The sequence below is a fragment of the Triticum urartu genome, chromosome 4, assembly GCF_003073215.2.
Source record: "Triticum urartu cultivar G1812 chromosome 4, Tu2.1, whole genome shotgun sequence".
Classification (NCBI taxonomy): domain Eukaryota; kingdom Viridiplantae; phylum Streptophyta; class Magnoliopsida; order Poales; family Poaceae; genus Triticum; species Triticum urartu.
Genome location: NC_053025.1, coordinates 616233268 through 616305356, shown reverse-complemented (window position 1 = coordinate 616305356; position 72089 = coordinate 616233268). Strand labels below are relative to the sequence as shown.

General features: G+C 45.5%; 1 protein-coding gene and 2 pseudogenes across 1 annotated transcript; 1 reads left to right on the top strand and 2 right to left on the bottom strand.

The window, feature by feature from the left end:
* Positions 1-44781: 44781 nt before the first annotated feature.
* On the bottom strand, positions 44782-46787 carry LOC125555015 (annotated as a pseudogene).
* Positions 46788-47657: 870 nt separating this feature from the next.
* Positions 47658-52574, top strand: LOC125553256 (annotated as a pseudogene).
* Positions 52575-58832: 6258 nt separating this feature from the next.
* LOC125554447 (F-box protein PP2-B1-like) lies at positions 58833-60281 on the bottom strand. The gene is made up of 3 exons (XM_048718004.1): positions 59936-60281; positions 59733-59851; positions 58833-59498 (listed from the first exon to the last, which is right to left on the bottom strand). The coding sequence occupies exons 1-3, from the start codon at positions 60245-60247 to the stop codon at positions 58967-58969; spliced, it is 963 nt and encodes a 320-aa protein (XP_048573961.1). The 5' UTR covers positions 60248-60281; the 3' UTR covers positions 58833-58966.
* Positions 60282-72089: the final 11808 nt, after the last annotated feature.

The following is a 72089-nucleotide window of genomic DNA, read 5'->3' as shown; positions in this document are numbered from 1 at the left end:
TGCCATGCAACTTTCCACCATTCCGTTTGCTATGACACGCTTCGTCATTGTCATATTGCTTTGCATGATCATGTAGTTGACATCGTATTTGTGGCAAACCCACCGTTCATAATTCTTTCATACATGTCACTCTTAATTCATTTCACATCCCGGTATACTGTCGGAGGCATTCATATAGAGTCATAGTTTGTTCTAAGTATCAAGACGTAATACTTGATTCGTAAGTAAATAAAAGTGTGATGATCTTCATTATTAGAGCATTGTCCCATGTGAGGAAAGGATGATGAAGACTATGATTCCCCCACAAGTCGGGATGAGACTCCGGATGAAAAAAGAGGCCAAAAAATGAGAGAAGGCCCAGTAAAATAAATGAGAGAAAAGAGAGAAGGGGCAATGCTACTATCCTTTTACCACACTTGTGCTTCAAAGTAGCACCATGATCTTCATGATAGAGAGTCTCCTATGTTGTCACTTTCATAATATAGTGGGAATTTTTCATTATAGAACTTGGCTTGTATATTCCAATGATGGGCTTCCTCAAACTGTTCTAGGCCTTCGTGAGCAAGCAAGTTCGATGCACGCCCACTTAGTTCCTTTTTGAGCTTTAATAAACTTATAGCTCTAGTGCATCCGTTGCATGGCAATCCCTACTCACTCACATTGATATCTATTGATGAGCATCTCCATAGCTCGTTGATACGCCTAGTTGATGTGAGACTATCTCCTTCTTTTTGTCTTCTCCACAACCACCGTGTATTCCATCTATAGTGCTATGTCCATGGCTCACGCTCACACCGGTACTCATCGGTGCTATACAAACGGTTTTTAACCCCTTTCGGCGACGACATTTGGGACCATCGCCAAGTGAGTGTGTGTGATAGGGTGTCCTTCCCACACGACCCAGAAACCGTCGGGGATATGGAGCAGTGATCCAGAGGCCTTCCAAAATGTAATCGTGTGCGATGCAGCACACACTAAATTCTTCCGCATGTGTGCTATCGGTGATTAAGCGTTTCTAATGATGTAGTGAGACCATACAGTCTGTCGTAACGAACCATTTGGGAAACAGTATGTAAGGCACATGGGCCAACATATGAACTATGTGCGATTTCTGTCCCATCGCACACGAGTTTTCTGCGTAACCCCTCTACGATGCTAAACTCCATCGCACACATTTGCCAACAATTACCATCTGCGATAATGTTCTATCACAAACGGTTTAGGAGCCCCTTCGCACACGTACAAATGTTGCAGACCATTTGTGTATTGTTGGGTATCACCGACGGTTGCCGCAAGAGTGGCGTGTGCTTTTTGTTTGGGATCCCACACGTTTCCTGAAAAAATTACGACTGGGATTGTATTTTGTAGTGGGCACGGTTTACTCCCAGTTCTCGTGTGCGATAACGCGATAGCACAAACGGTTCTGGAGACCCTACGCACACCTAGTAGAACTGCAAATCGTTTGTGATCTGCTGTGTATCACCGATGGTTTTGCTACGACCGACGCATGCTTTCCGATGTGGATCGCACACACTCATTAGTTGAACCGTGTACGGAACAATTGCCAGGTTAAAACAAAAATAGCCCATTTTGAATCGGCACACAAAAAGCAAATTCGCCACAATATTCAATTAAACAAATAAACAAAAATATCCCATTTTGAATCGGCACGCAAAAAGCAAATTCGCCACAATATTCAATTGAACAAATAGTGTCCACACGAAGAACATTTATCAGATTTCGCAACAATTGCTATTGAACATATGGTAGCTAAATTCCAATGATTTTTCCGCACATATATGCATTACATAATTAATCATAGTGTACGAAATACGAAGACCTCATCAGATGGAAAACAATGGATCCATGTGTTATATGTTTAGCGGCTAACTCTTACTCAATGTTTCTGGAGAACGCATGCTGAAATCTTCATTATCACCAGTGGGATTGATGTAGTGATCCAGGAAGAAGTCGTTGATAAATCTCCGAACCATCAGCAATTCACCAGCCGAGAGCGGTTCAGGGGCCGGGTCCTCGGTTTTAAGATGAGCTGCAGTATTTTTAAGATCAGAATGTGCCATACCAGTGGAGTAGAAGATATTATTAAGATAGACTTACTAGTACTAATTCGCAAGGATCGTCACAACTATCAGCAGATTTGCACATGGAGATCATGTGTTAGATTTCAACATCATAGAATTCAATACCTATCCAAGAATTGCTGAACATGTGTTAGATCTTGAGCGTTTGTTGACTCTATGAGAGAATCTATGTAGTAAATTGTGTTCTTGTTTGGAACAATGAATACCAATATCCAGTGATTGCTACATATTGAGAAAGCCATGAACTTATGAATGATGTCGAAATCTGAAAGACAATCAGTGTATGCGTGGTTGTTTACTTGACTTACCGTTCATGATATGGCCAGAGAAATGATTCTGCATGGGACGTGTTTTCGAAGATATGGGCGACCTGTTAACGGCCCAGTCTCGTCGGTCCTTACCATCTAATGTTGTGCCATTTGCTAATGCAGGATCTATGAAATACAAACTCTCCCTTTTTCTTCTCTGCGCGTTCAATCCCCTAAGAGGAATAAAATGCAGTTAACTGTTTATCATTTACAACCTTGTATGGAGAAGTTGATTAGAGTTTGTTAAGTACTTACAAAATCAAGCATCTAACAAGAGTGGCATCCAGCACGTTGAAGTTGAAGAAGAGATGTAAGTCCTCGAAACTCACATTGATGGAACCAACATCGTGTCGGAAATGATCTCTGTTGTAGTGGACTAGCAAACCATGATGACCTTCTGACATTTGATCCATGCAATATTCATGTAACTCGCGGCAACTGGAGCTACATTTATCAAAGTATCACCAACAAGAAATGGCTGGCCATGGACGTCCTTGCATGCTTGAAGTATGTCTGCTTTAGTTTTAGCAAGCAACAATTCTACTTCTTCATCATCGATGGCGTTAGAAATAATATTCTCCCCGATTCGAACAAGCTACTGTTAATTTGGTTCTGGGCGATGAGTGCTTTAAGTAAGAGGCAATCTTTCTCTTTCCTCTTCACTCTCTCACTGCGCTTCCTCTCGTGGGTGTAGCCTTTTTGGCCACATCCTTCTTGGTACTTGAAGCATTTCTGGCAGAACGTCTGGTTGGCTGGAAGGTAGACTGCCGAGCAGACGGTGAAGCTTGGAGGGACTGCTTAGCAAACGGTTTATCTATGTCGGACCGCTGAGCTGGTGGTGCTGCTGTGATGGACTGCTGGGCTATAGGAGCAGAGGCATCATACTACTGACCATGCGTTGAAGCTATGTCGGGTTTGTGCGCAGGTGGTGCCAACTTGTCGGTGTGCTGAGGAGGCCGTGCCAACGCGTTGGTTTGCTGAGCAGGAAGTGCTGACGCATTGGTATGCTGAGCACGGGACTGCGGACCGACGGACTAATGAGCAGTCGGTTCTAGACCTACAGACTGCTTAGCAAGCGGTTCTGAAGCATTAGACTTCTTAGCAGTCTGTTCCACCCGGTTGATCTGCTGAGCATGTGCTTCAGTTGGGTCTCCCCCCGCTGCTTCAGCGGCCGGCATCTGAACCGGTGGTGCATCATCAATAGTTGTAGGCCTTGCCGCTGGCTGCTTTGGGGCAGAGGATGACATGGCCTGTACGCCACAAAGTCGGGTCGGCTGATCACAGGTTGATGCATTAGCCCGCGAGAGCTGTTGTGGCAAGGAGAGCGTCACCAGTTGAGGGCGACAGTGGTTGCTCTTGGCGGGGCTTCAGGAATCTCATCGATGAACTCTATTTCCTTTCGTGGCCACTTGATGTGATGTACCAGTGTTGCTCCCAACGTCCTTTGCTCATCGAAGTGCCCTAGGACATTCTTCAGGGCAAATTCATTGAATCCAGGCTTTACTTCAGTCACGTAGCACTTCACACAGCCCGGCTTCAATGGCACATTGTCCAAGAAGAGGCCATCTTCCAAGAAGGGTGGGAAAACACAGGCTGTTGCACATTTGAACGTACCTTCATAATGTGTAGGCACGCCCTTCAGTCTGTCTTTCATTCCAAATAGATCAGATATAGCATCATCACGAGCAGCTGCAGTCTCGGTGTCGCTGGGGTCAGCTGATGCATAGCTACTCTTGTGCAGTGTTGTGCGCAATAAGGAGCATCCTCCATGCCCGCCTCCCCTCCCATTGGCTGGCTATCTGTCAGTGTTAGAATCTTCTGCATCATCATTGACTCCTCAACATCCTTTCGAACAGCCGGATAAATCCCCTTCTTCAACCTTTCATACAATGCATTCTGCTTCATTTCACTCCTTGCTTTTTTCATGCTGAGCCTCTCTTCTTTGCTGAGTGTGAAAGCCCTCTTGTGCGGGACATTAACACACTACTAGGAAAACCTTATACACAGAAACTTAGCAGTAGCGCTTGTCAAAAATATGCACTATTGCTAAATAGAGTAGCGCTCGTGCGTAAACCATGCTACAGATAAAATAGTAGCAGTAGCGCGTGCACATGAAAAAGCTCTACCACTAATATTCCTATTGCTAAAACGATAGACTACGCATAGTAGTAGCGGTCTTGAAAGAAGCGCGCTACCGCTAGGACATAAGTAGCAGCGCGTTTCGCGCTACTGCTAATGGAAATAAAATAAAATGAAAAACAAATGAAAAAGTAAATGAAAAAGAAAGAAATAGAAAAAGGAGAAAGGAGAAAGGAGAAAAATAAAATGTAGAGCAAAGTAAATGAAAAAGCGAAAAACGAGAAAGGCGTAGCAGTAGCGTTTGTCCATAAGAGGCGCTATAGCTAACGTAGCTACAGCGCGTTTCCTAGACCCCTAATGTAGAAACAGAAAAGTAAATAAGAAATATGAAGGAAATTACATAGCTATAGCAGTAGCACGTTTTGTGAAAGTCGTTAAAGCTAACTTAGCTATAGCGCGTTTCGCAAAAAGCGCTACTGCTAAGTTTGACTTAACAAAAAAACCATTTCCCCTCGGCCACCGGTTCTCCCCCAAATCCCTTGACCCACCCCGCCGTCGCCCCACTTTGCCGCCGTCTCCTGCCGACGTCGACGCCCCCGGAGCAACTAGAGCCGCGCGCCGTCGACGCCACCGTAGCCGCCCCCAACGCCACCGGAGCCGCACGGCCTCATCAACCACACCGGAGCCGCAGTCGACGCCACCGGATCCTCCCTCGCCACAACCGCCTCCCTCGCCGTCACCAGAGACGCCCTTGCCTCCCGTGCCACCACCAGAGCCATCCTCTGTAAGCCCCCACCCCTCCTCTCTCTCTCTAAATTAGATAGGGCTTTGACAGAGACGCCCCTGCCTCCCTCGCCGTAGGAAAAAATTGTATATGCTTAACTAGGGCAGTAGGTTTAGGGTTGTAGTGTTTAATACAAATGTTAGGGAAAGTAAGGTTTAACTAGATGTTAACTAGGGTGGTAGGATTTAGTTTAGAGAAAAAAAATCAATATAAAAATATAAATTTCTATTAGTGTTGCAAGTCTAGTAGGTTCTTAATTTTTAGTGAATTTTTATTAGGACAAAAATTTAGGACATAATTTGAGTTATAGGGTTCATCCATCTATATTTGGTTTTGAATTGAGTTTCAGAGGGCATGAGATTTGTGTAGGTTTTCTTGAAGTGTCAAACACTAGGAGATGCAAATTTGAAGTGGTCATGATATATGAAAAATCCTCAATTGTGTTTGCTCATTGATCATAATCGACATTGAAGTGGTTCGATTGTGCCCAAGTGGCCTTTTGTTGTTTCCAGGGAATGAAGCCGAGTGGCCTATGTTCTGCCGGAATGTTGATACATTTCCGTTCCAGCAAAATTCAGGTTCTCGATTTGTCCACTTTTTAGCAAAGGTCATGCCGAAATTTTCCGTGAATTTCGGCATGACTTGTGCCACAAACTAGGACATATCGAGTGCGTGGGATTTGCCGTACCGGGAAGGAGTCAACGTTCCTGCAAAACAACAGACCTTTTTTATGTCATTATTCATTTTATTAGGTCTAGAATTAATTGACTAGATTTAATCGTAGAAAACATGCCTAGCAACAATGAAGGACAGGGTTCTGGTGATTGCGACGACGTCTACCGGGTGGCAGACGAATTTCTGAGCCTTGCCGACGAGACTGAGACCGGCTCTGAGACTGAGACCGGTGCTGAGACTGAGACCGGCATCGAGACCAGCACTCAGGCTAAGACCGGCGCCGAGACTAGCGGAGCCAGTGTAGAACCAAAAGCAAAGAGGCAACAGCTTCCTAACAAGCTCAGGACTACTAGACTAGTGGTCACAGAGGTGGACGACGACAATTTTGAGCCAAAAGCGCCCCAGGAAGCGCATGCGTGCTACGGCAATCAAATAGGCTGCATCATACGGACAACCGCCACCATCAACGATGAGAAACTACAGAAGATAGATAATATGAGGACCTCCCTCCTAAAGAAGTTTCACCAGATATTCTTGTTCCCGGGCCGGAATGAAAAGGATTATAAAGATCCAGATAAGGACCAAGCAATGAAGAAGATAAAGAAACACGCCATGACCAAGTTTAGCGACGCGTTGGCCGCCTGGAAAACAAGGGTGAAAGCAAGGATCATCGACAAGAAGGAAACCTACTCCGAGATTGTAAAGGATAATCCGACAATCACGGAAGAGCAGTTTCAAATATTCAAGGCGGCTTGCAAGGCCGAAGCTGCCAAAAAAAGTCTAAGTACATGAAGGGGCTTCAACAGAGGAACATTGCGAGCCACCACCTCGGAAGTCGTGGTTACGGCGGGAAGAGGTCTGCTACCTCTTGAGCACTGCGTTGGATTTCCTTGAAGAGGAAAGGGTGATGCAGCAGAGTAGAGTAAGTATTTCCCTCAGTTTTTGAGAACCAAGGTATCAATCCAGTAGGAGGCTATGCGCGAGTCCCTCGTACCTACACAAAACAAAGAGCTCAATGCAACCAACGCAATTAGGGGTTGTCAATCCCTTCACGGTCACTTACGAGATTGAGATCTAATAGATAATATATTTGGTATTTTTGATATAAAGATGCAAAGTAAAATAGAAGGTAAAGTAAAAAGGCAAAGGAATAATAAAGTAATGGAAGATTGATATGATGAGAATAGACCCGGGGGCCATAGATTTCACTAGTGGCTTCTCACAAGAGCATAAGTATTCCACGGTGGGTGAACAAATTACTGTTGAGCAATTGACAGAATTGAGCATAGTTATGAGAATATCTAGGTATGATCATGTATATAGGCATCACGTCCGAGACAAGTAGACCGACTCCTGCCTGCATCTACTACTATTACTCCACTCATCGACCGTTATCCAGCATGCATCGAGAGTATTAAGTTCAAGAAAACAGAGTAACGCCTTAAGCAAGATCACATGATTTAGAGGGATAAATTTATGCAAAATGATAAAAAAACCCATATTTTATCCTCGATGGCAACAATACAATACGTGCCTTGCAGCCCCTACTGTCATTGGGAAAGGACACCGCAAGATTAAACCCAAAGCTAAGCACTTCTCCCATTGCAACAAAAACCAATCTAGTAGGCCAAACCAAATTGATAATTCGAAGAGACTTGCAAAGATAACCAATCATACATAAAAGAATTCAGATAAGATTCAAATATTGTTCATAGATAAACTTGATCATAAACCCGCAATTCATCGGTCTCAACAAACACACCACAAAAAGAAGATTACATCGAATAGATCTCCACGAGAGAGGGGGAGACACTAGTAGAAAACGAAGCTTTAGCGCCGGTTCGTAAGGGCCTTTAGTGCCGGTTCCATAACCGGCACTAAAGGGTGGGCACTAAAGCCCCCCCCCCTTTAGTACCGGTTCGGCACGAACCGGCGCTAAAGTGCCACCACGTGGCGTGAGCTCGCGCCCTGGTATGGGGGACCTTTAGTACCAGTTGGTGTTACCAACCGGTACTAAAGATTTTTTTAATGAAAATTTTGGAAAAAAAATTTGATTTTTTTTCGATTTTTAATTTTTTTGAATTATTTGATGATTTAGTCTCTAATCACCTCTCTTAACTGCTCAAGTGTTGTCGGGTGGTAGGTGCGACATATGCCAACGGGTGGCTTATCATTGTGGGAGCCAGTAAGACATCGCCGGTGCCTGGAAACGAGATAAGGCGAAGACATGCACGCCGGCGGATCTTACCCAGCTTCGGGGCTCTCCTTGGAGATAACACCCCTACTGCTGCTCTGCGGGGTCTCCGCATGTTCACTAGTCGAACAAGTAGATACACAATGCTCCTCGAGCTGTTTGGTGGGAGGAGGAAGAAGGGCACGGCTAGCCTGCTTCTTCTCCTTGTGGGGTGTCTAGAACTAGCAGGGGGTCGAACCCTTTGCATGGGTGCCCCGGGGGGTTTATATAGGCCTACCCCCCGGGGGTACAATGGTAATCCAACTGGGCGCGGGGCCCAGCCATCTGTGACTGCACTCACCGGCTTCAGCGCCAGCTGCTGGGGCCCACCGACTGGTGGGTCCCACCGGCTGCCGGCCCCTTGGTCGATAGGCAGGCCCCACCGTCCAGGGCCTGGCCGGCGGCTGGTTACTGTGGCTCCATCTTGGTGACGTGCGCTTCGTCGTGGTAAGCGCGGCTACAGTGCCGCCGCCCGTCAGGCGATCGCTGTAGCCTCACCGCGTCTGGTCTCCTTAATGGGGCATATTCTTCGAGGGAGGCGGCAAGCCGGCTGCGGGGAGCCGGCTCTGTCTTGGGCCGACTAGTTGGAGGCGTGGCCGCCTTCGGGCGTCTCTCTGCCCGAAGGGGCCCACCATCTGTGGGCCACGCTGGTGACCCGTCGTGGGTGACACCAAGGTCAACATGGCAACAGTGCCGCGCCGGACGGGTCATGCCTACTCCGTACGGCGCACTGTGCCAGGCGTGCTCCGGGATTCGGGGGTGGCAGGCTTCACTGTAGCCACGCTCCGTCGCACCACCGTTAGGTGGGTGCAAACTTTGAGGGTACGGTCTCGACCGCTTTAGGGGAGCCGGCTTCTTGGAGTCGGCATCTTGGAGCCGGCTTCTTCGAGTCGGCCCCCCATGGTTTTCTTCATGAGGGGTAAAGTCGGGCCGCCTTCTTCGAGCTGGCCTGGGTGACAGCCAGCAAGGGGAAGGCAGCCCCATGTCTTGGATTCCTGAGAGCCGGACGGGCTCGTAATTTTTTCAGAAGGGCCAGGGGAAGCCGGCTAGGCTACCCATGGCTATTTACTCCGACAGTAGTCCCTGAAGCTGATCGAGCCTCGAGGCGGACAGAGGGACGAGAAGCTTGGTCAGCTTCCTATCCTGAAGAGCCGGCTTTGCTTGTGCACGCCGACTTCAGAGAGCTCCGGTTCTCGCAGGCGGGGACGCGGACCACGTGGCGAGGAAATCCTGCCAACGCACGCGCGCGACGGGACATTGCCGCAGGCCTGGGCCCGCCACTCGCAGGCCTCGGTCCGAGCGCGGATCTTCGGTGGCCCACATGGGCCGCTCGCCTTCCCGTGGCGGTTTTATTCCACCATCATGGCACAGTAATCGCGGGACGTGGGGGAGTGGGCACGATCGATCCCCACGCTTCCCCATGTCGCGCCTCCTCGGTCCCGCCACGCGAGCCTATAAGTAGGGGGAGGAGGGGGAGCGACAGAGGTTCGCACGCTCTCTCTCGCTCCGCCCCCTCTCGTCCTTGCTTCTTCCTCTCGTTGCCGCCGCAGCCTCCCGTCTCAGCGCCGCCGCGCCTCCACATCGCCTCACTCCCATGGCGCTGTCAAGCTCGTGGGACGGCTCCAACGTCCATGAGGATCACGTGGAGTTCCTCCGCCAGACTCGGCGCCTGCCCGACGCCAACCTCGTGCGGGTCCGTCTGGCGCCGAAGACGGAGATCTCGCCGGCGCCGGAGGAGGGTGAGCGGTTTGTCTTCCGCTCGCACTTCCTGCGTGGCTTCGGCCTTCCGGCGAGCGGATTTCTGCGCTCCTTCCTCGAGTTCTACAACCTCCAGCCGCATCACCTCACGCCCAATGCGGTGATGCTGCTGTCGGCCTTCGTCTCCCTCTGCGAAGGCTTCTTGGGGCTGCTCCCCATGTTGGAGCTCTGGGGAGAGTTCTTCCAGAGCAAACTCGGCACCGTCGTCGCGGGCGTGCCCGCCCCCTGCGGGGCCTTCATTGCCATGAGGAGGGCGAGCGAGAACAACCCGTTCCCGCCCATCCCCCTGATCCAATCGGTGAAGATCTGGCAGAAATCATATTTCTACATGAAGAACGTCGCCGAGCAAGGAGACCACGTCAACCTGCTGGCTTACGTAGCCGGCCCGCCGGCTGGGAGGCAGCCCTCGTGAAGTTTCCGGTCCCGGTCACTGTCTCAAGCCGGGAACGCCGCCGTCTCCCGCTTCGGGTGATGATCCAGTCGGAGGGCCTGAACGGGGCCGACTTGGTGGCCGCCTTCGTGGAGCGCCGGATATCTCCTCTCCAGAGCCGGCCCCACATGATGTGCCAGATGAGCGGCCGCTTCGACCCAAGCCGGCTGAGCACCAGGGAGATGCCTCATGCGGAGGTATCGTATATGGTAAACTACATCTCAAATTGCAAGCTCGCCGAAGACTGGCGATACGGCAAGGCGCCGTATTGTCACGCCAACCCTCCGCCCGTGGTAAGTTTTTCTTCTCTTTCTTCTTTTCATGGGTAGCCGGCTTTATGATGGCCGGCTTCTAATCAGTCGGTCCTTCTTAGCAGAACCCCCTTCTCCCGCCGACGACCGGGACAGCGGGGATAGAACGCCAGTATGCCCCCGACCGCACGGCGGACGATGTCGACGATCCGGACTTGGGGGCGGCCTCCATGGAAGACGCCGTCGTGGGGGACGACGCCAAGCCCGGGGGCACAAGGCTCACCGCCATCTTCGAGGACTGGCCGGATGATTTCGAAGCCGAAGTCGCCCCGCGTCGCCAGCCGGCGGCCGACCATCAGGGCGCGGGCTTGTCTATCGCGCCGGCTGCCGGCGGTGGAGCATAGAAGCGCCGGGCCGCTTCAGGCCTCTTTGGCAGTCGGCCGAAGAAGTCCAAAGCCTCCACCGCGGCGACCAAGCGAGATGAGGCGGTTGCGAAAGCGGCCCGCTTCCGCAAGGCGGTGAAGCAGCCTCAGGCAGTCTCAGCGTAAGTCTTCAATTGCCTTGCCGCATGCTCTTCATCATTCTCTTCTTGTTCGAGCATTCTTCTTAATTTCTTCCGCTTGCTGGACAGGGCGCCGCTTTCCCTTGAGCGTGGTCCGGGCGGCTCCATAGTTGGGCCGGCTGGAGGTTCTTCAAGCTCCCGCCGCGTGGACCCCCGCGCCGATCTCAGGGAGGCCACAGAGCGGAACGCCCATGAAGCGCGGGAGGAGCGCGAGGCGGTGGAGAAGGCGGCCGCCCAGGCGGCAAGGGAGCAGGCCGACGCGGCAGCCAAGGCCCAGACGGAGGCGGCGACCGCGGAGTCAGAGGCGGAAGGTTCGCGCAACCAGCCTCCGCTGCTCGCCATTCCCCTCTGAGCCGTGGCCCCAGACACCCCATTGCCCTTGGCGGAGGAGATCGTCCAAGACCCGCCGCTGATGGAGAGGGGGGAAGACCCCGTGGCCTTTGCGAGGAGAGCGCCGCCAGCAGCGCCAACCGGAGCTGGCCAAGGCGGCCAATCGTCAGCGGCGCCAGAAGGGCCGACCGGGGGTGAGCCGGAGAACAGAGCTGGCCTCGAGGTACAGCCGGTGACGGGCCGGCGCGCGGGGGAGGCGCAGCTCCGCCGGAGTTGCGCCGAGTCGCGGGCGTAGGCCAGTCGGCGGAAGATCTGGAGGCGGCCAGCACTGCCACGTCCGAGTGGACTCCCGGCGGAGGGACTGGCGAGCTAAACGTGGCGGCTCAAGGGGTCCGGAGCCGGCTGCAAGCTCAGGCCGCCCTGCTGCAACAGTTCACCCAGGAGTTCCTGTCGACGCGAGCCACCATCCGGGTGAGTCTTTCATTCTTGGCCGCTTTTGATTTCTTGATTTCTTCCGTGGGGGCGCGTCAGCACACCCACTGGGTGTAGTCCCCGAGATTCGGGCCGACTGCTGCGCAGTCGGGTCAGATCTTTCTCGACGGCTACCTTACTTTGCTTTTTGTCTGAACTTTCAGGAATATCACAACCTCCGTGCTGCCGCCTTCAACTCCCAAGCTCGGGAGTTGAGCCGGAGGACCGACGACCTGGCCGACAGCCGAAGTAAGTACTCGATCTTGTCTGTCTCCTGTGGGGGCGCGTCAGCGCACCCACTGGGTGTAGTCCCCGAGATTCGGGCCGACTGCTGAGGAGTCGGGTCGGATCTTTCTTGACGACTCTTTCCTTATTGGTTTTTCTTTTTCTTTGTCTTCAGGGGCCAACGCCGACTTGAGGAAGGAGCTCGGCGAAGCGAAGGCCGCCCTTCATACCAAGGAGGCCGAGTACGCCGCCTTGGTCCAGGAACGGGATCGCCTAGCCAAGAAGCTGGCCGACCAAGAGGAGAGCCACAAGGCGGCCCTGCAGGCGGCGCAGGATAGCGAAGCCGCCTTGAAGGCAGAGTATGAGACCGAGGCGGCGAGCTGGGCTGAGACCCGGCGAGCCCTGGATGAAGGCTTCGGCCAGATCGAGGATTTGATCGACGGTAAGCCGCCTTCCTCGCCCCTCCCCTGCCCCTTGCCGCCTGGGTTTTTGGCTTATCTTGAGCTGCTGCTTGTTTTTTGGGGCAGACTACTTCCCCGGCTACTCCGCCTTCGCCGCCCAAAGCATTGAGGCCCATCGCGACGCGCGTCGTCAGGCGGGGGCCAACATCGCGCCGGATGCGAACCGGACGCTTGAGGAGCAGCTCCTGGCTGTCCAGGCGCGGTTGCAGCCGGCTCATCGGATGCTTCGCCGGCTCCAACGTGCTGGGGCGCAAGTGTTGGCCGCCCTCTGGCCCGGCGAGACGATCCCCCGCACCCCAAGCCGAACTGCCGACTGGCTGGAGGTCGCAGTTGGTCGCTTTGAGGCTTGGAAGGCGTCGGCGGCCCGCCTCGGAGCCGGGCGGGCGTTGGAGTTCGTTTGGGCTTGGTACCCAGGGCTGAGCCTGGACCAGCTGCGCACTTGGCGGATGGAGGCCGACGCGGAGCTGGAGGAGGTGAGGCCAGCTATCGCCCAGCGAGCTTCGACGATCGCCGAGTGCACCGACATCAGCGTTTTCGCACCCGAAATCGATGATGACGGTGTTGCTCAGCCGGAGGAGTGGTTCGGGCTGAACCCGGCGGTGGGCGAGGACTCGACGGAGGAGATTGCCTCCAGCGACGAGGGCGAGGATAACGAAGAGGAGGACGGCGAAGACGTCGAGCTGGCTGGTGGAACAACCGGCCGTCCTCAGGCCGACCGTGCCTCCAGCAACGAGGCGCGTGGAAGCGCGCCCTCTGCGGGAGACGGTGACCAAGCCGAAGTTCGCCAGCCGGCCGCTCCTTCAGCCGGCACGACCGTCTCCGCCAACCAGTCCGGCTCGTCGGTCGCTCCGCCAGCTTGACCTGCCGTCTTTATCTTTCCTGCTTGTTGTCTTTTGAACAATCTTCATTAAGTTTTCGCAGTTCCACCCACTGGGGGTGTATCCAAACTATGTTGAATGCTGGCCTCTCGGAGGTCTTTTATGTAAATATTATTATGTGCATGTTTGGTTTTCATTCGCGTATGCTTTTTATCCTTAGGCTTTTCCTTTGCCGCCTTCCCTCTTTGGGGAGGCAAGTACTTGAGCTTTCTTGGATTGAAGTGAAGTGAATGGAAACCGGCCGGCCGGCTACTCTGGTAGCCATTCGGCGGTGGAAGAAAAACCGGCTTTTGTTATATTAGTCCGTTAGTCCCTAGCCGTTTTTTCGTGTGGGCGCCCGTTCCTGCCTTTAACTCTTGTCAGTCAGACAGCCGGTTCTTCGAACTACGACTTTTGGCAAGAAAAAGCTTGGGAGCCGGCACACTACTTATCTGACTGCGGGTAGGACTTCTAATATAACTCCAGTCGGCCAGTCCCCGGGCTGACTAGTCGAACCCGGTGCCGGATGGAATAAGTAAATGAAATAACAAGGTCATAAGCATGATACTTTTCATTCATAGATAAGAGATGGCAGTCCCCGAGCCCTCCTCGGGGGGCCTATTGTCTCGTACTTAATACAAAAGTTAACGTGATACATACTGCATTTCAACTGTAAAATCTTTGAAGGAGGTTGGCGTTCCATGGTCGTTCCGACTCCTTGCAGGAGTCGTCTCTCTTGCGTGCTTTCGGCTCCTGTGCATCGATCAGGTAGTAGGAGTCGTTGCCTAGAGCTCCGCTGATGACGAAGGGGCCTTCCCAAGGGGCTGAGAGCTTGTGCTGGCCGGCTGTTCGCTGGATCAGCCGGAGCACAAGATCGCCCTCTTGGAAAGATCTTGGCCTGACCTTCTGGCTGTGGTAGCGGCGCAAACCCTGCTGGTAGATGGCAGACCGGCTAAGGGCTAATAGCCGGCTTTCTTCCAGCAGGTCGACGCCGTCTTCTCGTGCTTCCTTGGCCTCCGCTTCCGTGTACATGGTTACTCGAGGCGAGTCGAACTCGATGTCAGTTGGGATGACCGCCTCGGCACCATATACAAGGAAGAAAGGGGTGAAGCCGGTTGACTTGTTTGGTGTAGTGCGCAGACTCCAGAGGACAGCCGGCAGCTCATCGAGCCAACAGCCGGCTGAGCGCTCCAGAGGTACGACCAGTCGAGGCTTGATGCCGGAGAGGATGAGGCCGTTGGCTCGCTCGACCTGGCCGCTTGACTGCGGGTGGGCGACGGATGCTAAGTCCAGTTGGATACCTTGGGCTGCGCAGAAACGTGCCAAGGCTCCTTTGGCAAAATTCGTGTCATTGTCGGTGGTGATGTTGTGTGGCACGCCGTACCGAGTTGTTATGTCTGCGATGAACGTCACAGCAGTCGGCCCATTCAGCTTCTTGATCGGCTTTGCCTCAATCCACTTGGTGAATTTGTCCACGGCGACGAGCAAATGCGTCATGCCGCCGCGCGCCGTCTTGAATGGGCCCACCATGTCCAGTCCCCAAATGGCGAAAGGCCAAGTGAGGGGAATGGTCTTGAGTGCCGAAGCCGGCACATGTTGCTTGGAGCTGAAGAGTTGGCATCCCTTGCAATGTTTGACTAATTCTTTGGCGTCGTCCAAAGCAGTCGGCCAGAAGAAACCATGGCGGAAGGCTTTGGCGACAAGTGATCTTGAGGCCGCATGGTGGCCGCATTCTCCTTGGTGAATGTCTCTAAGGATTGCAATGCCCTTCTCTTGCTCGACGCACCGTTGGAGGATTCCAGTGACACTGCGCTTGACTAGTTCTCTGTTGACGATTGTGTATGCTCCGGCTCGACGTTGGACTTGTCTTGCTTCTGTTTCGTCAGCCGGCAGGTCTTGGTTTACTAGGAAGTTGAGGATGGACTGAGCCCATGATGGAGCCGCGACTTCTTCTACTGCCAATGTGGCTACTGCCACCAGGGTGGGCGGGCTGGGTGGTGAGATGCTGGAGTCGGCCGCCGGCTGTTGTGCTGGTGCAGTCCCCAGGCCGGCTATCGCAGTCCCCGAGCCGGGTGTGGCAGTCCCCGAGCCGGTTGCCGAAGTCCCCGGGCCGGCTGCGGGAGTCTCGGGGTCGCCTGCTTGGTTCTTCGAGCCGGACCCGGCCGCATCGGGGTCAGGCGGCATGAAGATGGAGTCGGATTCTGGAGACGGATTGATAGATGGCTTGAGGAGGCGTTGTAGAGCGACGCCGGTTGGTATTGCTTGCCGAGTAGAGCCTATTCGAGCCAGGGCATCGGCTGGCTCGTTGTCGGCTCACGGTACGTGGAGGAACTCGCATCCTTCAAAGTATCCGCTGAGTTGTTGGACCAAGAAGCGGTAGCTCGCCATATTTGCGTCCTTGGCGTCCCAGTCGCCGGATGATTGCTGGACCACCAGGTCCGAGTCGCCATAACATAGGATCCGGCGAATGCCAAGTTCTTTGGCAAGCCGGAGCCCGTGTATGAGCGCCTCGTACTCGGCCACGTTGTTGGAGGCGGCAAAGTGGATCTGTAGCGTGTATCTGAGCTTGTCGCCTTTGGGAGAGGTAAGGACAACGCCGGCTCCCAAGCCGGTGCGCATCTTGGACCCGTCGAAGTGCATGCGCCAATGGGTGGAGTCGGGAGCCGGCGGCAGGTACTGGGTCTCGGCCCAGTCGACGAGGAAGTCGGCCAGTGCTTGGGACTTGATGGCGGTGCGGGGCTGGTAGAAGATCGTGTAAGGGGCCAGCTCGATGGCCCATTTCGCCACCCGGAGCATCTCACATGAAGGATCATGGTTTTCCAAAAGGAGACGTGTCAATTCAAACTCCTGTGGCCGGTGACTTCATCGTTTGGCCTCATAAAAATTTCCACGGTACGCAATCACCATTATACCACGGGTTTGATTTTCTGGCACATTTCAGGTATCATTAGCTATATTTAGGACATTTTTTCGATTAACGTGCATTTTGTGCATAAAAATAAAATTACAACCCAAACTACATGTGCTGTCGAAAGGGATGAGGATTGTCGTTCGATCTGGGAGCATCCAACGGTGCAGACGTACGATCCGTGGGGTTTCGGTTCTGGCCAATCAAAAAGCACGACTCAGATCGTGGGCGGGGTGACAGGGTTTGGTCGGCACACGGCTTTCATCAACGAACCGTGTGTGCTATTCGCAAACCAGATTGCATATTTTTGTTCACACATACTATAGTGAGATCAATTGAGTGTGCTACCTCTATGATATATCATTGCCTGAGCTGACAGCATATCAAGGTGAACATATTAACGGTTCTTACATCAACAGAAAACCGGGCATAACTCACAAATTCAGTACACGCGACAGTTCTTAATTGAACGAATTAAATGGCAGGGTAGGCATAAATACTAGTCTTACTGCTTAATTCCCATGTACATTGGAGAACTAGGATCATTAAGTTGACCCCGAATGAACTTGGGGTTTTTTGATGATTTTACGCTGCTCTGTTACACGGGTGCGTGATCCCTTGGCTGGCAACTCATCAAATTCATTGTACTCATCCTCATCGGCAACATCGTCGACACCCAGTACCCTTCTCTTCCCATGCATAGCTAAATGGCCGTTCTTATGCAAGAGGTCTTCCACAAAGAAAATCTAGGTAGCATCGTTGGCGAGAATGAATGGGTCCGTGTGATATGCCATCGTTGTCCTGTTAACACAGGTCTTCCTGTACTTATCAATCCGTACCTGACCAAGAGGGATCCAAGCGCACCTGAATAATGCAACCTTAACTTTCACATAGTCAAGCTCCCAAATATCTTTGATGGTTCCATAGTATACCCTTTTATCAGCTTCATTTATAGTCATGCATTCTATTCGAACAGAGCTGTTCTGATACGAGGTCTTCTGATCATGTTCCTCTGTGTATAACGTGTATCCATTTATGTCATATGCTTGGTACGTCAGCGCCGTAGGTGATGGCTTTTGTGCCAACCACGTAGCAATGTCATTGATGGATCCTTGTGCCAAACGATTCTTCAGCCATTCGGCGTAGTTCTTAGTGTGCTCCTTCATCTCCACATCTGGTGAAGGCACCATTGGTAAGAAGCTTTGGCATATCTCCGCCAAGTGTTCTTCGGCATAAGCGATGAGAACTGGGTTGTTAAGTAGTATCATCAAATGGGCTTTCTCTACCAATTCTCCGGGTGCAGCCATTTGCGTGCCAGCAAGGACCGGCTTATCTTTCAGCCTTACCTCGTGGCGAGAGAGGGGCAAACCTATAGGTCTTTGTTTCATGTATTCGGTTCAAAACTCAAACACCTCCTCCACGATATAACCTTGTAGGATGCTTTCCTCTGGATGGTTTCGGTTCCGACAAAAGTGCTTCAGTATTCCCATGAACCACTCGAAGGGATACATGTTGCGAAGAAACACAAGACCACAATACTTTATCTCGTCGACAAGGTGCACAGTGAGATGGACTATGACATCAAAGAATGACGGTGGGAAAAACATCTCTAGGTTGGACAATATTCTTGAAATATCATCTTGCATATGATCCAACTCTTCAGGATTTACAACTTTCTGCCATAGTTGGTTGAAGAAATCATAGAGGTCAATGAGTGTGCTTCTTATATCTTTGTCCATCAGATTCCTGATGGCCACCAGGAGGATTTGTGTCAACATTACGTGTCAATCATGTGACTTCATGTGTCCCAACTTCATTTTACCTGAGCTCACATCCATGAGACTTCTGATGTTTGCACAGTAGGAAGAGGGTGTCTTAACTAACAACAAATAGGTGAAGAACTGTGTTGCTTGTTTTGTACTGAAATTGTAACTCTGGCGAGCTTTGATGAATTTGTCATCATATTTTGCTTCACTCTTGCGTTTTGATTGATTAGCAAGCATATCGAGTCGTGAACCATCACCATCCTTTGTTTTACCTTTAACCTTGAGCAGAGTACCAAGGATGCTTTCACATACATTCTTCTCTATGTGCATGACATCGATGAAGTGACGTACACGTAGAATCTCCCAGTAAGGTAATTTCTAGAAGACCAATTTCTTCTTAAACAGTTGACTCTTGGGTGTTTGTTTCACCATCAAAGGGTGGTTCTTGCCAAGCACAACATTAATTTTTTTAGCCATGTTGTGGACCACCTCCCCGTCATAGGGTCTTGGGCCCGCACCTGCCTCTATGATACCATCAAATTCATCTTTCGTCTTTCGGTATGGGTAATTTTTTTGCAAGAACCTATGATGATGCAAATACACTATTTTCCACGAGTTGGGAAGTCTTCTACTAGCTGTCCTATCCAGGCATGTGACACACCCTACATCTCCCTTTGTTTTCTGCCCTGATCTGTTGCCTAATGTCGGCATATCTTTAATGGTGTGCACCAGCATCGCATGTAGATCGAAAATCTCCTTTGTGTAAGCATCATAACATTTAACAGCAGGCGCATCTATCCACACTGTTAGTAGTTCTTCTACCAATAGCTGAAAGTAAATGTCAATGTCATTTCCCAGTTGCTTTGGGCCTTGGATAATCATTGACATCATAATGTATTTTTTTTCTTCACACACAACCAAGGAGCTAGGTTATATATGCATAGAAGCACCGGCCATGTGCTGTGATTGGTGCTCATATCGCCAAAAGGATTCATCCCATCAGTACACTCCCCGAGCCTTATACTTCTAGGATCCTTGGCATATTTTTCAAAATTTTTGTGGATTAATTCCCACAGAGCCCCATCTTTACGGTGCCTCATAAAACTATCCACAATTCACTCATCATGATGCCACAACAACCTCTTTGCCTCTCCAGGGATTGCAAACAAACGCCTCAACCTTGGAATTAAAGGCAAGTACCAAACAAGCTTGAGCGGGATTCCTGTCTTGATCTCGTTGTCCAATTTGTACTTGTCCTTTGCTCTCCTGCTCTTGTATCGTGGATGCTTCTACCTCTTGAGCACTGCGTTGGTTTTCCCTTGAAGAGGAAAGGGTGATGCAGTAAATTAGCGTAAGTATTTCCCTCAGTTTTGAGAACCAAGGTATCAATCCAGTAGGAGACCACGCACGAGTCCCTCGCACCTACACAAACAAATAAGAACCTCACAACCAACGCAATAAAGGGGTTGTCAATCCCTCAATGGTCACTTACGAGAGTGAGATCTGATAGATATGATAAGATAATAGTTTTGGTATTTTTGTGATAAAGAGTAAATAAAGATGCAATGTATAATAAACAGCAATAGAAATAGCTAAGTGTTGGAAGATTAATATGATGGAAAATAGACCCGGGGGCCATAGGTTTCACTAGTGGCTTCTCTCGAGAGCATAAGTATTACGGTGGGTAAACAAATTACTGTTGAGCAAGTGATAGTATTGAGCATAGTTATGAGAATATCTAGGTATGATCATGTATATAGGCATCACGTCCGTGACAAGTAGACCGACTCCTACCTGCATCTACTACTACTACTCCACACATCGACCGCTATCCAGCATGCATCTAGAGTATTAAGTTCATAAGAATAGAGAAATTCTTTAAGTAATATGACATGATGTAGAGGGATAAACTCATGCAATATGATATAAACCCCATCTTGTTATCCTCGATGGCAACAATACAATACATGCCTTGCTGCACCTGCTATCAATGGGAAAGGACACCGCAAGATTGAACCCAAAGCTAAGCACTTCTCCCATTACAAGAAGGATCAATCTAGTAGGCCAAACCAAACTAATAATTCAAAGAGACTTGCAAAGATAACAAATCATACATAAAAGAATTCAGAGAAGATTCAAATATTGTTCATAGATAAACTTGATCATAAACCCACAATTCATCGGTCTCAACAAACACACCGCAAAAGAATATTACCTCAAATAGATCTCCACGAGAATAGTGGAGAACTTTGTATTGAGATACAAAGAGAGAGAAGAAGCCATCTAGCCAATAATTATGGACCCGAAGGTCTGAGGTAAAAGACTCACACATCATCGGAGAGGCTATGGTGTTGATGTAGAAGCCCTCCGTGATCAATGCCCCCTCCGGCAGAGCGTCGGCAAAGGCCCCAAGATGGGATCTCACGGGTACAGAAGGTTGCGGCGGTGGAATTAGGTTTTTGGATCAATATCTAGTAGTTTGGGTGTACGTAGGTATATATAGGAGGAAGAAGTATTCGGTGGAGCAACGTGGGACCCACAAGGGTGGAGGGCGCGCCCAGGGGGGTAGGCGTCCCCCTACCTCGTACCCCTCGTGGTTGCTTTCTTGACGTAGGGTCCAAGTCCTCTGGATCACGTTCGTTCCAAAAATCACGTTCCCGAAGGGTTTTATTCCGTTTGGACTCCGTTTGACATTCTTTTTCTTTGAAACTCTGAAATAGGCAAAAAAACAACAATTTTGGGCTGGGCCTCCGGGTTAATAGGTTAGTCCCAAAAGTTAATATAAAAGTGTATAACAAAGCCCATTAATCATCCAAAACAGAATATAATATAGCATGAAGCAATAAAAATTATTAGATACGTTGGAGACGTATCAAGCATCCCCAAGCTTAATTCCTGCTCGTCCTCGAGTAGGTAAATGATAAAAACAGAATTTTTGCGGAATGCTACTTAGCATAATTTTCAATGTAATTCTCTTAATTGTGGTATGAATATTTCAGATCCGAAAGATTCAAGACAAAAGTTTAATATTGACATAAAAATAATAATACTTCAAGCATACTAACTAAGCAATTATGTCTTCTCAAAATAACATGGCCAAAGAAAGTTATCCCTACAAAATCATATAGTCTGGCTATGCTCTATCTTCACCGCACAAAGTATTTAAATCATGCACAACCCCGATGACAAGCCAAGCAATTGTTTCATCCTTTTGGTGTTCTCAAAATTTTTCAATCTTCACGCAATACATGAGCGTGAGCCTAGGTGGAATAGAATGTTGGTTGTGGAGAAGACAAAAAGGAGAAGATAGTCTCACATCAACTAGGCGTATCAACGGGCTATGGAGATGCCCATCAATAGATATCAATGTGAGTGAGTAGGGATTGCCATGCAACGGATGCACTAGAGCTATAAGTGTATGAAAGCTCAACAAAAGAAACTAAGTGGGTGTGCATCCAACTTGCTTGCTCAAGAAGACCTAGGGAAATTTGAGGAAATCCATCATTGGAATATACAAGACAAGTTCAATAATGTAAAATGCCCACTAGTTTATGAAAGTGACAACATAGGAGACTCTCTATCATGAAGATCATGGTGCTACTTTGAAGCACAAGTGTGGAAAAAAGATAGTAACATTGTCTCTTCTCTCTTTTTCTCTCATTTTTTATTTGGGCCTTCCTTTTTTTGGCCCCTTTTCTCTTTTTTTGTCCGGAGTCTCATGCCGACTTGTGGGGGAATCATAGTCTCCATCATCCTTTCCTCACTGGGACAATGCTCTAATAATGATGATCATCACACTTCTTTTTACTTACAACTCAAGAATTACAACTCAATACTTAGAACAAAATATGACTCTATGTGAATGCCTCCGGCGGTGTACCAGGATATGCAATGAATCAAGAGTGACATGTATGAAAAAATTATGAATGGTGGCTTTGCCACAAATACGACGTCAACTACATGATCATGCATGGCAATATGACAAGGATGAAGCGTGTCATAACAAACGGAACGGTGGAAAGTGGCATGGCAATATATCTCGGAATGGCTATGGAAATGCCATAATAGGTAGGTATGGTGGCTGTTTTGAGGAAGGTATATGTTGGGTGTATGATACCGGCGAAAAGTGCGCGGTAATAGAGAGGCTAGCAAATGTGGAAGGGTGAGGGTGCGTATATTACATGGACTCAACATTAGTCATAATGAACTCACACACTTATTGCAAAAATGTATTAGTTATCGAAACAAAGTACTACGCGCATGCTCCTAGGGGGATAGATTGGTAGGAAAAGACCATCGCTCGTCTCCGGCCGCCACTCATAAGGAAGACAATCAATAAATAAATCATGCTCTGACTTCATTACATAACGGTTCACCATACATGCATGCTACGGGAATCACAAACTTCAACACAAGTATTTCTCAAATTCACAACTACTCAACAAGCATGACTCTAATATCACCATCTCCTTATCTCAAAACAATTATCAAGTATCAAACTTCTCATAGTATTCAATGCACTTATATGGAAGTTTTTATTATTCCTAAAAGAAAATTACCATGTTGTTCTAAAGGACTCTCAAAATAACATAACTGAAGCATGAGAGATCAATTATTTCTATACAATAAAACCACCACCGTTCTCTAAAAGATATAAGTGAAGCACTAGAGCAAAAAACTATATAGCTCAAAAGATATAAGTGAAGCACATAGAGTATTCTAATAAATTCTGATCATGTGTGTCTCTCTCAAAAGGTGTGCACAGCAAGGCTGATTGTGGTAAACTAAAAATAAATAACTCAAATCATACAATACGCTCCAAGCAAAACACATATCATGTGGTGACTAAAAATATAGCTCCAAGTAAAGTTACCGATGAACGAAGACAAAAGAGGGGATGCCTTCCGGGGCATCCCCAAGCTTAGGCTTTTTGGTGTCCTTGGATTTTACCTTGGGGTTCCTTGGGCATCCCCAAGCTTAGGCTCTTGCCACTCCTTGTTCCATAATCCATCAAATCTTTACCCAAAACTTTAAAACTTCACAACACAAAACTTAACAGAAAATCTCGTGAGCTCCGTTAGCGAAAGAAAACAAAACACCACTTCAAGGTACTGTAATGAACTCATTCTTTATTTATATTCGTGTTAAACCTACTGTATTCCAACTTTTATATGGTTTATAAACTCCATTACTAGCCATAGATTTGTCAAAATAGGCAAACAACACACGAAAAACAGAATCTGTCAAAAACAGAACAGTCTGTAGTAATGTGTAGGTTTCGACTACTTATGGAACCCCAAAAATTCTAAAATAAATTTCTGGACGTGAGTAATTTATCTATTAATCATATTCAAAACGAATTAACTAAATATCACTCTCCAATAAACAATGGCAGCAATTCTCGAGAGCGCTAAAGTTTCTATTTTTTACAGCAAGATCAAAAAGACTTTCCCCAAGTCTTCCCAACGGTTCTACTTGGCACAAACACTAATTAAACACAAAAAACACAAACAAAACAGAGGCTAGATAAATTTTTTATTGAATAACAGCAAGGAAAAATATTGGGTTGTCTCCCAACAAGCGTTTTTCTTTAAAGCCTTTTAGCTAGGCATTGATAATTTTAATGATGCTCACATGAAAGACAAGAATTGAAGCACAAAGAGAGCATCATAAAACATGTGACAAACACACTTAAGTCTAACATACTTCCTATGCATAGGTATTTTATAAGCAAACAAAATATCAAGGCGAACAAAAACAAGCATATGCAAGGGAGAAGAAAGAAACAATAGCAATCTTAACATAACGAGAGGTAATTTAGTAACATGAAAATTTCTACAATCATATTTTCCTCTCTCATAATAATTACACTTGGGATCATAGGAAAATTAAACAAAATAGCTATCACATAAAATATTTTGAACACGATCCACATGCATGCAAAGTTGACACTCTTCCAAAACAGTGGGATTAACATTAACTAAAGTCATGACCTGTCCAAACCCACTTTTATCAAAAATTTCATAAGATTGAACATTCTCCAAATATGTGGGATCTAAAGTTGACACTCTTCCAAACCCACTTTCAATAATATTGCAAACACTATTATCAATCTCATATTCATCATGGGGCTTAAATAAATTTACAAGATCAAAAGAAGAATCACCCCAATCACGATCATTGCAACAAGTAGTAGACATAGCAAAACTAGCATCCCCAAACTTAGAGTTTTGCATATTATAAGCATAGTTTATATTAATAGAATTTATACTATCATCATTTCAATCATGCTTTTTATTAAAAGATTCATCATGAATCACTCCATAAAGTACTTCATCACAATTTTCAGATTCATGAATTTCAAGCAAAACTTCATAAAGATAATCTAGTGCACAAAACTCACTAGCAATTGGTTCATCATAATTGGATCTCTTAAAAATATTAGCAAGCGGATGAGGTCCATAGATCTTAGGTTCTTTGTTTAGCAATAAATAAACAACTATTCCAACCAAATGAGCAAACGAGCCAAGTAAGACATCAAAGCAAACGAAAAGACGAACAAAAGAAGGGTGAATAAAACGGCAAGGGTGAAGTGGGGGAGAAGGAAAACGAGAGGCAAATGGCAAATAATGTAATGCGAGGGATAAGAGTTTGTGATGGGTACTTGGTATGTCTTGTTTTGTGCGTTGATCTCCCCGGTAACGGCGCCAGAAATCCTTCTTGCTACCTCTTGAGCATGCGTTGGTTTTCCCTTGAAGAGGAAAGGGTGATGCAGCAAAGTAGCATAAGTATTTCCCTCAGTTTTTGAGAACCAAGGTATCAATCCAGTAGGAGACCACGCGCGAGTCACCTTGTACCTACACAAACAAATAAGAACCTCGCAACCAACGCGATAAAGTGGTTGTCAATCCCTCAACGGTCACTTACGAGAGTGATATCTGATAGATATGATAAGATAATATTTTTGGTATTTTTACGATAAAGAGTGAATAAAGATGCAAAGTAAAATAAATGGCAATAGAAATAGCTAAGTGTTGGAAGATTAATATGATGGAAAATAGACCCAGGCGCCATAGGTTTCACTAGTGACTTCTCTCAAGAGCATAAGTATTGCGATGGATAAACAAATTACTGTATAGCAATTGATAGAATTGAGCATAGTTATGAGAATATCTAGGTATGATCATGTATATAGGCATCACGTCCATGACAAGTAGACCGACTCCTGCCTGCATCTACTACTATTACTCCACACATTGACCGCTATCCAGCATGCATCTAGAGTATTAAGTTCATAAGAACAGAGTAATTCTTTAAGTAAGATGACACGATGTAGAGGGATAAACTCATGCAATATGATATAAACCCCGTCTTGTTATCCTCAATGGCAACAATACAATACGTGCCTTGCTGCCCCTGCTGTCACTAGGAAAGGACACCACAAGATTGAACCCAGAGCTAAGCACTTCTCCCATTGCAAGAACGATCAATCTAGTAGGCCAAACAAAACTGATAATTCAAAGAGACTTGCAAAGATAACCAATCACACATAAAAGAATTTAGAGAAGATTCAAATATTGTTCATAGATAAACTTGATCATAAACCCACAATTCATCGGTCTCAACAAACACGCCGCAAAAGAAGATTACATCGAATAGATCTCCACGAGAATCGTGGAGAACTTTGTATTGAGATCCAAAGAGAAAGAAGAAGCCATCTAGCTAATAACTATGGACCCGAAGGTCTGAGGTAAACTACTCACACATCATCGGAGAGGCTATGGTGTTGATGTAGAAGCCCTCCGTGATCAATGCCCCCTCCGGCGGAGCGCCGGAAAAGGCCCCAAGATGGGATCTCACGGGTACAGAAGGTTGCGGCGGTGGAATTAGGTTTTTGGCTCCATATCTGGTAGTTTGGGGGTATGTAGGTATATATAGGAGGAAGAAGTACGTCGGTGGAGCAACATGGGCCCCATGAGGGTGGAGGGCGCGCCCAGGGTGGTAGGCGCGCCCCCCTACCTTGTGCCCTCCTGGTTGCTTTCTTGACGTAGGGTCCAAGTCCTCTGGATCACGTTCGTTCCGAAAATCACGTTCCCGAAGGTTTTATTCTGTTTGGACTCCGTTTGATATTTTTTTTCCTACGAAACTCTGAAATAGGCAAAAAAACAACAATTTTGGGCTGGGCCTCCGATTAATAGGTTAGTCACAAAAATAATATAAAAGTGTATAACAAAGCCCATTAATCATCCAAAACAGAATATAATATAGCATGAAGCAATCAAAAATTATAGATACGTTGGAGTCGTATCAGCTTGCATGTGGGACATGCACGCGGATCTTTGTACTCACCATGGTACAATATACAATCATTCACACAAGTGTGTATCTTATGTACTTTAAGTTCCAATGGGCAAACAATTTTCTTTACTTCATTCGTGCTTCTGCGCAGCACATTATCTTCTGGAAGAATTTCTTTGAAAAGACCTAACATCTGTGTAAGCCCTTGTTTGATAGACCGTTTGCTGCTTTAAATCTGAGAAGCGCCAGGGTGGAACTCAACCTGGAATATTTCTTTTTGCAACCTGGATATAATTCTTTCTTGGAGTCCGCATCAATGGTTGGCAGATCCTTGTACCCAATCATATCCTTTTTGGGCCCTCGAAATCTGCAATCATAGAAGCAAAATCTGGCATATCAAGATCGTTGTCATCTGCGTCATCGTCTTGGTTATCCAGTGGGCGTTTCGGCTTTCCAATGTTCCATTGGTAGGTTGACGCCTCTGCCCCGATGTTAGATTCAACATCCATGTGACACTGATCGGGGTTTGGCATCTCGCTGCCCTGGGTATCTTCATCCATGACCTCCTCTTCACCGTGTCTAGTCCAACGTGTATATCCATCCATGAATCCCCTAGAGACTAGGTGCATCTGGACATCTGCAACTTCATGTGACTATGTATTGGCACAATCAATGCATGGACACAAGATGTAATCCGCATCACCAATTCTCCTCTTTGTACTTTCAGCCAAATTCATGAACTTTGTCACGCCACTGATAAAATCTGTGGTTTTCCGATTCTTCATCCATCGAGATCGTCCCATCTTCAGCACATGAATGGTAATTAAAAACAAAACAACAACATTAATACATGGATTAACTGCTGCCCAAAGATGTGTGCATAAATTACAAGGTTTTATTTTAATAATTACTAAGGGCGCTCCATGTTGTTATGCAGACGTGCAATGACAAAAATTAATGGCCAGTTAATTTACACACAGAGTACTAGTACAACACTACCCTTAGGAATTGAATACCTTAATTAAGCCACTCACGAAAAGAATACCTTAATTAATTAGCCGCTCGGCGACCTCCACCCAGCAGACAGACAAGCGCGATGTGGCAGCACGCCGAGACAGCAGGGTCGAGGAGCAAAGCTTAGTGCAGCTGCCGCCTGAAGTTCGACCTCTAGTATCCCGCCATCGACCATGATGGATGTGATCGGGTCACGCCGCTGCCAACCTCGAAGGTTGAGCTCCTCCTATCTCCTGTAGCAGACTGAGGATTGACCTCCTATGACACCACCATCGCCCACCGACCGAGGATTGACCTCTTCTCCGGTAGCTGGTGCCTAGGCCACCACCGCCATCTCTATATGCAGAGCGGCTGTTTTTTTTACGGATATCAGCAGAGCGGCTGTTTACATGGTATCTCACCATAACTCAATTATATGGACAGGGTAGTACATCACATACGGATATGTAACGGCAACCGTGTCTAACCTACATTGTCTTCTCACATGGTTTGGTGCGGAAATCGTGTGTGACGTTGTAATACCTAACACACAAAAGACATGTATAAACAGTGTGCCGTATAGAACATATAGTGCCATAAGTAGTTCCCGACCATTATCTTATCTCCACAGTTTCCCCATTTCCCCCAAATCCCTACGTACCCTCCAAATTACCTCGTGTGGCGCTGACATTGGGGGAATGCGGACGAGTGGTGCTGATGATTTCGGTGCAGCTGCTCCTGCTTGTATCGCCGCCACGACGGCGGTCGCTGCCGAGCACTTGCCTAAGGTCATCAGAAGGCAGGTGTACTACGGATCCGAATCGTCCTGCCAGGTTCCAATCTATCCCGATCTATTTTAGCATGTCCAAAGTATAGCTCCTTGCTGAATCTGTCCTGAATGACCCCTCCCCCCAGGAAAGCGTTCTGCCGCCGGATCCATAGCATGACTCTAGACTCCCGCAACACGAGTTCGACTCCGCGTTTTGCGCCACCGAGAAGTACCAACAGTTGAGTTGTGTGCACGGCCACATCATAACCCATAAGTATAGGGGATCGCAACAGTTTTCGAGGGTAGAGTATTCAACCCAAATTTATTGATTCGACACAAGGGGAGCCAAAGAATATTCTCAAGTATTAGCAGTTGAGTTGTCAATTCAGCCACACCTGGATAACTTAGTATCTGCAGCAAAGTATTTAGTAGCAAAGTAATATGGAAGTAACGATAACGGAAGCAAAAGTAATATTTTTGGGTCTTGTAGTGATTTTGACAGTAGCAATGGTAAAGTAAATAAGCGAGGAATAATATGTGAAAAGCTCGTAGGCATTGGATCGGTGATGGAGAATTATGTCGGATGCGGTTCAGCATGTAACATTCATAACATAGGGTGACACAGAACTAGCTCCAATTCATCAATGTAATGTAGGCATGTATTCCGAATATAGTCATATGTGCTTATGGAAAAGAACTTGCATGACATCTTTTGTCCTACCCTCCCGTGGCAGCGGGGTCCTAATGGAAACTAAGGGACATTAAGGCCTCCTTTCAATAGAGTACCGGACCAGAGCATTAACACATAGTGAATACATGAACTCCTCAAACTACGGTCATCACCGGGAGTGGTCCCGATTATTGTCACTTCGGGGTTGCCGGATCATAACACATAGTAGGTGACTATAGACTTGCAAGATAGGATCAACAACTCACATATATTCATGAAAACATAATAGGTTCAGATCTGAAATCATGGCACTCGGGCCCTAGTGACAAGCATTAAGCATAGCAAAGTTATAGCAACATCAATCTCAGAACATAGTGGATACTAGGGATCAAACCCTAACAAAACTAACTCGATTACATAATAGATCTCATCCAACCCATCACCGTCCAGCAAGCCTACGATGGAATTACTCACGCACGGCGGTGAGCATCATGAAATTTGTGATGGATGATGGTTGATGATGACGATGGCGACGGATTCCCCTCTCCGGAGCCCCGAACGGACTCCAGATCAGCCCTCCCGAGAGGTTTTAGGGCTTGGCGGCGGCTCCGTATCGTAAAACATGGTGAATCCTTCTCTCAGATTTTTTTCTCCCCGAACACGAATATATGGAGTTGGAGTTGAGGTCGGTGGAGCGTCAGGGGGCCCATGGGGTAGGGGGCGCGCCCTCCACCCTCGTGGACAGGTGGTGGCCCCCCTGACGTGGATTCTTCTTCTAGTATTTTTTATATTTTCCAAAAATAAGTTCCGTGGAGTTTCAGGTCATTCCGAAAACGTTTGTTTCTGCACATAAATAACACCATGGAAAGTCTGCTGAAAATAGCGTCAGTCCGGATTAGTTCCATTCAAATTATGCAAGTTAGAGTCCAAAACAAGGGAAAAAGTGTTCGGAAAATTAGATACGACGGAGACGTATCAACTCCCCCAAGCTTAAACCTTTGCTTGTCCTCAAGCAATTCAGTTGATAAGCTAAAAGTGATAAAGAAAAATTTTTACAAACTCTGTTTGCTCTTGTTGTTGTAAATAGGTGACCGGGATTGCCCTTCCCGCCACGGGCCGTCCGAGCGGCAGACAAAGGAGGAGGCGAATCCACAGGCTCGCGGGTGAAGTCTGGAGGGAAGAGTTTGCCCTTGCCGTCTAGGGTTAGAGAATAAATACAAGAGGAAACCGCTGCAATTTTTTTTAATTTTTTTTGCAAAGGCTTGAAATTTGCTGCCCAAAACAGGCACAAACCCAAGTTTGTACAAGGCGGGGATGTGGGGGTTTGGCCCTCTACATCATCTCTAGTAGATGAAGGTAGCCACCGCCGCCCGCCAAAGAACGACGTTCGCGGCACAATAGAATTACGCAACAAATTAATTTGTAGCTACAAGATATTATGTGAAATATTTTTCTTGTTTTACAAAAATATTTCTATAGGGTGGCATATTGAGTAGTACGCTTCAATGCAAAGATTTGACCCGAGTTTCTCGAAAGGGAAGGACTTGATTAGAGATGAAGTAGTCAGTCAAAAAACACACAATACTATTGCGGGTCGTACCATTTTCCAAAAGCTCCATTCGATGTGCCAAATATAGTGGCTCTTCAATGTGGATACTTGACTTTAGAGACTCCGAGATGACCGATGAACTGAACACGGTTACATATTCCAAGTCCCTAGTGTAGTCACATCATTTTGAATAATAAGATCCAGAATGACACAAGGAGTAATTAGGTTGCGGAGTCACATCATTTTGAATTAATCTAGAATAGTGTACTGACTATTCAACAGAAGGAATTTGAACAGGTTGCGTATATAGGCACGAAGTTCCGACATCACATCATTAATAGGTGGCGGTGACCGTTAAGTGCAAAGGCTTGAATCATACTATCCAAAATTATGTACCGGGTCAAAGGGACATCTTCCATGAAAGCTCCATCCACTATTCAGAATTAGTTAGTATTTCTTTTCCACACGTCCAACTTTAGTCGCGCCACATTTTCTACCTGACTAGGTTTGATATGGCTAGCTTCGCCACGTCTAACTTTAGTCGTGCCACATTTTCTTAGGCATATGTATAATCTACTAACCCAAATTGTAAATGACAACACTGTTAGCCATATGGACCATGTTCCACATATAACTTCTTCTTTTTTAATTGAAATCAAGAGCTCTCTTGGTGAAAAACTAAAAATAATGAAACCGAGAGCCCAAATTTATACTATATTTAACGTGAGAAATAAGGTCATACTGTAAATCAAGAAGGAAAGTTGTGCACGTTTCGGATTCCTTAGATATGGATGAGCTTTCTTCCTTATGGAATGTAGATAATAAAAAGTTTGTTATTAACTCTCTTGCGTTGCAGTGTTTGGACCTTATGGACCACTCGAAATGATCTTTGTTTCCAGGGCTCAACTTGGCCAAGTGTCGAGCATCTACTGGGGAGAGCAAGTGCGTATTCACTAGTGGAAGATCATATGCCAAGGCGATCAACCGGTGCTTCTGCGGAGATGTCTACTGCTTCTCAATTATCGAAGAGGCAAGTTGTTGAGGATTGCGTGGCGTTGAAGACGTGATGCGGAAGGGGACAGGCACAAAATGGGATCAATTCTGCGAGCCCACATTGGGTGATGAGATAGGAAAATGTAATAGATATCCATGTTCCTGTTTATCCTTTCTAGTCGCGTATATGGAGTTTGCCTGTTGTGGCTTTTGAAAAAACGTCCCTAAAAACCTCTTATGTGTTGAGAGGATCTGGCTCGGCTACTCTAATGCTTAGCTCGAGCGCTGTGAACAGTCTGATACTCTTTGGCCTTGTTTTCTAATAAAATGAGGTGGGGGGAAACGGGGAACCCCTTTTTGGTTTCTAAAGTTGTGCACGTGGTTTTTGCGCATCCACCGTCCGTCAGCTCGTCTCTGTCTCATGGGGAGACCTAGGTGGGTGATCGCAAGTTATGTGATGCATTCACACATAAATACAAACCATTTACTAATAACATGCTGAACAAATTTGTTGCGTATGTATAATTTTTTCAACCATAATAGAATTAGTGAGTTACGAGACAAATGATTTGTAGCCACACAGCTATGTGGAATTTTTTGGGGTTTTACAAGAAAGAAATCTAAGGGGCAATATAGTGAGTTTTTTCTTACACGGAAAGGAGCCTTCAGTGTGAAGGTTCGACTCTGACTTTCTCAGACAGAAAATGACCTGACATCCAGGCTTAACTAGAGAAGAAGTAATCAAGTAGAACACGACAATAATATTACGGGTCATACCATTTTCCAAAAGCTCCATCCATCCGACGTGCCACATATGGTGGCTCTTTAATGTGAATGTACTTTTATAAAAGAAAACTTTTGATCTGTTCATCATGGCATCATAGTACAAAGAACACATAAATAATAAAAAATATATCCATGTATATCGACCACCTAGCAACGAGTACAAGCACTGAAGCAAGCCGATGGTGCGCTGTCGCCATCACCCCTCCCTCAGCAAAGTCGCGCAAAACTTGTAGTTGACAATCAGAAAGTCGTCATGCTAAGGCCTCACATGACTAGCGCACCAGAACAACAACCGTCGCTGATGAAGAGAAAAAAGATCAAAATGGTCCAACCTGTAGACACACGAATGAAGACGAACAAAGACTGGATCCAAACGTATCCACCGATGACCAACACAGATTGAATCTCGCGAGATCCATCGGAGACACACCTGTACAGGCCCTCCAACGACGACGCATCACCAGAATAGGGCCAGGCGGGGAGAAGCTTATTCCATCTTCACGGGGCTGCCACCGCCTCGTCTTCCCGAGCAGGACACAAAACATAAACAAACTCATAAAAACATATAAAAGTGAAGGAAGATCTCTCCCACCGGCAAGGGCTGGGGTCCACCACGCCTCCATGGCTCTAGGGCCGCTGGAGATGAGGCGGACTGACGGTGGTGCCAGCGGGATGTAGAAGAACCCTAAGTTCTTTTTTGGAGAGGAGGCAGAGGCGGCGGCTGCGGCTGCTTCTATTGCTTTAGTGTGAATACTTAACCTTAGAGTTAGAAGCTCTGAGATGACCAATGATCTGAACATGGCTACATACTCCAAGTGCCTATGTAGTGACATCTATTATATATAAAAAGTAATATTAGAGCTACTAGAAAAAAGAGAAATATTCTAGAAATTCTCATAAAAATTAGAAACATCTAGCCATTAATTAAATTAAGTGATCAATCACAGTCGATGGATCTCTAAACAATCTATAATTACCCACATTTGCCATGGGTTAGTTTTTATCCCGTACCCCAAAAGGAAGAAAAATGATTATGGACTATCCTATCTCCTCACGTGGTTGCAGAATCCATTGTCAATAGAAAAGAAGAATTGCAAGGGTTGAAATTGCTGGGGGCGTTTCATGGTGCACCGGAGTGGAATTTTCTGGGGGCGTTTCATGGTGGACCGGAGCGGATATGATTAATTTAGGGCAGAAGGGCTGCAGCAGATCAGATGAATTTAGGGTAGAAGGACATGGGTGACTTGCATGGGTTGAAATTACAGGGGGCGTTTCATGGTGGACCGGACCGGATCAGAAGAATTTAGGGCAGAAGCACTTGGGCGACTTGCATGGCTTGAAATTGCAGGGGGAGTTCCATGTGGATCAGAGCGGATCAGATGAATTTCAGGCAAAAGCACTTGGGCTTCCAGTTATAGGGGTCGTTCCATGGTGCACAGAAACGGACCAGACTAATAAATTGAGGGAAGAAGGATCTTGAGCACGCTGAGGTGCAAGTGAGGGAATCATGTGTGTTCTATCACGGGCTGCAGCCAATAAGATTAAGCTAGGGGACGGTGAAGTGGAAGTGGACGCAGCACGCGAGGCGACGACGGTGCCCTGGGTGGAGCATGCAGGCACAAGCGACAAAAATTCCAAAAGTAGCACATGGCTAAAATCAGTTTACATATCTTTTTTATTCAACTAACTTAGTGCTTAATTAGTTTGTCCAAGTGTAACACTACTATACATTGGTATAATTATGAAGTACTATACCTTGAAAGTCAAAAACTAATTGCATTCTGTTGTCCTTTGTCACAAACTATAAATTATAGCAACTTCCTAGAAAACCAAATTTTATGAAATTGCATAAGATTAATTTCTTTTGTTAAATAATGCATTCTCATGATAGAACTTTATAATATTCTAGCCGGCACATCGAGCGGGCCACTGTGCTAGTTGTTTTCAAAAGTAAGATCTAGAATGACACATAATAACCATGGAGTTGCAGTGTCACCATGAATATGCCCTGGTGAAAGGACGTGTATGTCCCTTGTTGGGGAGGGGGTGAATAGGCGATTTAAAAACAATTATGGTTATGGCTTGAACTAATATGGAATCAAAGTAGCGTTTAATTTGTCAAACAAAAAACCTAAATATACTAGGTGATACGTCTTCAACGTATCTATAATTTTTTATTGTTCCATGCTACTATATTATCCATCTTGGATGTTTTGTCTGCATATATATGCTATGTTATATTATTTTTGGACTAGCCTATTAACCTAGAACCCAGAGTCAGTTTCTGTTTTTTTGTTTGTTTTTGAGTTTTGCAGGAAAGGAATATCAAACAGAGTCCAAACGAGCTGAAAATTTACGGTAGTTTTTTATGGACCAGAAGAAGCCTCCGAAGCACAAGAGTTGGGTCAGAAGAGTCCTGAGTCAACGACAAGGGTGGAGGACGCGCCCACCCCCCTAGGGCGTGCCCCCTGCCTTGTCGCTGACTCGTGGACCCCCCTGACGTGAAACCGACGCCAAAAATTCCTATAAATCCATAAACCCCCAGAAAGAAACCTAGATCGGGAGTTTCGCCGCCGCAAGCCTCTGTAGCTACAAAAAACCAATCGGGAGCCCGTTCCGGCACCCTGCCGGAGGAGGAAACCATCACAAGTGGCCATCTTCATCATCTCGGCGGTCTCCATGACGAGGAGGGAGTAGTTCACCCTCGGGGCAGAGGGTATGTACCACTAGCTATGTGTTTGATCTCTCTCTCTCTCTCTCTCTCTCTCTCTCTCTCGCGTGTTCTTAATTTGGCACGATCTTGATGTACCGCGAGCTTTGTTACTATAGTTGGATCATATGGTGTTTCTCCTCCTCTATCTCCTTGTGATGAATTGAGTCTTTTCCTTTGAGGTTATGTTATGTCGGATTGAATCTTTGGATGTGAGAGCACTTGATGTATGTCTTGCGATGGGATATCCATGGTGACAATGGGATGTTTTGTTGATCCACTTGATGTATGTTTTGGTTATCAACTTGCGGATTCCCGTGGTGACATTAGGGTGATCTATGCATAGGGGTTGATGCATGTTTTCATATTCCTTTCTCCGGTAGAAATCTCGGATGCTCATGAAGTTCTTTGTGTTGGATTGAATATTATGAATATGAAGTTGTTTGATGCATATCGTATACTTGACCCACGGATACTTGTGGTGACATTGGAGTATCTGGGTGACATTAGGGTTGATTTGATGTGTGTCATATGGTGTTATTTTACTATGAACTCTAGGGTTGTTTGTGATGCTCATAGGAATAGCTCAATGGATTGATCGGAAAGAATAACTTTGAGGTGGTTTCGTACCCTACAAGCAATTTCATCTTATGTTCTCCACGATAGGAACTTTGGAGTGATTCTTCGTTGCATGTTGAGGGATTTTTATATGATCTAATTATGTTATCATTATTGAGAGAATTTGCACTAGTGAAAGTATGAATCCTAGGCCTTGTTTCCAAGCATTGCAATACCGTTTTTGATCACTTTAATTACTTGCTACCTTGCTGTTTTTATATTTTCAGATTACAAAAACCTTTATCTACCATCCATATTACACTTGCATCACCATCTCTTCGCCGAACTAGTGCGCCTATACAATTTGCGATTGTATTGGGTGTGTTAGGGACACAAGAGACTCTTTGTTATTCGGTTGCAGGGTTGCTTGAGAGAGACCATCTTCATCCTACACCTCCCACAGATTGATAAACCTTAGGTCATCCGCTTGAGGAAAATTTGCTACTGTCCTACAAAACTCTGCGCTTGGAGGCCCAACACGAGTCTACAAGAAGAAGGTTGCGTAGTACATATCACTAGGCTCAATTGTGTGCACCAACAACTTATGCTAAGCAAGATAAACAGCTAAGTGATAGCAAGATATATAACATGAAGCACTGAGGCTATCACAAAGTAAATGCACAAGTAATGGGATTGGGTAAGAGATAACCGAGGCAAGAGGAGATGACGATGTATCCCGAAGTTCACACCCTTGCAGATGCTAATCTCTGTTAGAGCAATGTGGAGGCACAATGCTCCCCAAAATGCCACTGGGGCCACTGTATTCTCCTCACACCTTCGCAAAATGCAAGGTGTCGTGATTCCACTAAGGGACCCTTGACAGTTGTCATCGAACCCGTACAAATGGTGGCCCTTGGAGGTAGTCACCAAATACGTACAAATTGCTTAGGCCAATCTCCACAACTTAATTGGAGACCCTGAAGCTTTCCCGGAGTTTTACACCATAATGATTGAGCTCCACGACACACCCAAGCTCCCAACAGGCACAAGCTCCAGGTGCCCAACACCAAAGAGTAATAAGCTTCTCAACTTTCACTTTCACGTATCACCGTCAAGAACTCAAATGATGCAACTAATGAAATGGCAAGAATAGACAAAGTGCTCAAGTCCCACATTCTCAAATCCCACCAAAGCAACGAAATCTATGGAGGAATATGAGAGGAAGAACAAGGAGAACACAAATAACTCCAAGATCTAGATCCAAAGGGTTCCCCTCACTTAGAGGAGAGATGGGTTGATGGATAATGTAGATCTAGATCTCCTCTCTCTTTTCCCTCAAAAATATGAAAGAATCATTAGAGGAATAGAGAGAAAGCAACGCTTTTGGAGGTCAAGAATGGAGGAGAAAGCTTGCTCAAAGTCATTGGGGACAATGGGAAAATACCCCCTTATATAGTGGGTGTAAATCCAATCGTTATGTTCCAGAACTGACTTAAGCGGTACTACCGCTAGGTGGAGTGCTACTACCGCTAATCACAGAGGAGTTGCCGAGACCCACAGTGGACCAGTGCGTAACTGGAGCGATAGTACTGTCGGAGCGGTACTACCGCCTCTAATAAGCGGTACTACCACGAATTACCCCGAGGGTAATAGAAATTTCCACCGTAGTACGCATGGTACTCCAGTGGAAGTACCGCACAAGCGATACTACCGCTAAGATCAAGCAGTACTACCGCAAATTCCTAGAAGGGTAACAGATAAATTCATGGTAGTGCGTGTGGTACTCCAGCGAAAGTACTACATAAGCGGTACTACCGCTAGGAGCAAGTGGTACTACCGCAAATTCTACAAGGGTGACAGAGAGCCTCTCGTAGTAACCGCGGCGCACCAGTGAAAATACTGCACCAGAAGTAGTACAGCTAATTACCAGCTAGAATGCCAAGAACAAAATAGAAGGAAACAAGTAAGACCAAAACTGCCATGACTTCTGCAAATGAACTCTGATTTTGACAAACTCAAGCTTGATAGAATCTTCAAAAGTAACAAGAGAAATATGCCAATGAAATAAGGGATGTGAAACCTCCATTAGTGAAGAACCGACAAAGACTCCAAATCAAAAACACAAGATGCATACAAAATCCGTTTTCAATGAACTTGAGCTTATCCTTAGGATGACCACAAGCTCCAAAACTCACAAAGAGAAAATTCAAATAAGAACCAAGAAAGATAATGCAAAGGATCCAATGGTTTGAGCTCTCTATGAATGATGCGATCAAGCTACTCAGTGGAGAGCCCCCTTGGTAGTACGACAATTAATCATATAACCCGGTCTCCCAACTAACACCATGAGACCGTTAAAATAGAAAACCTATCAAGGTCAAATCTTTACCTTGCGCATAATCCACTTGAGCTAGATGATGATGATCTTGACCTCCTCAAATTGGACCACCTTTCTTGATTGCGCTGACTCGATGAAGACTAGTGAATTGCCCCAATACTCCACTACGGGTGAGCCTCTTTTAGGCACATCTTCACCTGTCCATTATCACGAGAATGGACGGCAAGCTTCAAGCATGTGATCTCTTCATGATGCTCCACTTGAACTTGCACAACGCAACCTTGATGACGATCACCACTTGATGTCATCCTCCATGAGTGATATGAGATATTCCTTTTCATGCACGCCCATGGAAACATATCTAACCCCACAAAGAACCCTCACATAGATCATAGGTTAGTACACAAAGTGTAATGGATAATGCTTATCATACCATGATATCACTTGATCCCACTTCGTATATCTTCTACGCTTTATGTGTTGATCAACATGAATCACTCTTACTTAGTCTTGATCAACCCTGAATCTCATCTTCTCTCTTCCTTAAGATGATGTTTGAAGATAAACATTAATGTTCACATAATCTTCCTCTTCAAGACATGCTTACAATAGGCTCAAACTCTCACAATACCAATCTTTGGATAACTCCATGAATAACACCTTGGTCCTCACATAATCTCCTTCTTTCAACCTTCAAGCCAACATATGGTCTTCGAGCATTGTCTATGGACAAATCCTTCAAATATAACTCAAGGCAACCATTAGTACATAGTGATTGTCATCAATTGCCAAAACCAAACACGGGGGCACCATGCTCTTTCACCCAGTGACCCTTCTGTGCTAAGAGCATCTACATCAGGAATTTCCTAATCCGGGTCCCTATATGTCCGTGGACACACCCGGATGCGCCCGTGGATAGTGACCGGGCGGGCCTCAAATATTGCCATTTGCAACCACAATCCCTATTTTTGAAACATCAAGTACATGCAAACACATGCATGTTGATCTTCTTGGCCAAACAATGATTGGGGTGTCTGGGCGTTCCCAATCCGCCCTAGATATGGGTCAGGTATGGGGAGTGCAAGTCCATCGGACATTTTGGACGGATTTGTGAGGTCAAGTTGGGTTGCAATTTTGCGCCCGGTCACTGACCGGGCATCCCGCCCGTGCTTTGGGGTAGATTTGAGGACTCGGGTTGTAGATGCTCTTCGCAGCGAAGGGTCGCCGTGCAGATGGCGATGTTTCTTCTATGAGTTTGTCTTCCATATTCCGATCATCCTCGATTTTGTTCATCTAGACGTAGTTGACGGAGCTCTGATGTAGATTTTAACCACCTTCTTGGGGTAGCGAGGTTAGAGTTTTCTCGTTGTGCATGCACAAAAGTGAGATTTGATGTCAGTTGCTTCAAATCTATTCAAGGGTTCAATGGGTGCGATTGCAGCCTCATGGCACTAGTCCTTAGGGGCATGTGCACAAAGACTTTCTGACAATCATCGACAAGGTCAAGATGGCTTTGATAGGGAAGCAGCAACATGAGCATGTTGGAGGCTCGTTTTGGCAGGGGTAGTGATCATGCGGTGATCTAGAGACCTCGATGTACTTCCTCTCCCATTATGTAGGGCATGTACGCTTTTGGCTCGAAATTAGTGCAAGACTGATGTCCTTGAACTATGTCAGTATTTCCCCAAAGAGGAAGAGGATGATGCAGTACAGCTACGGTAGGTATTTCTCTCGGTTATGAAACCAAGTTTATCAATCCAGTAGGAGACTATGTAAATTGTACATACACACAAAGAACAAATACTTGCAACCCGACGCTTATGCGGGGTTGTCAGTCCCTCTACGGGTAATTGATACGTCTCCAACGTATCTATATTTTTTGATTGTTACATGCTGTCATATTATCATTCTTGGATGCTTTACAATCATTTTATAGAAACTTTATATCATTTTCTGGGAATAACCTATTGACATAGTGCCTAGTGCCAGTTGTTGTTTTTTGCTTATTTTTTACTTCGCATAAAATCAATACCAAATGGAGTCTAAACGCAGCGAAACTTTTTGGTGATTTTTTCTGGACCAAAAGACACCTGCTGGGCCAAAGAAGTACCAGAGGGGGGCTCCGAGGGGAGCAAAACCCACCTGGGCGCGCCTGGGGGCCCAGGCGCGCCCTGGTGGGTTCTGCCCACCTCGGCCGCCTCTCGCACCGCCCCTTTGCTCTATAAATACTCCAATATTCTAGAAACCCTAGGGGATTCAACGAAAAACAATTCCAGCCGCCGCAAGTTCCAGAAACCACATATCCAATCTAGACACCATCACTGAGGGTTTCATCATCCTCATTGGTGCCTCTCCGATGATGCGTGAGTAGTTCATTGTAGACCTACGGGTCCATAGTTAGTAGCTAGATGGCTTCCTTTCTCTCTCTTTTGATTCTCAATACAATGGTCTCTTGGAGATCTATTCGATGTAACTCTTTTTTTGCAGTGTGTTTGTTGGGATCCGGTGAACTTTGAGTTTATGATCAGATCTATGTTTTTATCCATGAAAGTTATTTGAGTTTTGATCTCTTATATGCATGATTACTTATATCCTCGTATTTCTGTTTCGAATCTTTGGTTTATAGGCCGACTAGATCAATTTTTCTTGCCATGGGAAGAGGTGCTTTGTGATGGGTTCGATCTTACGGTGCACAATCCCAGTGACAGAAGGGGAAATGACACATATGTATCGTTGCTATTAAGGATAACAAGACGGGGTATATTCCTACATGAATAGATCTTTTCTACATCATGTCATCGTTCTTATTACATTACTCCGTTTCTCCATCAACTTAATACACTAGATGCATGCTGGATAGCGGTCGATGTGTGGAGTAAGTAGTAGATGCAGGCAAGGGTCGGTCTACTAATCTTGGACATGATGCCTATATAATGATCACTGCTTTGAAGTTCTATCAATTGTCCAACAATAATTTGTTTACCCACCGTATGCTTTTTTCTCGAGAGAAGCCACTAATGAAATCTACGGCCCCGGGTCTCTTCTTTATCATATTTTCCTTCGAGATATGTTTTTATTCACTTTTGTTTTTAGATCTATATTATCAAAAACTCAAAAATACATCGCTGACTTTTATTTTCTTTTATTTGCATCTATCAATCTACTATAATTTTATCTCTTCATCTTGACAATTTCTGGCACCGTTACCCGAAAGGGATTGACAACCCCTTTAACACGTCGGGTTGCAAGTATTTGTTCTTTGTGTGCAGGTATCGTTTACGTAGTGTTGCATCGTTCTCCTACTGGTTCAATAATCTTGGTCTCATCACTGAGGGAAATACCGTTGTTGAAATAATAGATCTAAAAACAAAAGCAAATAAAAATAGATCTCAAAGCAAATATGATAGAGAATAGACCCGGGGGCCGTAGACTTCACTAGTGGCTTCTCTCAAGAAATAGCACACGGTGGGTAAATAATTATTGTTGGATAATTGATAGAAGATTGAATAATTATGATGATATCCAAGGCAATGATCAATATATGGGCATCACGTCCAAGATTTATAGACCGACTCCTGCCTGCATCTACTACTATTACTTCACACATCGACTGTTATCCAGTATGCATCTAGTGTATTAAGTTCATGGAGAAACAGAGTAATGCAATAAGAACGATGACATGATGTAGACGAGATCTATTCATGTAGGAATAGCCCCCATCTTGTTATCCTTAATAGCAACGATACATGCGTGTCTTGCTGCCCCTTCTGTCACTGGGAAAGAACACCGCACGATCGAACCCATCACAAAACACCTTCTCATGGCAAAAAAATCGATCTAGTCAACCTAACTAAACCAAAGATTCGAAGAAGAAATACAAGGCTATAAATAATCATGCATATAAGAGATCAAAGAAGACTCAAATGATATTCATGGATATAGATCTGATCATAAACTCAAAGTTCATCGGATCCCAATAAACACACCACAAAATAGAGTTACATCAAATAGATCTCTAAGAGACCATTGTATTGAGAATTAAAAGAGAGTGAGAAAGCCATCTAGCTACTGACTACGGACCCATAGGTCTATGGTGAACTACTCATGCATCATCGAAGATGCACCAATGAGGATGATGAACCCCTCCGTGATGGTGTTAAGATTGGTTCTCGTGGTTCCGGAACTTGCGGCGGCTGGAATTGTGTTTCGTCGACTCCCCTAGGGTTTCTTGAATATTTGGGTATTTATAGGGCGAAGAGGCGATGCGGGAGGCCGCCGAGGTGGGCACAACCCACCTGGGCGCGCCCTGGTGGGTTATGCTCCCATCGGAGCCCGCCTTTGGTACTTCTTTGGCCCATCTGGTGTCTTCTGGTCCAGAAAAAATCTTTAAAAAGTTTCATTGTGTTTGAACTTCGTTTGGTATTGATTTTCTGTGATGTAAAAACAAGCAAAAACTAGTAACTGGCACTGGGCACTATGTCAATAGGTTAGCCTCAAAAAATGATATAAAGTTGCTATAAAATGATTGTAAAACATTCAAAAATGATAATATAATAGAATGGAACAATTAAAAATTATATGTACTTTGGAGACCTATGAAAGACCGATAGCAAATTATTGAACAACAATAATTTGACATACTTTATGTTGGTTGATCCACAATTAGCAATGGTTAACTTACTCTAAGTGTACAAGAGAGAATATTTGAACTGAGTGCTAACACGTCTTAGATTTTGGAATATTTTGGAAAACCTTAGACGCTTAAGATTTCAGGAAGTAGGGAGTAATTTGTATTATGTTTAATGGCGCTTTGTACTTTGGATAAATTTTATAGGCGGCTATTAAGCGCCGGCCGATCGGACAAAAATGCCGCCTAGCACGCTTAAGATTCAAAATCATGTGAGACCGTCTGATTGCTGCACGCAGACTTCGTCTTTTTCTACACGGGAAATCCCCCGTCTCTGCACCACAAGACTTGATCTCCCATGTGCGGCTCCACCGAGGCAACGGCGACTCGCACCCCGGCACTTCGAAGACCCTCCTCTGCACCTCCGTTGCTTGCCGAAGAAATTCCCATCGCTCGTCAATTTTGGTTACAGTCTGCCGTTGACGGGTTGCAACTCCCCGTCGGTTGGGTTGCAACTCCTGGCGTCGAGCTCCATGGTTGCAGCACCCTGATGCGCCGTCGTCGCCCCTTGCCGTCGAGGCTCGTTGCATGCGGATGCGCAGGTGATGGGCAAGAGTCAACATTGTTGAATAGATGTAGCAATAAAGATTCTTGATCTTAGCAAAAAAAAGACGACGGTTGCAGTGTATTTGTCGTCGCCACCGTCGTGGGTCGTGGCTCTGCCATGATGGATGTAGCAAAATTCCTCACCGGTAGTAGAAAAATTCAACAACGATTGCAACAATTCATCATCGCCGCTATTGCGGGTTGTATCTCCGCCATGATGGATGTAGCAAAATCTGAGGATGGTTGCAACAAAAAAGTCACAACCGTAGCAAGTCGTAGCTCCGTCGTGATGGATGTAGCAAATCCATCACCGGTAGTAGCAAAATCTGACAATGGTTGCAGCTTCTGTCTCAACTGGTTGCAGCTTCTAGGGGGGAGGTTGGCTCATCGTGGTGGAGTTAGATGTATGAAACAGAGCGGATTCCATGGTGGTGCTGTGGGGCCGTGCGCCCGAGCTCGCCAATGTTGAGCCAAAAAAGGGACGGACGGCTTCCCTATGGTGGTGGTGCAGGTCCCCCCCTGTGTGTTCATGCGAGAAGAGGGACGAATGAAAGAGACACCGTGTGAGGGGATAAGGCCGAGTCAGGAGGGAGCACTGTGTGGAACCCACCAAGCATGTGTTGTTGCTGGGTGACGTGGGGTCCTTATGCCATCCAACGACGGAGAGCGTCTAAGCGGCGCAAAATGTTTTCCAATTTTATAAGAGCATCTACAGTCGGGCGCCCTATATCCGTCTCAAACGCCCAGGCAGGCCGTCCGGTCACTGACCGGTCACAAAAAACCGATCCAATCGGAGCTCTCAAACGGGCCTCTAACGCCCGGGCTGACCGGCACCCGTCATATCCGTCCCAAATGTAGGGCGGATATGAGGCGGCCCGGGCACGCCCGGGCACGTCCACCACGTCAGCCCGGCACACCCCAACCCTACAAAATCCCCCGTTTGGAAGAAATCCTAACTCACTCCGCTCCGCTCCCCGACGCCTCTGTTTCCCCAACCCGCCAAATCCCTAGCGCCGACAAGCATGTCCAGCACCGGCAGCCAATCCGGCAGCAGCTCCGGAGACGAGGAGCTAGCGCTCCGTATTGCGCTCGAGCACCCGCGGGGCGATACGGGTGGCAACTTCGGGTCTAGTGCAACGCCACCTGTCACCGCGGCAGTGCCAACACCGGTGGAGGCCCTTCCTGCCCCGCACGCGGATCTGCGAGGCCTACCTGATCTGCTCCTCCTGCCCGACGGCCTTCTCCACCTCTGGCCGCTGCTCTGCACAGGCAGCGGTGGGTTCTAGTGCCCGCTCTGCTGACGCCGCGGATGCGGACTCCGGAGTCGGAGGCACGTGCCGCCCGCCGTGAGAGGCATAGGGCAGTTCGCCCACCGCCGCCGTGTGATGCCAGTGCCCGATGAGGAGTACCGTCTCCTCGAGTGGGTGTGCCGTCGGTCACTTATTGAGGCGGAGATGAAGGCCCAGCGGTTCCGGAGGATCAACGCCAAGCAGCTCTGACGACATTGAGCAATCCGAGCGGGATGCGGCGGAGGCAGCGGCATAGGCGGCGAGGGTGGCCAAGCTCAAGCGCAAGCAAAACCGCATGGTCCGACGCTTGCAATGCTACATCGTCATCTCCAGTTCCTCCTCCTTCGACGGGTCCGGCGGCTCCAATGTGGAACCCCCCCTCCTGATGTGAGCTCCTACAACTGCGCCGGCGACCGGAAGGGCAAAGAGTCGGCGAGGAAGTGGTGAAGCTCGCCCTCTCCTGTTTATAATCTAGTTCTAGTATGTAGTTACAATGTGTCAAATCGTTGAACTGTGTGACTTGCCTGTTTGGTGATGTTTATGTGAATTATGCCCTAAACCGTAACCCTAAACCCTGAGTACCAGTTTATATGTCTGTTTCCTATCGATTTTGATCGTTTCGTGATCTATGTACTAGTTGCATGAATTTGTAGGAATATAGGGCATGCTTGGTTACATTGCCGATTCAGTCTGGCCCAGCGAGCCTGGCTCTATTGAGCCGGTTTGAGGGGATGCAGGCCAAAAAAAAACCAGATGCACATAGTTTGGTTGCCTGCATGCCCCTAGTTGCATGAGACAACCATCTTTGACCCGGCGTCTGGTTGCCCGCATTGCATTAGATGCACATATGACATGGTGTTTGGTTGCAACCTGCATAAGGTGTTGTCACCACTTCTAACTAGTGGTGACCTTACCACACACAATCTGAACATAGTGCCAGCTAGTTAAACAAATGACAGTTCATCCTAACTACAATTAAATGATAGTTCAAATTATTAAGAGCCATTGGCTAAATAGGGGATAGTTCATCAGTGTTGCTGCTTCATCTTCCTCTTCTGCTTCTGCTGCTGCTGCTTCTTCTTCCTCTTCTTCTGTGCTTCCGCTGCTGCTGCTGCTTCTTCTTCCTCTTCTTCAAATACTGCACTGACCTCTGTTAAGCCACATTGCCTCTGCCCACTCCAACCTTTTGTTCTTCCAAGCGTTATTGTCAAATGCCTCTACACCATGGCCAAAGCTAACAACATCGTCAGGCTCGACCTCTTCCTCCTTAGGCACGTGTTCATCAAAGCCTCACTAGAGGATCCAGTTATGCAGAATGCAACAAGCAAGAACTAGCTTAACTTGAGTGGAGTATGGGTGGAATGGCTTCTGATCCAGGATCTTAAACCTATTCTTTAGAGCTCCAAATGCCCTCTCAACAGTTATTCTAAGGCTGGAGTGTCTGAAATTAAACAGCTCCTGTGCAGTCCTAGGAAAGTTCCTACCAGAGAACTCGTTGAGATGGTACCTTGTTTTCCTGAAGGGTGGAAGAATACCCGGCCGACATGCATAGCCAGCATCTCCAAGGTAGAACTTGGCGTCGGGGATGTTGATCCCATCAGGTCGACTTATGCTGTCAGTGAGAATGTTTGCATCATGCGCTGGCCCTTCCCAGCCAGCCAACACATATGTGAACTTCAGATCAAAGTCAACAGCAGCAAGCACATTCTGGCTTGTGTAGTGCTTCCTCCCCCTGTACGCTACAGACTGTGACCTAGGAACTCTGGCAGTGACATGAGTACCATCTATTGCCCCAATGCAATCCTGAAAATGGCATCACTAGCCTGTGTTAGTGCTGAACCTGAACAATACAAGCATATCAAGCCATGAAAAGTGTACATTGTCAATGCTCACCTTGAAGTATGGATACCATCTTGGGCTTCCGCGAATCTTGGGTGCAGTCTGGCCAGATGGTCTCCTGATCATCTCTCGTCTAAGCTCCCCAACAACAAAAAGCACCTACTTGAAGTACCTAGAGATGGTCTCCATTGATCTCCTGAACGTGTTGTGAATGACGCTGAACCTCTGGTTATGGCCAACAACATGGAGGAACATGGCCACTTACTCTTCGACATTGGTGTTGATGCTATCTTGTAACATGCCCCTGCTCCTGAAGGTCTTGACAAGCCTGGGCAAATGGTGCTCTTTTCATTCTAAGCATGCACAGAGCCTCGGTGTCATTGCAGTTGTAGATGTAGTTCAGATTTTGGATCCTCTCCTATTCCCGGAGAAACAATGGACCATAGCGGATCAAAGGTCTCCCAGCACGACAAACAACTCTCTGGTGCATGAACATGACCCATGCCTGAATCACACTAATCAGTGTTGCTGCCTGGATTATCAGCCTCATCCGTGCGTCCATAACCTAGTCGACATCGACGGTTCGTTCAGTGGGAAATTGATCCTACACCTAGCTTAAAGGCCTAACCACTGAGCTAACAAAGGGGGGAGGGGGTGTTGCTACCGGCATCGGAGACGAGGACAGCGTAGGGGGGCCATGGCACAGACTAGGTCGACCAGACGGTGGCCAACAGCAAGGGGAGCACCAAATCCGCCGCAAACGCCGCCGCCTCTTCTGCCACCGCCGCTGCCTATAGCGCAGATCTGAAATCGCAGCCGCCGCCGGTGGTGAGGCAGTAGCGAAGAAAGGGGGGCAGTGGCTATGGGTGAGCGAGTGAAAGGGGGGTGAGGCTAATTTGGCGCCGAGACGGCGCGCCATATTTCCATCTCCCGCCATCCCCCCTCGCCCTCGCCTCGCTCCCGCCCGTGCGACCTCGCGCCGCACTCAGCCTGACTCGCGAGAAACTGCCGATCCGAGGGTTTCCGGCAAGCCAGGCTGTGGGCTGCTTTGAGAAGCGTGCGATGCAGGCCCAACAGAAAAACCAGGCAACCAAACAGGCTTCTCCCTTCCCGCGGGGGCCTGGTTGGCTCGATGCGGGCATCCAAACACACCCATAGGGTTCGAAATATGAGATACGTGGGTATGGAGGCGCGGATTTAGGGAGTGTCCAGTCAGTGTCCGCGGACGTGGCCCGGCACGTCCGCGGATGTATAGGGAGCCGGATTTGCCAACTCCGGCTGTAGATGCTCTAATAGATCAGAATATTTTTCAAAAATTAGAGTCAATAAGGAAAATTAGGCACGCGATTTTGGCAACCGCGTAGGATGTGTCGATGTCAAAAGGCCAGGAAATAAAACCCTCTCGACGCTGCAAAACTGACACGAGAAAAAGGATAACAACTCCTAGTCCTGGACTACTATACTTGGCTGCCACTCACCATCGCCGTTGCCGCCCGAGCACCCGCCGCCGCCGCCGCATTCTCCCGCCGGAGAAGCCCCAGCTCCCAGCCCTTCTCGACTCTGCTGTCCAGGAACGTCGTCGCTGGCCCGTGCACTGCCACTCCGAGGCCGGCGTCCTCTCTCGTTCGTTCTCGCAGGTGCCCCCTCCCTCCCTCTCTCTTTCTCCCCTCACCCCCCAATCCTGTACCGTCGGCGGCTTGCTGCGCACTGGCGACCTCGAAGAAGAAGTCGAGGCAGCTCGGGATTGCCGGAGGAGGTGGGTCGGAGTGGGTACTGACAGTCTGACATGGGAGCTCTTGGAGTTCAGGGAAATTTGTGAGGAAACCTTTGATAGATAGAGTACGCTGTACGCTTCATTATGAAAGACTGTGATGTTAAATTAAGCATTTCTTGTGAAGATTGCATCTGTTGAAGCCTAATTTTTCCTGAAATTTCTTAATTCCTTCTATGCTCTGCTCATTTCTTGAGAAGATTGCATCTAATTAAGTTTTCCTACATTTATTAACATACATGTACATCCTCCCTAATTTTTATAGACACCACAAGAACAAGAAATTTTGCACATAATAGCTACTAAGATGAAATAATTTATGTATATTGAACACAATCCTAGAGCTTCACCGGTAAAGAATTTTAGCTTTATACTTAGCATGCCCTTCTTGGGAAAACAAAGGGAGAGATAACCAAGGTATGCAGACTAGCAAGTGCCTATGACTAAATTCCGGACCATCTAGTATTTTAAGTATTTTAACAAGACTATACAGAAGCCAATTTTTACAATTTCTTTTCAGGCGCGCTGGGACTAAAGTTTACTCAAGAACAGGGGAACTCGTGCATAGAAACTCCTTGGCAATGTTCCTTTGGGTGTTGTTTGTTGACATTGGTTAGATTGTAAATAGGTCACCGCTAAAAACTACATCGTGTCATGTTCTTCAGAGTAAAAAAATTTGGGAGTTGGTTACTTTCTTAGGTGATTAAATTGTTCAAAGAATATATATTGAAGGGGGTATCCGACTCGATCAATGACCACATTTCTGTACAGGTGACCAACTAGCTTGTCGACTTACTGAAAAATATTTGGCTGTGACAATCACCATTCATTTGTAGGACTAAAAGAGCATATCTCTGGTACTGCCTATGAAACCTGCATATATAAATTGATCTCATGGCGAAGTGCTTGAAAGGGTACCTTTCAGCATTAGGTAATCCTTACAGTAGTCAAGTAAAGACCCCTTGCTAGATTGAGTTCATCAGTTTATCTGTTCGTCTTTTCCTTTATATAGGACACAACTCATACATGTAGAAAAAATCATCTCATGGCAAAGTGCTTGAAAGGGTACCTTTCAACATTAAGTAATCCTTACAGTCAAGTAAAAATCTCTTGCCGGATTGAGCTCATCAGTTTTATCTGTTCATCTTTTCCTTTATATAGGAGACAACTTCCACAACTGCATACAGACTAACCGACATGCTAACACATTCTATCATTATTGCAGGTTTCAAATCATGATGTCTGCAGCTGCAGAGCAGGTTGCTGGTGGTTTCTCATCAGCAGTTATCCAGCGTGCTGTTGACAAGGTGATTGACTTCCTCGAGAGCAACTATAATCTGAGCCATGCTACTGAAGAACTTTTGACCAAACTCCACACAACCCTCACCATGGTGAGGGCCATAACCGAGGTCGCTGATAACCAGCTTATTACCAGCACTAGTCTTAACAAGTGGCTAAGGAACCTCCATGATGCTGCCTATGAAGCGGAGGATGTGCTTGACAGATTTGATTGTCAAGACATAGTCCTTGGAAAACGCAAGATGAGCGAGCTCGTTTCGTCATCGATTAGGGCCCTTAAAAGTGTACCTGATGAGGGCATGAACAGGCTTGAATATGTTGTGCAGAAGCTAGATCACCTTTGTGCAACCTCCAACACATTTCTGGAGCTCTTGAGGCAGAGTAGTTCATCATCCATCAAGGAGGGAGCTGGGGGAGAGACTACTTCTCGTGTTCCAGTTGATGTCAAGCTGTTTGGACGCGATGAAGTTCTAGAGTTGATACTGAGAGTTATTTTAGGTTCATCTGGCTCTGAGCCAGAATCCAGCAGCATAAGAGCAAAACATGGGGCAAGGTACACCATTGGTGGTGTTGATGTCATCCCAATTGTTGGTATGAGCGGGGTTGGGAAGACAACCCTTGCTCAAGTCATTTACAATCATGAAAATGTGAAGGGTCACTTTGGGCACAGAGCATGGGTGTATGTTTCAAAACATTTCGGAGTGAAAAGGACGTTGCAGGAGATATTGTGCTCCATAAAAGGAAATGATTCATCTTTTGACCATGCTGATAGTATAGAGACAGTTGTCAACAATATTCAAAATGTCATCCAGCATGGAAGATTCTTTCTTGTGCTTGATAGTGTTTGGGATGAGATGTGTGATCAGTGGAGTAGTTTGCTTACTGCCATAGCTGGTGAAGTACTGGGAAGTGTAATTCTTGTCACAACACAAAGCAAAAGGGTTGCAGACACAGTAGCAACAATGTGTCAAGTTCCACTAGCACCTTTGCCATGGGAGAGTTTTTGGTCAGCTTTCCAGTATTATGCTTTTGGCACCACCGGTCCTGTGGCAGAGAACAATCAGACTCTTCTGCTAATTGGTGAGCAAATAGCAAAAAAACTAGATGGCTTGCCATTAGCAGCAAAAGTAATGGGAAATCTGTTAAGATCCAGATTTACCATACACCAGTGGAGAAGCATCCTTGAGAGCGATTGGTGGGACCTGAGTGAAGTTCTTTGTGAAATCCTTCCATACATGGGAATTAGTTACAGCCTAGACAAAGGCAGTGCTTCGCTTTCTGTTCGATTTTTCCAGGAAATTACTTGTTTGATAAAGATAGATTGGTCAATATGTGGATTTCTCATGATTTCATTGAACAGAGCGAATCTGGTGGCACTAGATTAGAGGACATTGGAGGTAAATTGTTTGATGAACTTGTGCAAAGATCATTTTTCCAGGCTACATTTGATAAAAGGAGGTACACTATGCACGATCTAGTACGGGCTCTGGCGATTGGTGTTTCTTCATATGAATGTTTTCTCCACAAAGAGACCTCACGCAGAGCATCACCAACTGCTCGCCATTTGGCTCTGCAAGTTAGTAATCAACTGCACATTCATGAACTCAACAAGTATAAAAATCTGCGGACAATCTTACTGTTTGGTCATTGTGACAGTACTGAAATTTGTGATGTTGTTGACAATATGTTAGCCAACTCAAGAAGCATTCGAGTGTTAGACTTATCTTATTTGGAGGTGCTGACAAATATGCCTGCCCACATTTCATCCTTAAAGAAATTGAGGTTCTTTGATCTTTCTTTCACAAGAGTCAATAATTTGCGCAACTTCCCTTGTAATCTTCATGCTTTATACCTCCGTGGATATACCCGCAATTCTATTCCTCAAAGTGTTAATACACTTGCCAATTTGCGGCACTTGTATGTTGACGCTACAGCTCTCTCTTTGATTCCTGGTATTGGGCAACTGAGTCAACTTCAAGAATTGGAGAACTTCAGTGTTGGAAAGAGAAACGGATTCATGATAAATGAATTGAAAAACATGCAAGAGCTATCTGGGAAAATTTGCATAAGCAATATCCACGTCATTAAGAACACACTTGAGGCAGCCGATGCCAATATGAGTGGGAAGAAACACCTTGAAGCCTTGGTGTTGAAGGGGAGAAATGTATCCAAAGATGTACTTGAAGGATTGCAGCCACACTCAAATCTTCAAGAGCTCATGATCGAAGGTTACGGGGCCACAACTTTACCTAGCTGGATCTTGCAAGGCCACATCTTCACAAAACTGCAGTCTATTCATGTTGGAAGCTGCCGACTTCTAGCTGTACTTCCGCCATTTGGAAAATTCGCTTCACTCAAGCATCTCACTCTCGATAACTTGCCATCGGTGAAGCATGTTGATGGAACACATTTTGGTTGCCTCCCAAATTTGGAGGACTTAAAAGTTTCTTCGATGACATCTTGGATAGATTGGTCACATGCAGAAGATCATGGCCCTCTCCTTCCACTTCTCACAAGGTTTGAACTTCACAATTGTCCTTTACTGGAAAGAGTGCCCAACCTATCATCCATGTCTTCATTGTCAGAACTTAACATTTCAGCTTGTGGGAACTTTGCCAAGGCACTGCCACAATATGTAGGACTATTAGCATGTCTCAAAAAATTAAGGATATCTTACTGTGATCACCCACTGCTATTCTCTGGGCATCAGTTGAAGTCACTGGATTATCTACATCTTCGAAAATGTGGATCTCTACGTTTGATTGATGGGCTACAATGTTTTCCCAACCTCAGGGATATTGATGTTCTTGGTTGTCCTGGCATTCTTACTGAATTACAAGACCAATCGGTTAGACAAGATGAGCAGGATTTACTTCATCTTAGCAGTATAGTTACAGATATTAGCTTGCTAAATAAGAACTTTTTTGTCCCCTCAGTGTGTGCTCTGTGCATCCTTTATCTGGAGGCCCTTCATTTTACCCCAGAGCAGGAGGAGTGGTTTGGACAACTAATATCTGTCAAAAAAATCGAGTTTGCTTACTGCTATTTTCTGCAACGACTCCCTTCTACACTAAACAGACTTACCTCCTTAAAAGTACTTAGTATCAGGGAGACAAAACCCCTGTCGCTGGAAGGAGTTGTGCCACAGAACCTCCAAGAATTGATTATGGATGGCTTCGTCATGGAAGACAATTTCAAACCTGGAGGATCAGATTGGCTGAACATCTCTCATGTTCCATACATTCGGCTTAATGGGAAGACAGTCCAAAACCTGTCAATTAATGCTGCTTCATCGTCTTCAAACCACCAAATTTGAGTACCATGTATCTGTTCCCACTGCTTGCCTCTGCCTCTGCCTCTGTACTACAAATAATATCTCTGTAAGCATGCTTTCTGCTCTCTCTCTAGTTTGTACTATTTGAATGTATATTAGAAGAGGATCCATTACAGAACCACAAATGTTAGAATCTGGAGCTCGGTGATACACATTGTTAGATGGTTGCCAATGGTTTGGCAGCTAGTCCAACCAAAAGGTGGAAGTATTAGAAACATTGTGCAAAATGTTGATTGGTCTGGTGGTTTGTATGGATGGTGATGATATTAATGTCTAGGTGTTGATTACAGTACTTTATTTTGTAATTCTTGAAATTGTGGGCTGAATTGATTTGTTTTCTTTCTTTTTTGGTGCTAAAATTCATGTCTGCTAATGGCCTAGGCATTCTATCAATCATTCCTAGTATGAACGAACAGTGGCACTTATATCTGCAATCTCTCCTTTCCAATTCCTGTTTTGTTCTTTCATTTACTTTACAGATTCCAATTTCTGTGACTAGTTTCTAATACTTTGTGATGTGGAACCCTTGTCAGTGTTCTGGGAAGCAAGGTTGCAGCATGGTGAGCTAAAGATCGTTTGCTCCATGCATGACCCGCAGATATGGTGCATGGATAAACTCTGGCTGGCTGGTGCAGAGTGCACCCAGGATAGTCAGTAGTTCTTGAGGAAGGGAAGCTCAGGGAGATCAAGGAGTAGGAGACTGACGGCGCGCGCACATGAAGGGCTCTCGGACTCTGTTCCGGTCTTCTGTGTTGCTGTTGGGCTCTCGGACTCCGATCTGGAGGAGACCGTCCTCACCAAGGTAGTCAACTTGTTGCTGAACCTTTGGTACTAACTGAACCGTTGTTGCTGGGTATGTAGAAAATGGAACACTGTCAGGCCTATTTAGTTTGACAATTATACACCTTTCGTTTGCCACCTCGTGCGAGAATTCAAGATTGATTCTTGATAGTTCTGTACCAAGAAGGGAATTCTAGTATTGCGATCAGAGTTGGTATATATACATTCTTGCCTCTGAGAAAAGGTGCCACGAACTGGTTGCAGGATATGCGCGGCGGGATGTTTGATCCGGATGGCGCCGCTGACGGTGGACGATGCCTGGAGCAGCACGACCGGTAAGCTTTGCATCTGCATTTGCTTCATACCATGGAACTGATGTCGTCTACCAAACTGAACCGATACAGACTGGACTGATGGCGTATGTGTGTGTGTATGGTGCAGCTCAGGGGAGGTAAACAACATGTTGTACAGGAAGAAAGAGGGAGGATTCAGATTCGGCCATGTCGGCAAGGCGACCATGGCTAAATACAACACGGACGCACACCTAGCCGCCGCCTCCAAGAACCCCAGCTTTCTGCCTCCCACCGGCGCCGGCACCGGTCCATTCTGTCTCCGGTGGCCGTATGGCCATGGAGGCGGAGTGGATCTCGGCCCTTGCCGGTGGGAGGGCTCCGTTTTTAGATCTTTTTTCGAGCTTTGTGAGGGTTTGTGTCCTGCTCAGGAAGGCGAGACGGTGGCGGCTCCCTGAAGATGAAATAAAGGTCTCTCCGCCTAGCCCCCGTTCCGGTGATGCGTCTTGTATCGTCGGTGGGCGTGTAGAGTTGTGTCTCCGGCGGATCTGTCTTTGGTGGATTTGCTCAGATCTGTTCGTCGTTCGTCTTCGTTCGTTTTCAGGTTGAATCCTTTTGATCTACACTCTTCATCCGCGGCGGTTGCTGTTCTGGTGTGTTGGTTCTACGGGGCCTTAGCACGACGACTTTCCGACTGTCTACTACAACAAAGTTTGCCCGGCTCCGGCGAGGGAGGGGCGATGACAGCGGCGCGCCTTCGGCTCGCTTCAGTGCTTATATTCGTCACTAGGTGGTCTACGGATCTGGATGTAATTTTTAGTATTTCTAGTTTTCGTTGTACTACTATGATTGAAGATGAATAGATTGGAAATTTTTCAAAAAAAAAAAAAGGCGACCATGGCTCTTCGCGCTGTCCTTGATGTGTTGAGACGACCTGGTCGGCAAACCGCCGCGAGCTGTGTAGGTGACTACTAGCCGATTAGCAGTTTTGTTGTGTTCCCACACATATATAGCTCTTGTTACACCCCTACTACATGCAAGTGCAACAATTAATCCTACCTTGGATTCGATCAGATTGTTTCCGAGGGCCATCTGTTCTATTCGGGTGCTTGATATATAATCTGCACAAGATCTGAGCGCAAGCTGGTTGATGCACGTTTACCAGCTTGAAGACGAACCAACTTCAGAAATTCTTCTCTTGTTCATGAAAAATACTCATGTTATTCAGCAAACATATATAGCTCCTCTTGCACTGGGCATGCCCTTTTCCTCCTATCTAACGCGCACCCTCTCTATAGATGCCTTCGGTCGGCCATTTAGGCTTTCAGCCTTGGTTTTGTCAAGGTTTTGAAAGCTTTTCTTCGGTTATTTTCTCATTTATATATAATTTTGTCTCCATGGTTCTTAGTTTTTTTTAAAAAAAATTGGATTTTTCCTTTTTCCCTTTCTTTTTTATGTTTTACCTTTTTAAATATTTTTAATTCAAGACGTCTAAATTCAAGATTTGTTTTAACAATATGGGATAATTTCTTAAATTATCGAATATTACTTTAAGTTAATAACATTTTTGAAAATGTGCAAACATTCTTGGTTGCACAAACAATTAAATTTTAGATCGCTTTAAGCAAATTTGTAATATTTTTTATTTTGTGAATACTTTTTGGTATTCGGAACGGTTTTTGAATGGTACAAACCATTTGTCCTATTACATAGTCATTCTTTTCGCTTTGTATAAACATTTTTAAAAATATTTCAAACATATTTTTGAAGCACATGATTGTTTTAATGCTATCAACATTTTTTAAGTTGTGCAAACATTCTTTACGATGCATGAATATTTTAGGAGCATGATTAACGCTTTTATTATTTTCTGTAAATTATCTTTTGGAATATATGGATCAAGATTATTTCGAAAAAAAATGTAAAAAAAGGAACAAAAGAATAACGTATGATTGTAACTAAAATAATACAAAATTTCACATGCCAGAACTGGCCGGGCCCAAAATTTGGTCCATTTAAGGGGAGACGATCTAGCCTCTTGTAATAGGCGAGACAAAGCCGTGCCCCGTCACTCGTTCCGTCGGTCGTAGCCAGCACCAAGTGAGAACTCACATATAGGCGCCAAGGTGGGCCGAAGACGCTGTAGAGAGGAGTAATTTTCTTCAGACCGTTTCCGGACAATGTTTATTTCGCTGGTTTGCCGTTTCTAACCGTGATTTGATGAATATTTACAAACTTAGTTTTCTTTTCATGAATTTTAAGAACTTAGAAAAATCATAACTTGGAAAAATGTTCATGAGTTAGAAAAAGTTTATGATTTTTCTTGAAATGATAATTTTTAAAAAACCATGAATTTTTAAACATATTGGTGAATTTTATCAATGTCTACAAACTAGAAGTATTCATGAGTTTGAATTTCTTTTTCGAATTGGAATAATATTTACGGATTTTTAAAAATTTCAGGAGTTTCAAAAAAATTCATGAAATTTTAAAATCCTCACGAATTTTAAAAATTATTTACGAATTTGAATTTTTTCCCGAATTCAAAAAATTTAATATGAAGTTGAATAAAGTAGAAAAATAAAAACCACAAATAGTGAAGAAAAATAAAAGGCAGGAAATCAAACCTGAAGTCAACCAGTAGAGAAAAGAAAGGAAAAGGGGAACAATTTAATTAAACAGACGTATCTCTATCTCTACCTAATAATAAATCAGCTATTACTTCTGGCGGTAAGTCATGAATATTGCTTCCAAAGTTACAAAATATTACAGACGAATGCCATCTACTATAAGTGATAAAAAAAAGTTGCACACAGGGGAATACCCCGCCTTAGCCTGCCCATGAGTATCGATATCCTTATACAGTGCTCCGCGCGCTAGGAGAAGACGCAGCTCGTCCGTTTTTGCCGGCCCATGTGTGGGCAGCCTGTTTTCTAATTTTTCTTTTCTTTTCTATTTTATTTTTTATACTTTAAATAACTTGGGACTTAAAAAAACTTGGGAAAATTGAAAAAAAGTTAGTTGCGAAATAAAATATTTAATGCATCATAAAATGTTTGTGGATTCAAAAGAATATTCGTGTCATTTAAAAAATATTTTTATATTTGAAAATTATTCAAAATTTTGATAACGAATGTTGGAGAAATAAAAAAAAATTATGACTGTTTAAAAACTTTGTTTATTAAAAACTATTTATGAAATTGATTTTTTTTACTAATTCAAAAAATGTTCATGAACGAAAAAAATCGTAAAAATTTCAAAAACGGGTTAGAAAATAGTTTACTCATTCATAAAAATTCTCTAATTCAAAAAGTGATCATCCATTTCAAAAAACGTTTGTTAAATAAAACATATATTCGTTAAATCAAAAACATATTCGTGAATTTCGAAAATTGTTCCACCAAATGCCAAATTTTTTGCGATTCAAGAAAATTGTTTGAAAAGATGCTTGCAAATGGTATAAAATGTTTATGAATTCAAAAAATGTTCTTGATGTTAGAAAATATTTGAAAATTTGTAAAAATATTCATGAATTGGGAAAATGTTTGTGATTTCAAATTTCTGCACGAGCTTTAAAAATATTCATGATCTCAATATTTTTTGATGATTTCCTGAAATTGAGAGTGATATTGTATCTCCGTGATGGAGCAAAATGTGGTCATGGCCATTCAAGATTATGATTTTCTTTCTTCCGCACAGACCTTTTTGCTAGCAACCTTTTAAAACCTTTCGGAAACTTCTTAAAACTGGAACGAAAGAACGATCATCCTGACAATGTTAGTACCCGCTTACGGGCCGGCCGACTAGGAGCGCACAGTGGGTATTCACTATGGTATCGCTCGTTGTAAGCGATACCAAGCATTTCCGTGTACCAAACCCCTCTTTCTCCTCTGAAAAGTTGTCATTTCAGGTATCTGGTACAAATACTTTAAAGATTTTAGTTGTCAAAATTTCAGAAGTATGACTCTGTACAGTTTTGTTCAAAAGGACAACTACTTTGTAGGAGTAGAAGCGAAAGTACTTTTCATGTATGTCTTCGAAAAATAAATAGAAGAGAGATAAATAATCCTTGTTAAGATGGCCAAAATGCAGCGTCAAGTAGTTGTACTCTGAAAATGCAAAGATCTGATGGGCATCTATGGCCGGACTATCATGATGGGGCTTGTACATGTGAGCATGCGTGCATGTACGTCGACGCATCCATGATGCTGACTAAACGACTTTGCTCGATTAGTTTTAGTCTTGCTTTGGTCCATCTAGCCTTAGTCTATACCTACTAATAAAGGGATTAATGATTTTGCCCGTCCGTTATTAGTAACTTTACAAAAGGAACCCTGTAGTTTTGGATAATCAACCAGCTGGATTCACCACCTCCATTAAACTCGAATAGTTGCGTTTCCGGAATACGCCGCTCCTTTCCCTTCCCGAGTCGTCGTGGATCTCGCGATGATGGAGGTTGCTGCCATTGTGGCCATGGAGGGCTCGCCAGCGGCCTCCGGAGTCCCACAACCCTGAGCTCGACGGGATTTCCAGGCGCCATCCCAACCCTCTCGTGAGCAGGTTGATTATCACCCGTCCCAAGCAAGGCGACATCTCCTCCCAACCAAGCGCACGATTATCACAACATGCCTTGCCAAAAGGAAAAAGGAGAAGATCCAGGACTGCATCATTTGTGCTTCGGTGAAATCTTCAAGAAATACTACTGCATCTACTGGATCAAAGGAAAAAAGAGGAAGTATGTTCATGCACTAGAAGCTTTACTGAGTCATGATGTACACAAAGATGACTGAGGAGTTATGAAATGAACACGCAGATGATAGTAGAGGCACCACACACATTTTACCGTTATTAACCGTTTGTGATAATGTACCTATCGCAAACAGATAGGTAGATTAAATGTTTGTGATTCCATCTTTTGCATACGAGTATATCCGCGTAATCGTTTTGGATGTCTCGGGGATCACAAATGTAACATCGAGGTCTAACGTGTGGGATAGTCCGCGACTTTGCATACGATTACTTTAGAAAATCATCAGTAGCCGCTCGCCCTATCACAAACGATTCTCTGAATCGTATAGGATGGACCCCCTCTATCACACACAACCAAAACAACAACGATTTAGGAAATCCATGCAACAGTGTTGCGCGTGCTGTACCGTGTTAAAACATATTCTTATTCAAACAGTCGATCAAAGAGTACAAACCGAGACAAATTATTTAGTCACGACTTACAATATGGTACGAGGAGATTAATTTGTTCACCATTATTAATTTCTAGGCCTGATCTCGATTCCTTCGATGATGAGTCCCTTCTTCCACTTGAGCTCCTCCCACTCATGCACTTCCATCATAACATCATCCCCACCGCATATGTCCGTGTCCGTGTGGAAGTCGCCCATCTCCAGTTCCAACCACCCGTCGACCCGATGCCGCGGGTACCTCACGACACCGCCGACTCCTCCTCCTTGCTCGTGCTCGTGCGGCTCCGCAGCCGCAGCGCCGTTACGGGTGCATGAAGCACGGTTGCAGGGATGGAGAGACACTGTGTGGGTGCTCCCCACCAGCAGGGATGAAGAAGCACCGCCGCTGGTGCTGGAAGGCCGGCAGGACTGGAGACACGGCCCGCCACCTACCTTGACGAACGATGTCTGCCGCGGGGAGCTGAGGCCTGAGGCATCATGGGTGAGCTTGAAGACGAGGTAGGCCGCGTAGTGGGTGGCTGGAGTGAGCTCCCTGCTGTTGATCGTGCCGTAGATGTGGAGCCAGCAGACTGAGAGAAGCTCTGCCACCTTGGAGAACCTATCTCAGTTCATTGTCAAACAGATCAACATGCAATCTTGTTACATCCGTATCTAGGCAAATCTAAGACAAGAATCTTGGGACGGAGAGAGTAGTAAGCGAGTCCTACCAGTCTTACACCTAGCTTACCACTTACCAGTACTGCTTAGTGGTACTATAAGGCAAGCTAGCTAGAGTAATCCATTAAACAATATATATAAACAAAAAATAAAGTATACTAGTACATCTGTATACCTTGAATCAGGGTCGGTCCTCCTTGTCCAGTAAAGATTTTCATGCATCCATTCGATTACCAGCTCGCTTGCTGACAACATGTAGCATTTGGCGCCGTTCGATCTCTCCAGCCCAAAACTCTAGTGATAGCCCATGCGTGTTTAACCAAATCCATCGTCAGAAAGCTAAGTGCAACTGCAAAAGTAAAGGGCTGATCGACAGACCATTTTGCCATCGTCGAGGACGACGTGTTCGTTGCTGAGGTCTATGAAGAGCTCCTTCTTGGAGGGAGCATCCACGAGGTGGACGGCCCGCTCCAGGACGGCGTCGCAGTCCGGCGGCAGGAACCGTGTCCACACCGCGTCCAAGTCCGCCGCCGACCGGAACGCGGTGGACACTGCGGCCGCGCGGCAGGCGTCGGCTGGCGAGGTCAGACCGATGGCCTTCGCCAGACATTCCTCCGGGATTCCCTGGATTATTCTGCTTTGGGCCTTTTCTTCTTCCCTCGCCAGCTTCTTCACGCGTTCCACCTCCATATGGACCAACCCCGGAGTAGCTAGCCAGGCAGCGCCCGTGCGTTTAATAAGCCCACGCAGCAAATTAAAGTTTGTTTTGCCGTTTTATATTCTTTTCCAAATCCTTTTAGAAACACAGAAGTACAGCATTTGACTCAGCACACCACCATGACACACGTTTTTTTTGTAGAACACAGGACACACGTATTTATGACTAACCCTTGGTCTGGTGTTCTTTTTTTTTTGCTCTTGATGCAATAAAGATGAGAGAAACGTAATCTAGGATATCTCTAATTTCTCCACTTCTTAAAAAAAAGAGTAGTATTTCTTTTCCTACCAGCAGAGCAGAACGCTTCGTCAACCGGTTCTTCCCCCTCACATCACCTTCCTTCATGGGTTTTTTTCGTCCAACCGTTTTTTAGTTCCATCACACTTTTTTTCGCACCTTCCCCGTACGCTAATCAATTACCTTAATTAGTTACCTTCTGTACCAATTTCTTCTTAATTGATTTACCAAACATTTATTTACACAATCACAGATAGGATCTGATAAACATTTATTTACAGAACCATATTAAAATGGGCAGGTAAGTCACGAGCTAATATACTAGAATATTTCTATCCCGTTACAACGTAGGGTATTCAAGTATACATAAAAATATGAATACGACGGAAAAGATAGCAATACATCACAGAGGCTCAACCGCCCCCTGCCCCCGTGCTCTGGTGATCCCGCGAGCTCATGGGGTGGGGAAGGAGTGGCCTTTCTCTCCCTCTCCTACGATGCTCAGTGGCCAAAGACCGAAGGCTTGGTGCGGGGGTGGGTTCGGGGCCAGGGATGCCAGGAGGCGGCCTCGGATTGCAAGCCACACTTATAGCCCTATTTAGCTTCTCTCCTATATGTATGTTCTGTTGTTATTCCCCAACCACACATATGATAGGTCCTTGTATTTCGTAGTATCTTTGAGCCTGGCTACTAACCCAGCCATTCAACAGCTTGTAACTGCACACAAATGAGCTTTTGATCCTTTCTTTGAAACACATGGTCTCAAACAATAGAACAAAGGAGCTCTACTTGTGCTTGGTACAAATAAACAACCTATTGGCGAGCCATTCAAGCCACCGGACAAAGTCACTTTAGACCTGTAGAAATGTGGATATAAAGAGGTAATGAAGTTTCATAGATGTATCGTTTATTTTTCATTAGTTAACTTATCAGCGAAGAGACTATTGAATACTCAGTCACATTCAAATACAAGTATGAAGTGTAAATCCACAATTTTCCCATGATATAGATATTATATGTAAGGATATACAACATGTTTTGGTATAATTATGTGTACAATCATATAGCAAATAAACTTCAATTGAGCTTCATGGGGATTAAAACATGTTTTGATTTGCAATTTCAATTAACAAAAACAGGCAAAATACATTAGTTACAATTATGTTCCCAAACAATTATGAAACGTGAGCTTTGAATTCTTGACTAACAGAATGTTGTGTTCTAGAAATGTGCAAGCATGTGAACGACATACATGCCAAAGAAAACCTGAGAAAATGAGGTTAGGCATGGGAGTGTTCGAAATAAAATGTACATTCATTTTTTTTACATTTTTTGGCCTTTAATATAAGGTCTTCACCGAAAGGCAATGACTAAATATTGATAGGAGCTTCACTTTGCAAGGTGATGTGACACTTGCACTTCTATTATGTAGCTCTACTCGACACGTTATTGCCACTGAGGTCAATTCTTTGTCTTTTCTCCGTGGGGATGCTCTGTGGAATTATCTAAGCTATTTTTATCTCGCAGAAATTGATGTGACTTCATAAGAAAACCATGCATCGCGCTCAATACATCATTGTCTTGTTAGATAGTCATTATGGATTGTTAGATAAGCTTTTTAAAGGGAAAATATGAGGAACACAATGACCTATTTGTATATTTATTATTTATTGTTTACATATTTGAAGAAAAAACAAACAGAACATTAGGTGGAGCTTTTGGAAAAGGGCATGACTAAGCAAACATGTTATGTGGTCCTGGCAAACTACTTCATCTATAAGCCTTATGAGATTGACTCTTTGTGTAAGAGAAGTCAACACGCCACACTAAAAGAGGTATTTGTAAAATTAGCAGAACTTTTTACCCATTTGCAGATCTATTAGCTATGAGTATGCTAAATGTATGATGTAACAAAGTGGCACTGGAAAACATAGAATACCACAATAGTGATATGATTCAACTACCAATTAAGTCGTCCTGCCAAACTGCATGCTTTATCTCTAACCCTTAATATTAATTATTTCCATCAAATATTCACTACATCACACTAAAGAGGTGTTTTAATTTTTTTTCTAAAATCACAATAGTCAAAAAAAATTATATGCGGGTGTAGAATTTGCACCGGAGACTCTTCGTTGATTGCTTATCAAATTTCAAGATATGCTAAAGAACTGAATTGTTAATATCTATGAACTAACCGATGTGGTTTAGTATATATGTAGTTATTGAAATGATATAGTTTATCATTCTCTACACTAATCAATGTGGTATCATTGTTAAAATTCATGAAATTTGGACTAAATAATAATAATAAAACAACTTAGATCATATTTATGATTAGCCCATGCTCTTAATCATAGAACTGATAGTTGTTTTACTCTGTATACTATAAAAGTAAGACAAGATAATCCAATAGAATTATGAGAAATTTGGCTACGTGAGAGAAAAATATGAAGATAATGCATCATGAGAAACATACCATGACCCAAATCATGACGTGCTCATGTCCAGAGATTTTGTGTAAGTATGACGTTGTGGGCACGAATGTATTCCCTCCTATCACTAGTAGGGAAAACCTTATACACAGATGATTATCAGTAGCGCTGGTCAAAAGAAAGCGCTACTGCTATTTACCCGTAGCTTTGGGTCTCAAAACACGATATAGCTATGGTGGTAGCAGTAGCGCCTCTGCAAGAAAAAGCGCTACTACTACAATTCCCACACTGTTCTCGGCAGGCTAGGAATAGTAGTAGCGATCTTAGGGAAAACGCGCTGCCGCTAAGTTGGTTGTAACAATGTGTTTTCTGGGGAAGCGCTATTGCTAATGAAAATAAAATAAAATGAAAAACAGATAGAAAAGTAAATGAAAATGAAATAAATAGAGAAAGGAGAAAGGAAAAAAGAAAATGTAAAGGAAAATAAAAGAAAAAGTAAAATAAAGGAGAAAGGCATAGCAGTAGCATGCGTTTAGAACAAGCGCTAGCTATAGCTAATATAGCAGTAGCGTGTTCTGTATACCCCCGCTATAGATAAGTTCCTTAAATAAAGGAGAAAGAAAAACAAGAAAAGTAAATAATAAAAGGAAAAGGAAGAGGAAAAAAAGAAAAAAAAGGAAAATAAATAGCTACTGCCTATAGCACTAGCACGTTTTAGTAGCCAGTGCTATAGCTAAGTTAGATATACCGCTTTTCCGAACCGGCGCTACCGCTATGTTTGACTTAAACCCCCCGCGGTTTCTCTCCCCCCCCCCCCCCGGCCACTTCCCCCAAATCCCCACTCGTACCTCTGTCGTCGCCACCGCCGTCGCCCTACATCGCAGTCAGCCTCCGCGCGCCCTCCCATCACCCTCCGCACGCCGTCTGCTGCCCTTCGCACGCTGTCTACTTCCCTCAGTGCCCTCCCTCCCGAGCCTCGACCCCGGCCTCGACACCGCGCGCCCCCTCCCTCGGCTGCTCTGCCTCCTCCTGCTCCCTAACTCTGCCGGCGCCCGAGGTGAGCACACGCCTACACCTCCCCCCTCCTCCCCTACCTCTGCCTAGCTAGGATTCCTAGGGTTCATCAAATTTTAGGGTTCATCAAATTAGCTAGGGTTCATCTAATTAGTTAGGGTTCATCAAATTAGCTAGTACTTGTAGATGCTTAAGTGGTTGTATAGTTGTTGTGCACCCAATTTAGTTAACTAAATATAATTTTTAGGATAAACTTTTATATGCTTAAGTAGTTAACTAAATATAATTTTTAGGACAAATTTGTATATGCTTAAGTAGTTAACTAAATATATTTTAGGGTTGTATAGTTGCTTAAGTACTTGTATAGTTGTTCTGGACCCAATGTATGCTTAAGTAGTTGTATGATTCCTAGGATTCATTAATGGGTGCTTAAGTAGTTATAGATGCTTAAGTAGCTAGGGTTCATCTAATTAGTTAGGGTTCATCAAATTAGCTAGTACTTGTACATGCTTAAGTAATAGGATAGTAGGGTTAGGGCAGTAGGGTTTAACTAGATGTTAATTAGGGCAGTAGGGTTTAGTTTAGAGAAAAAATTAATATAAAAATATAAATATCTATTAGTGTTGCAAGTCCAGTAGGTTCTTAATTTTTACTGATTTTTTATTATGGCAGAAATTTAGGACATAATTTAAGTTGAGTTCTAGGGTTCATAATTTGAAATTTAGGACATAAATTGAGTTCTAGGGTTCATAATTTATATTAGGACAACAATTTAGGACAGAAATATGTAAAGGTTCTAGGTTTCTTGGGTTCATCCATCTATATTTGGTTTTTGAATTGAGTTTGAGAGAGCATGAGATTTGTATAGATTTTCTTGAAGTGTCAAACACTAGGAGATGCAAGTTTGAAGTGGTCATGCTATATGCAAATTCCTCAATAGTGTTTGCTCATGCATATCTACTTTTCTAGTTGCTCATGTACAAGTTCTTAAGTGGTCCTGTTATATGCAACATTGAAGTGGTTCGATTGTGCCCAAATGGCCTTTTGTTGTTTACAGTGAATGATTCCAAGTGGCCTATGTTTTGCCGGAATGTTGTTCCGTTTCGGCAAATTTCAGGCGCTCGATTTGTCCACTTTGTAGCAAAGGTCATGCCAAAACTTTCCATGAATTGAGGCATGACTTGTGCTACAAACTAGGACATATCGAGTGCCCGGGATTTGCCACAACAGGAATGAATCAATAGTCCTGCAAAACATAGGCCTTTTTTATGTCATTATTCATTTTATTATGTCTAGAATTAATTGACTAGATATAATCATAGGAAACATGGGTAGCAATGATGAAGGACAGGGTTTTGGTGATTGCAACTTCTATGAGGCGACAGATGCCTATTTGAACTATCTCGAGGAGCAACTGTTGTTGCAGTGTCCACCTGTCACATCTGAGACTAAGACCGACATCGAGACTGGCGCCGAGACTGACATCGGCACCGAGACTGGCGATTAGCCACTATAGAACCAAAGCCGAAGAGGATACGGCGCCCAGACCAGCTCAATACTACTAGACTGGTGGTCACGGAGGTGGACCCCGGCAATTTCGAGCCAAAAGCGCGCATATGCTACGACAATCAAATAGGCTGCATCCTATGGGGAACCACCACCATCAATGATGGGAAATTAAAGAAGATACCAAATATGGAGCACTCCCTCCTAATGAAGCTGCACCAGGGATTCTTGTTCCCGGGCCGGGATGAAATGAAATATACTCGACCATGGAAAGACCCGGCAATGAAGAAGATAAACAGACGCGCCATGGGCAAGTTTAGCGGTGCATTGTCCACCTGGAAAGTAAGGGTGAAACATCGGATCATCATCAAAGAGGAACCCTACTCCCAGATTGTAAAGGATATCCCGACAATTACGGAAGAGCAGTTCGAAATATTCAAGAATGCTTACGTTGCCGAAGCTGCCAAAGAAAATTTGGAGTACATGAAGGGGCTTCAAGAGAGGAGCATGGGGTGACACTACCTTGGAAGCCATGGTTACATGGGGAAGAGGCCCATTTGGGCCAAGGAGGGCGCGGGACACGAAAGTCTAAGGATCCCAGACCCCTTGGCGGAGTTCACCGTCCCACGGGAGCGTGACGTCATCAGGGCCCGGTACCGTCGGGACCCAGTCAACAAGGTTTTCCATATAGACGCGGCCACGAAGGAGTTCATGAGACTGCTAGTAATTATTAATTTACCCCCTAATTTTAGCTTCTGATCAATTCGACTGCATGTTTAGTCACATTTGTAAACGATCCACGTTCCTTTTGCAGAAAGAGCAGCACATGATTGCAGCCAAAAGCGACTCACCGTGTAAGGCGTTGGCGAGGCCCAAGTGGGACACTCCATTCAACCGGGCCTTGAACATATTGAAAGGACTCCCGGTGGACACTCGGCTGTCATATGGACGCATGCATGGCGTCGAAGATGGCGCAACATAGAAGAAGTACTACCGTGAGAACATCGAGGAGAGAAATGAAATACGAAGGTTAAACGAAGAAAACATCGACAAGAAGGTTTAGATTGCAATTGATAAGAAAGCAGCTGAGACAGTCAAAGCAGCAGTTGCTGCCGCAAAATAGGAAATGGCAGCTTCGTATAGTGTCTTGATTCTGGCTATCGTCAATTGGACCAAGGAAAATCCAGATAAAGAGGCAGCGGACTTTCCCCTTTTCAAATTCTTCAGGAGCAGCTCATTTAGCGTTGCACCAGCACCTGCTCATGCAACCCCACTTGCTCCCGCACCTGCTCATAGCAGCCCGTCCTTCGTCTCTGGTGTGCTCGATAGGGCTTCATCTTTGGTTGAGCTCGATGCTCTCACAGTACCTGTCACACCGTCCCTCTTCAATATATGTATAATATCCCGTTTCCGTTGCCTTTCGGATGTCTCACGTCACAGACATGTCTTTGTAGGCCGACGTAACCCCGTGCACCATATTGTACACCAGCAGCGGCCAGAAGGTGGACGTGGGAAAGGAGACGATATTGAAGCCGAAGGAAGAATTGTTCCACAGTTGGCCGATCCCCCCTGACGTCTTCAAGGTTTCCGTGGCCAGTGTCAAACCGGGCCACGAGAATTTGGCTCCTCCAGTAGCACTAGGGGGAGATGACAACGAGACCCCACGGCAGCTTGGCGATTGCAAGAGTTGGATCATGTTGTGGCTGAAGAGTCTGCTGCCTCTTGAGGCGGCCGGGAGCACACCCACGACCAAGCAGCCTCAGCAAGGTATGAACACCAACACCCCACCTATCCAATTAGCGTCGCCTATCGTGCCAGGTGATAGCTGATACGTCTCCAACATATCTATAATTTTTGATTGTTACATGTTGTTATATTATCATTCTAGGATGTTTTACAATCATTTTATAGCAGCTTTATGTCATTTTTTGGGACTAACCTATTGACATAGTGCCCAGTGCCAGTTGCTATTTTTTGCTTGTTTTTTTACATCGCAGCAAATCAATACCAAACGGAGTCCAAACGCAGCGAAACTTTTTGGAGATTTTTTCTGGACCAGAAGACACCTGTTGGGCCAAAGAAGTACCAGAGGGGGGTTCCGAGGGGAGCACAACCCACCTGGGCTCGCCTGGGGGCCCAGGCGTGCCCTGGTGGGTTGTGCCCACCTCGGACGTCTCCTACAACACCTCTTTGCTTTATAAATACCCCGAAAATCCAAAACCCTAGGGGAGTCGACGAAACACAATTCCAGCCGCCGCAAGTTCCAGAACCACGAGATCCAATCTAGACACCATCATAGAGGGGTCCATCATCCTCATTAATGCCTCTCTGATGATGCGTGTGTAGTTCATTGTAGACCTACGGGTCTGTAGTTAGTAGCTAGATGGCTTCCTCTCTCTCTCTCTTGATTCTCAATACAACGGTCTCTTGGAGATCTATTTGACGTAACTCTTTTTGCGGTGTCTTTGTTGGGATCTGATGAACTTTGAGTTTATGATCAGATCTATTTTATCCATGAAAGTCATTTGAGTCTTCTTTTGATCTCTTATATGCATGATTACTTATATCCTTGCATTTTTTCTTCGAATCTTTGGTTTAGTTAGGCCAACTAGATCAATTTTTCTTGCCATTGGAAGAGGTGCTTTGTGATGGGTCTGGTCGTGCGGCGTTCTTTTCATAGTGATAGAAGGGGCAACAAACACGTATTGGTTGTTGCCATTAAGGATAACATCCTGGGGTCTATTCCTACAAGAATATATATTGTCTACTCATGTCATCGTTCTTATTGCATTACTCCATTTCTCCATGAGCTGGATACACTAGATGCATGCTGGATAGCGGTCGATGTGTGGAGTAATAGTTGTAGATGCAGGCAGGAGTCGGTCTACTAATCTTGGACGTGATGCCCATATAATGATCATTGCCTGGATATCGTCATAATTATTTGAAGTTCTATCAATTGCCCAACAGTAATTTGTTTACCCACCGTATGCTATTTTTCTCGAGAGAAGCCACTAGTGAAATCTACGGACCCGGGGTCTATTCTTTATCATATTTGCCTTCGAGATCTATTTTTATTTTATTTTCAGACCTATTATTCAAAAAAAACCCAAAAATACCTCGCTGCACTTTTTCTTTATTTATTTTATTTTGTTTTACTGCGAGATCTATTTATCCAAAATCCTACAAATCAATCTATCATTTTACCCGAGAGGGATTGACAACCCCTATTACGCGTCGGGTTGCAAGTATTTGTTCTTTGTGTGCAGGTACCATTTACATAGTTTTGCTTGGTTCTCCTACTAGTTCGATAACCTTGGTTTCATCACTGAGGGAAATACCAACCATAGTTGTGCTCCCTCATCCCTTCCTCTTTAGGGAAATACAGATGTAGTTCAAGCAACATCAAAAGGAACTTCTGCCGCCATTGCCGGGGAGACATCATCAACATCTATCAGGTTCCTAATCACAAATCTCATCGCCTTGCAATTTACATTATCTTCAAGCTCGGAGACAACGGCATTTAGTTGTGTCCGGCTTGTCTCGAGCTCCCGGGTCAACACACTTTTCTTCTCCTTGAGAACCTGTGGTCATCAAACGATCCTCGAATCGGCTTTGTCCACCCGTTTTAAGTCTCGGGGGCTACTACTATCTATTCATTAAGTTCATAAAGAATTTTACATGCATATCCTTTGAGAACAGACGAGCAACCCCAGTGGGTCCGTCCCGGGCAGCTCGGGTATATGCACCTACAGTGCTTAGGGCGGTAAACTCCGGCTCCGTTAAAGCAGGGGCATGCAAGGCTTCTTTTAAGTGACGATGATTCATCGCACTCTCCACTTCGGAGTTAGTAACGGACATCTCATCCGGATCTCCGTGAGACGAACGAGTCTATGCTGCATCAGCATGCGCCCCCGTCCTCATTGGTATCTCCGGCGCCGTATTAGCCAAGGCTCGGCTGGCTGGGATCTTGCTCACGTTTCGCGTATACCCCTCCTGCGATGATAGAAGGAGGATGCGAATGACAATTCGGCCTCACGCCCGAATATTCAATAAAAGGAATATACCTTTTCGGTGATGGAGCAGGTTCAGTGGTGCTTCCGACTTCCTTTCATTTTGCATGAACCTTTCACGAAGGTGCTGACCTTCTCTTGGTCGCCCGCCCCTGAGTACGGCTCGCTGAGCGCCGATCCTGCGAAACATGGTCCAAATGCGGAAGATAAAGAGACGAGTAGAAGTATCTCTCTTCCCTGAGAATACAATTTCTGGATACTTACCTTCACGAAAGGATAGAGGTCGGCTGCAATGGCTACCTCCGAGCCGTCAAGGCTCGCCTAATAGTATACTCCATTTTCAAACTCTACAAATATGTCTGGATCCTCATGGAATCCGGGTTCCTCATTGCGATCGTGATCCTCTGGCTGGGGGCGGGGCAGTTAATGTTCTTGACAATTTGCCTCCATTACTATTTAAAAAGCAACCAGAGTATTTGGTTAATGCATCTCAATGAGTAAAAAAGTACTGAACGGTTAGGAAACTTACCAATTCAATGGGATTGTACATGGAGAAGACCTATCGGCATTTTAAATGGAGGAAGTCTTCTTCTTCTCCTTTATAAAGGCCGGCCAATGTGGCAGCCAATGCGGCTTGGCTATCTGGACACTTTCGCCTGTAGCGGGATGCATCGTCCTCCCTGTTATAGTTCCATAAGGGGGTTACCTTGGGTTGAAGTGGCTGGATGCACCTCTATATCGTAATGGCCATAACTTCCACCATGGAGAGTCCGGAATGGGTCAGTACCTTGTCCTTGTTTACCAATCTCATCACTTCCGCACTGTCTTCCTGTTTAGGGGACTTGGGACGCCAACTATATAGCTTCTTCAAGGGGGCACTGGAAAACTCAGGTAGTCCACGCCGAACAGGGTCCGGAAGAGGTACATCCTCGATATAGAACCATTCTGAAGACCATTCGGCGGATCCTTTCTTCGGAGTCCTGACCGGGTAGCCGGATCCGGCTATGCGCCATACTTCGGCGCCACCCACTTCAAAAATAGACCCGCCGCCCTGATGGAGGGGGACGAGGCAGAAGAACTTTGTCCCTAGTTCAAAGTGAGCCTCGCAGCCCAAAAATAATTCGCAAAGGGCGACGAAGCTAGAGATATGTAAAATAGAACCTGCTGTGAGGTTGTGCAGCATGATCCCATAGTGTTCCAGAAGGCCCCTAAGGAAGGGGTGGATTGGGAATCCCATGCCCCTCAAGAGGAATGAGATGAAGCACACCCTCTCCCCTTGGCTGGGATTGGGGAAATTCTCCGGCAATGCATTAACACCTATAGAAGTTGACTCCGCCCGTACGGAGACTAGATCCGAGGGAGGGAGATATCCTTGCGTTTGGAGCCGACTAAGCTGGAGGTGGGATACAAATCAACTCTGCCAGTCCCCTTCTTAAGGACCATGAGGGCGCGAGGAGGAGCCAAGGGCACTCGCCATGGTCTGAATTTTTCCGTGGCTTGTCCTGTTGCTCTTGGGGTGATGCGAGATGGCGTTTTGAGGATCTCACCTCGTTTTATAAGCGCGGAATGTGCCTGTCAAAAATATTAAAATACAGGGATAACAGACCGTTCGCATTCACTCAGACTCATGGAAATCGAGGCAACGACAGGGAGGAATCATAAAGACTGGACATGAAAACCGATGCCGGACTATCATCAATCCGAAGTATAATGGGGAACCTGCCTTGCAAAGCTGAAGACTTGCATCCGCATACTACATCATCATTGAAGGAAAGTTCGGGGGATATTGAAGGAGTCCTGGATTCGGGGGTCCTCGGCTGTCCGGCCTAGGAGTATGGGCCAAGTTGCATGGGCCATACAGGATCAAGCTGAAGATTATCTACGGTGTACGGATGGAACTTCTCAGTACGTGGACGGCAAGAATAGAGTCCAGAGGTTTCCTTTCCTAATAAACCGACCTTGTACAAACACTAGGCCCCCTCCGGTGTGTATATAAACTGGAGGGATTAGTTCGTAGGGGGCACTTTTCACCATCATTAGAATCCTCATAGGCTAGACCTCTAGGGTTAGCCATTACGATCTCGAGGTAGATCAACTCTTGTAATCTTCATACTCGTCGAATATAATCAAGCAGGAGTAGGGTTTTACCTCCCTTATGAGGGCCCGAACCTGGGTAAACACAGTGTCCCCTGGCTTCCTGTTATCATTGATCCTTAGACGCACAACTTGGGCCCCCCTACCCGAGATTTGCCGGTTTTGACACCGACATGGAGAATTTAAAAGATGCTTGCTATAGGATTTTCAATGCTCATAATAGATCTATTCGTTAGCAATCTACCGTTGTTCTTCTTCGCTATTCTATGTGGGCATTACTACTTGGTATAGATTCATCCTTGATACGATTACCGGTGGGAATTTCTTGATGTGTCCTCTAGATGTTTTTAATGCTATGGGAAATCTAGTTGGTTCGCCACCTCTTATGATTAATGAAACAACTTTAACTATCAAGCATGTTATGGAAAGGCTCACTGAAGAAAACATTGAAAAAGTAGATAAAAGGATGCATAATCTTGCGAATAGAATTGGTTCAAAAGCGGGAGATGCTCTTA

Coding starts and splice junctions, on each gene's coding strand:
- LOC125554447 (XM_048718004.1), bottom strand. CDS start 60,247: ATGGAGGTGGAACGCGTGAAGAAGCTGGCGAGGGAAGAAGAAAAGGCC. Junction 59,852..59,935: donor TCCTCGACGATGGCAAAATG/GTCTGTCGATCA, acceptor GGCTATCACTAG/AGTTTTGGGCTGGAGAGATC. Junction 59,499..59,732: donor AGGACCGACCCTGATTCAAG/GTATACAGATGT, acceptor GAACTGAGATAG/GTTCTCCAAGGTGGCAGAGC.